Genomic DNA, 60948 nt, shown 5'->3' with positions numbered 1-60948 from the left:
GTATTTGCAAATGAGAAGGGAATCATTTTATTATGGATAAATGGAGAAATTTATTATGGAAAAATTATTCATTAAATAATTCCTCCACAAGCTTTACATCTTAGGCCCAGTCTCACAGAAATTTTGGAATGATATTCAACAGTCTTACTTTCTCTTTTCTTTTTGTTTAACAGCTAGATACTAAGTCACCCAATGTAATCACTTTTAAGGCAACAATAAAGACCCAAATCTCCAATCCCATAGAGGATTCTGAAGCAGACTACCAGCAGTCTAACTGCCATTTCACTGGTTTTAGTCAGACCATAAAAGAGAATTTAAGCTAACCCAAAAACAGGGAAAAGGGGGTGGGGGGGAGCTAGAACATGTCAAATATGCTTTCTAAGAAATTAGGCCTCACCGCATAAGTTAAACATGAGAATTTCCGCCCCAGTAAGTCTCTCACACAAAAATAACCTAACACTTAAGATAAATCTAAACCATTATATATGTATTACTCAGCATATAAAGGGCCATAATATAAAAGTAAAGATTTGGTGTGCTCCTTAAATCTTACTAACCAGAAGATCTAAAAATGAAATCATCACCCTGAATCAGAAATACTGTATCACTTTAAATGTCACTACATAGGTTTTCTCAATAGCTCACCCAAATGAATACCCCAAATCCACCCCCCCGCTGCAAACACACACACAGGTCTAAGAAGTTGGAAAGCTGAAACATACTGACTTCAAGGAGTTCATTTTTAATTATGAAGAGTACTATATTTCTAGAAACTAGTGAAACTGGAAGAAAACACCAATGTCCAGACCAGTGTCTAAAACTTATAATGTCCTGGCAAATTGTGCCATCTCGCTGATCAATAAGGAACACTTCTTTTCACAAATGTTGTGAGGAACAATGCTTAAAATTATACATAGTCTGAAAACCTAATTTTCACAAAGTTTTCATGAAAAGGAAAAACACCAAGTTGGTAATAGTAAAAGTCTTCCGGATTTCTTACAAATTTTAGCTTTATAAATGTCCAACTCAGAGAGCATGAGGTATTTTTCTAGGAAAAATACGACGACGGTATATGCATTTCCTCTACAGCCTATGTGTCGGAGTCGCTTCCAGACCCTGGTCTGCTGTTATCCGCGCCGTCACTTTCTTTGTCCCAGTCTTTCATGGACGCTCCCATCATGAAATCATCTCGTAGGATTGTCCATCCAGGGCCCTCTTCTGATTTCCCTTCAGTCTGAAGGCAATTACAGAACCAAAATATCAAAAGGCAATTTAATTATAAGGAAATAATAAAACCCAAGCTACAAAACAAACTTATCAACACTTACTTTTACAATAGGAATGAAAACAAGACAAATTATAGACTGATTTAATTTATATACTACAATATATGCACAAATATGTAATAGAGCTATACGTTAATATTTTAACCCCATAAAGGAACAATGAAAGCAAAATAATTTTTTTGCAGGGGGAGGGAATATAGTAAAATCTAGGTTTATTGCCAATTTTTTAAAATCTGGCAATCAAAACCAACAAATATTATTTAACATTCAGTGACAATTTATTAGAAAAATGTTGGCAAATTATTTTAAAACAAACAGAAATTTAACAAAGGCTTTTAACCCCTCCCCCCAAAAAGAAATAAAAGGAAAAGCAACTTGGTTCTGTGCTAGATTTTTATAGATGTTATCTCATTTAACACTTGATAAAAATTTGAACCAAATGTTCTTTTAAGTTATGATCTCATTGCCTGACCTAATCATGTAATCAAAAGACTAATCACATGCTAAAATGATAAATAACTGAAGCAGGCAATAAACATAATAGGTAGTCAATTCATTTTGCTTATTTACAGGATTTCGTAAAACTGTATGACAGCCTAAGAATTACAGCCTTTCATTTCATGGTACAACAGTACCACCTTGTGGTATTAATTAAGTAATACAATATATGCGGAACTCAAGCTCTGGAATTTCCTTCATTCCACAAACATGTACTGAAAACTGTGTATCAAGCACTGTTCTTCATGTTGGAAATACACTGATGAACAAAACAAAGTCCCTGTCTTCCTGGAGCTAACAGTCTATGCCTTTCTATTTATACCATTTACAAAAATACACAATGTTGGAAAAATCTCCCCAAACATGTAAGAACCCAGGATATTTGGTTAGAAGATAGTGTTATCTTTATTGGGGCTATGCAATTTTTAAGAGAAAAGATATTAAAGACATTTTCTAGGTTACAAGAGACTACTTATCTAATTCTGAAGCTACCTTTTATTTTAAAAAACATAGCCCTGAAACAGTCACTCCATTTAGGGGGAAAAAAAAAAAAAAGAAAGAAAAGGACACTATTACAAACCAGAAAACATGTCCTACTGGATTACTCGTGTCTTCCTGGGATCAAAGAATCAAGCAGGGCTTGTACCCAAATATAATGGGAAGACTGGAGAGCATATAAATAAACATGAGCAAAAATTTCAGAATTGACTTAGTATGTCAAAAGGCATACTTGTACTATAATTTAACCAACGTAAAGAACAAAAAATATCTGTGCTGATTAAAAACCAACAGTAAAACAGTTCTAAAGGCTCTCCTGCCACACCCATAGGGGAGCAATCAAGTAAGAAGGAAATCTGTAACTCTCCTCATGGAGTATGCTAACACCTTCCCATCCCTCGTTTCTATAATATCAAACCTACTTTCCTAAAACTATTTTTGCTTCTGTTAGATTAAGTTACTTAACTGGAAAAAAGGCTATTTTTATTTTCTTTGCTTCAACTGAAGTTTTGTTTGCTAATCTCCTCACCTTAATTAAGAGAAAGAGTTATTCCCATGAAGGGATCCACTTTGACACAACAATTAAAACACCTCCCTGCCAAATTAATCATTCAGTTTTCAAGTAAATTCTAAAAAGTGTATGCTTCCTGGTATAGCCACATGCAAGTTACTGACTAGTAAAGACTTACCCTGACGTTGACGTTCGTGTTTATGTATAAATATGCAATCTCAACGGTAAGCTTCCGTGTTCAGACAAATGCACCCAACATGCTATCAACATGTTACCAACCAGAAGGCAGATCCCACATGACTGAGCTCAATCCAGACTGTTCCTACATGAGAGCTCATCCTGACAGACAACTTCTGCTGGACTGAGTTACTCCTCTACCAGGCGGCGCCACTAAAGCTCTTAGCACCTGAAGAAATGAGGGAGGCAGGAAGGGTGGGAAGGGACAAGGCCTCACACCCGTAGTTCAGAAAGAAAGAAAGGAACAATAGTGGACCAAAGGAAAGGACTCCTTAATTAAAATGTTGAGACCATACTTGTCTTGAAAGACATATTTTAGGAGAGGAGAACAACAACAATAAATTCAAAGCATCTCTCAATTGACCAATTTGAAAAATAACAATGAAGTAAAGCTTTACTGGGGAATTCTGGTGGTACCGTTTTGTTTTTTAAGCATTCAGTATCATCTATATCAGTAATTTTCCAAGTGTGGTCCTCAGACCAGCAGCATTAGCATCAGTATCACTTGTTAGAAATTGAAAACCTCAGACCCCACTCCAAGTCTACTGACTCAGAAACTAGAGGTTGGAGCCTGCAGTCTCTTTCATAAGCCATCCAGTGCTTCTGACACTTGCTAAAGTCTGAGAATCACCAGTCTATAAAGAACAAATATTTCTTAGTGAGTTTCATTCACTGCTACAAAACCAAGTACACTTTATAGCTGGAGAGAAAAGATTTTAAGTTTTGGAAATCCAATGTTAGACACATCACTGGATATTTTATAAATTGCCATCATTCAAGATTTCATATTACAGTTGTATTTTTATTCTGTGAAGCAAAAATATGGAGAGAGAAAAAAAACCAGGCAATAGAAAACTCAGTATAAACAAGTATGGGTTAATACATTTTAAAAACAGACTTTTTCCTATAGTATCTGTCATGATGGCAGTTCAAGAAAGAAAACTGTCTTAAAAACAAAAGGATAACCCTTTACTTTCTATGCCTACACTTGATAAAGAAATACACAGCAAGAAAAAAGGCAGGGGGGCACATAAGGGGATAGTTTGAACAGAAACAACTAGTCTTGCTCAACTGCAAAACTCAACAGAACAACAGAAGAGTGATTTGTTGTTTTAAAGATATAATCCACAAGGAGAAGATCCAAATAGACAACAGCAACACAATTTTAGAAGGTGAAGCAAGACGGACTACCCTGGCAAACCCAAGAAAGCTGACTCCTAAGACTGCAATTGTCAAGCTGCAACCAACCCAGTTTACACTGTAGGATCTTCACAAACCAACCAACCAACCAACAAAACCCCCAGGAACTGGCATTGACTGGATACTTTTGGAAGTGAGGGTAGGAATGGAAGGATCAAAATAAAGAGAACTGGGCAAACGTGATGTTGAGAATCAGATCTCTGGATCTCCTCCCAGTCTCACACAAGCTTGGTGGAAGACTGTTCAACCTCTGGAGAGGTCACAGGTTGGCACAGATGAAGGCACATGTACATACCAGAAACAGGGGATTCAGTTATATCCCCTGCCCCCTTCTCACATTGGGCTCCTGAAATGCTGGGAGGCAGACCCTTTCCTTCAGACAGAAGATCAGGAAGGCTCTAGGGAAAATCTAGCCACTTGCTAATAAATTATCAAGAGAATGTTATACTAAAGTTCATGTCACATGGGTAACACCCACATGGTTCAGAACTTCAATCGCCTCTGGGATTATTTGTTCTAATCATGAATAGACATTTTAGGATTATCAGAAAGAAAACAGAGTATAACAAACACAAATGTTTCGAAAGCAACTTGTAGGAAAGCAACACTGTTCAGAGAGAAGCAAATTTAGGGGAAAATACCATTAATATCCTCAAAGTTAGGAGATTACAGTGTACCCACAAAACAAAAGTAGTTTGCTATTTATAAGGTTTTTTATTTTTTTTTTTAATTTGAGACAGAGAGAGACAGAGCATGAACAGGGGAGGGGCAGAGAGAGAGGGAGACACAGAATCCGAAACAGGCTCCAGGCTCTGAGCTGTCAGCACAGAGCCTGACGTGGGGCTCGAACTCACAGACTGTGAGATCATGACCTGAGCCGAAGTCGGACGCTCAACCGATCGAGCCACCCAGGCGCCCCAAGTAGTTTGCTATTTAAAAAGAAACATTAAGAGAATAACAAAGACCTTGAAATTAAAAATGGGATGGAAGAAATAAAAAATGAATACAAGGGTGAGAAGATAAAAGCTGAGGAAAATAGTGTAAAAAGAAAAAAAAGTAGTGGAAAACAGGAGGATGAGTTCAGGGGGTTCAACATACAAAATAACAATTATACAGAAAGAATGCCAAAAAGGAGGGGAGGAAAATCAATGAAACACTTCCAGAAAAATTTCCCAAAAGTAAAGGACACACATTTCCAGAACGAAAAGAGCCTTCCTGAAGGTCCAAAATACAAAAGAAAAACCAAGCCACATCAAGGTCATCTGTAAAATTTCAGAATTATAGATACTAAAAGAATATCCTATAAGCTTTCAGAAGGAAAACAAGTCACATACTTAGGGATGATCAGGAATCAAAATAGATACAGATCTTCCTATAGCTATCCTGGATGCAAGAAAGAGACAAATTCTTTCAAAATGTTGAAGGAAAATAAATTCCAATTTAAAATTTGATACCTAGATACGTTGTTATTCAAGTATGAGGACAGAACAGAGGTACTTTCAGACATACAAGTTACCCAAAAGTTTACTTCTAGTAGTTCTCAGGAAACTACTGAGAATGTCCTCCACAAAAAGGTGGAGTAAACCAAGAAGAGAAAGACACAGGATAGAAAAACTAGGAGATCCAACACAGGAAGGAGAAGAGAAACTGCAGGATGAGAGAAAATGGAGACTCCGGAATGGTAACTAAGCATCAGGCAGACAATCTGGAGCATGACCATCATTTTGACCTGACAAAAACATGGAGGATATGCTTTATCAAAACAGTGGGAGTAAACCAAGAAAGAAGAAGGAATGAGATCCAGGAAATATGGAATCCAATCCAGAAGAAACTCCAAGGATCACCAAAAACTTAAGTCCCAGGATGACAACTGTGAAGCAGCCTCAGAGCGCAATCAGCCCAGAGAAAGAACAGAAGACTCCAGGAGAGAATATCTCAAAGAAAATAATTAAAATAGATGTATTGCCTGAGGTAAATGGATTGTGAAAACCTAAACTAAGAAAGTTACATACGAAGACCAAGACAATAATTAACTTCAGGAAAAAACAGAAAGGAAACGAGTTAAGAATACAGAGATGTGTATTCAATGCAATTCCAATCAAAATTGCACCAGCATTCTTCTCGAAACTAGAACAAGCAATCCTAAAATTTGTATGGAACCACAAAGACCCCGAAGAGCCAAAGGAATTTTGAAGAAGAACAAAGCGGGAAGCATCACAATCCAGACTTTAGCCTCTACTACAAAGCTGTCATCATCAAGACAGCATGGTATGGGCACAAAAACAGACACATAGACCAATGGAATAGAATAGAGAGTCCAGAATTGGACCCACAAAAGTATGGCCAACTAATCTTTGACAAAGCAGGAAAGAATACCCAATGGAAAAAAGACAGTCTCTTTAATAAATGGTGCTGGGAGAACTGGACAGCAACATGCAGAAGAATGAAACGACCACTTTCTTACACCATTCACAAAAATAAACTCAAAATGGATGAAGGACCTGAATGTGAGACAGGAAACCATCAAAACCCTAGAGGAGAAAGCAGGAAAAAACCTCTGTGACCTCAGCCGCAGCAATTTCTTACTTGACACAAAGGCAAGGGAATTAAAAGCAAGAATGAACTGTTGGGACCTCATGAAGATAAAAACCTTCTGCACTGCAAAGGAAACAATCAGCAAAACTAAAAGGCAACCAATGGAATGGGAAAAGATATTTGTAAATGACATATCAGACAAAGGGCTAGTATCCAAAATCTATAAAGAACTCACCAAACTCCACACCCGAAAAACAAATAATCCAGTGAAGAAACGGGCAGAAGACATGATAAAGAAGACATCCAGATGGCCAACAGGCACATGAAAAGATGCTCAACGTCACTCCTCATCAGGGAAATACAAATCAAAACCACAATGAGGTATCACCTCACGCCAGTCAGAGTGGCCAAAATGAACAAACCAGGAGACTATAGATGCTGGAGAGGATGCGGAGAAACGGGAACCCTCTTGCACTGTTGGTGGGAATGCAAACTGGGTGGGTGCAGCCACTCTGGAAAACAGTGTGGAGGTTCCTCAAAAAATTAAAAATAGATCTACCCTAATGACCCAGCAACAGCACTACTAGGAATTTACCCAAGGGATATAGGAGTGCCGACGCATAGGGGCACTTGTACCCCAATGTTTATAGCAGCACTTTCAACAATAGCCAAATGATGGAAAGAGCCTAAATGTCCATCAACTGATGAATGCATAAAGAAATTGTGGTTTATATACACAATGGAATACTACTTGGCAACGAGAAAGAATGAAATATGGCCTTTTGTAGCAACGTGGATGGAACTGGAGAGTGTGATGCTAACTGAAATAAGTCATACGGAGAAAGACAGATACCATATGTTTTCACTCTTATGTGGATCCTGAGAAACTTAACAGAAGACCATTGGGGAGGGGAAGGGAAAAAAAAAAAAGAGAGAGAGAGGGAAGGAGCCAAACCATAAGAGACTCTTAAAAACTGAGAATAAACTGAGGGTTGATTGAGGGTGGGAGGAAGGGGAGGGTTAGGAGGGCACCTATTGGGAGGAGCACTGGGTGTTGTACGGAAAGCAATTTGACAATAAATTTCATATTAAAAAAAAAAAGAATACAGAGATGTGTAAAAGCCAATATAACAGCTAAAGGAGTAACAAGTGGTTGCCCTAGGGTAGGAGTCGTAGAAAGGAGGCAGAAAACTGTTTTATAATAAATAACCCTTTTGGGAAAATGAGGCCTTTTAAACCACATGGATAAGTAAAAATTAATTTAAACAGAAAAAAACAGGACAGCAAGAAAGGAGAAAATGAACTATCCCTCAATCATTTTCACAAACAGAAGTTTTACAAGCCTCCGCTAAGATCTTTCCCAAAAATCTCCCCTAAGGCACCCTCTGGTTTTATTAACCATATGATTCTGTTTTCCTTTCCAACTTTTTCAAATGAAAAAAAAATATTAAAAACATGAATTATACTAGGAAGCTATTATATGCCGGACAGCTTACATAATATTGCCTTTTTTCTAAGTCTCTTAAGATTCCTAGCCAGACAGTGATTGTCTTTCTCACATCTTATATAAGGAAGTTAAGGCTCAAAGAAGTGAAGCAACTTACTCAAATTCAGTTAATAAATGGCTGAGTCAATACTCAAACCAAAATCCAGGATTCCAAGTCCAAGCTCTTTCTGTAATACTACATTGCTCTACAACTTAATTGATAACAACTCTCTATATTACCATATCACCTGTTATAACCTATACATTACATAGTAGAATAAGTACTAAAATACACTGAAAATGCCATCAATAAAAGTCAAAACTTGGGAAAATTATTTTACACAACAGATTTACATACTGTCAATTTACTTTTTTTTCCATAAAGATGACCTGCCATTAAGTATAAAAAATTCCTGAATATCTAGAGCATCCACAAAGAAAAGATGCATCAGAGATAAATATAAGAAAATAAGGACACCAAGGGAAATCCTGTACGTGTCATTCATTGGAAAAACTTGCCTAAAGTGATTTGTAAGTAGATTTCATTATGTGTTAAGACATCATGAGAATTAGGTTTTTTGTTTGTTTTTTGTTTTTTTTTTTTTTTGCTTAGAAAACAGAGGTAGAGGTAATCTGATGCATTATTTTCACACCAGGAATGAAAACCAAAGAGTTCTGGATTTGAATCACAGTGAACTATTGATTACAACACTGAAAATCAGAGGGTTTAGACATCTAGGACTTGAAAGAAATTAAAGATAATTCCCTTAACCTTGGTATATAGTGCATATCTATATGTATTCACTATACTATATATATTTACTACATATGTATGTATATATTTACTATCATCAGATGGACATTGTATTAACATTAAACATATAGACTGGAAGGATCAAAATTTAGCAGCTTGTAAAGCCTGTCAGTGTTGCTGCAGGCAGTACTAATTCAATAACCAAAAGCAACCTACGAGATAACTCTCTGGGCCTACATCAACTGAAAAGGAGAACTGATTAAATGCAAAAACTTAATGAAAACCACATGATACAAGGAAACAAAATAGTCCCTTCTCTCATTGGCCTGGTTTTATACAAATATTTAATCAAGATCATACAGAAGCAGTCTGTGTCAATTTTGATGATGACAACCCTTAAAAACGTTAATCAGCTTCCATTTCAAGGTTCAAACATACATTGGCAGCTAATGAAAAGAAAACTGAAAACAGAGGTTTGGAATTATTCATTAGTCTAATACCAAATAATTAAGAGCTTAACCTCATTTCAGTTTTGAAGGGGAAAATTAAAGTCAAATCCTAAAACAATAAACAGTATAATCACATCTATATTTAGCAATCAGCAATAGTTGTGATTTCATTGCTTTCCCTGAGAAGAACGTTCAGTTTTCATTTTAATTTAGTTTCACCTAAATTAAAAAAGGTTCTTAACACACTGGCTAAATTCACCTTAATACCTTTGTTGTTGCAAATTTTTTGTAAGCTGTTTATGGCTGTAGTTAGTAATCTCCTGATTACTGACTACCACTTATCCAAAAGTTCTGCTGGAGAAATGAAGGATATATGGGAGATCCCTTACACGAAAGATATACTCTGGCAGAAATCAACAAAAGTGAAATACAGCACCAAATGTTTATAATTTGAATAAGGACATCAATGATTTTCTCATCATGTCAGTTATTAAAACATCCCACTAACCATAAAGGATTGGAAATGTCATCGTGAAGCATTAAAATTTTCAATCTAGAATGTGTAAGAGTTCTAATGGAGTCAAGCTTACATGGAAGATCCCATATCTGTACACACTCAACTTTTCTCTGATTCTCAAAGAATTTTTTATAAGCAATTTCTAATTGTCTTGACCAATGTGTGCCTTCTTCATTCCTTCACAAACTTATTTTAATTCGCCTTAACTGTATTACTAGAATGGTATTCCAGGCAACAAGCCCATTTGTGCTTTGTTTTTGTTAACTGTTATGTAGGTTCCAGGTTCTTGTACAGTTTACAAATTTAAACAGGCCACTAATAAAATCCAAGCAAACTAGAAAAGATCAAGATGCTAAAACTATGTCACCTTTAGGTATAGTCCAAGCACATGTTAAATGTATAAAGTTCTCTAAGAAAACCTAATTCTGTGTAGCTTGCCAAGAATTCAGGCCTCATATTCCTTAAAAAAAAAAAAAAAAAAAAAAAAAAAAAAAAAGTTTCTTTGATGCAGTTTTTTTTTCATTCTGCTGCATTCTTTTTTATTTTAATTTCATTTGCTGCCCTTGGTTTTACTATGTACACAATACATATGCCTTTGCTCAAAGTGATTCTATTTGATGGCTTCAATTCTAAATTGCTATCTAAACACCTCACTTCAGAGTTAAATCTGAGAAAACATCCATGCAATGGAGCTTCTCCTCATTGTTTATAATATCTTAAGAATTGTTAAATTAAGTTGAAGTTGACTAAACTGCCAGGAAGACAAATGTGTAACACTTCAAGGAGCCTTTTTGACACAAGTGCTCTATGTATTTTTAGACTCAGTTAGGAGCTTGAAACATTCAGAATACATTCTGCCGATTAGTCTCTTACAGCCCATTCTTTTACCAGCTATACTACGTAGTACATAGATGAGAATTCAGATTTATAAACTAATTAGGAAAGCCTAGTATTCATCTAGAAAACAGACACTGATGTTTTAATATCACAAATTTGTTAAAAGGTTTAAGTGAGAAAACACTGTAAAAGTTCTTTGTAAAACTATGAAATATAAAGAAAAGTAAGTAATATCTAGTAGAAATATGCATACTACCAACCTACCTACTGAAATCAACAAAAGATTTAAAAATATATGGACAGTCCTCACTCAAACTCCTGGAAAAGCATGTGATTCTGGGTCTGAAATCTAAGAGCTTATTGTCCCAGAAACCAAGAAAGTACGCCAAGAAAAATGAGGTCATGTCAGAACGGCACAAGAAGCTAGTTTGCACTGGTTCTCATTGTTACATTTGTGAATTTAAACATCAAAAGAAGCATAATGATACTAAAATACTGAAAACCTAGACACTCATTCCTATGTCTGTGATATTAAACAAAGGCAAAGGAAAAAGGTGGGGGCGGGGAGAAGGTTCACTTGCTACTACTGGAGATGACAGTTAAGCCAACACCTTACTCTGGAAAGCAATAATTAAAAGGAAAGGAACATTAACCCTCATCTTTTGGAACTTAAAACATATTCCTAAAAAAGTAAGTAGAAATAAATGAGAAAATCACCATTCTGCAAATTCCAGTAACATACCTGTTTTAAGCAGGGGTCATCAATTGGCGCTAAAAGACAAAAGATAGATGGGGAAAGGTATATTTGCTCCTTTCATATTATTCATCCCCAGAAATGACTCTCTAACTGTAGAGGGGAAAATGCACCTTTAATAAGGAAAAAGTTATTACCACTTGAACCAAATGAAACAGGACCATCACTAATAAGGGACATTCTGATAATCTGTCTCCTGATGTGACAGCATACTAACTATACATTTAAGTATCACACCTATGAAAACAGTTATGCCAAAAAAAGTTTAACTTAAATCCTGACCTTTGGTCCTAACTTTCCACTTACAGTGAAAGGGCACAGAGGAGAAAGTTGAAAGACATGATGTGACAGACAGATTTAGAACCTGGATTCCTTGTTCAAGACACCTGGTTTAGTTATAAGTGAAACTTCTGAATTGCAGGATATATGAATTTTATCTCAATAAAGCTGTTAAAAAGAGAGAATTTCTAGGATAGTATGGGTATTACCTTCAAATAATCACCCCAAACAAACAAAAACTAGATGGGGATAAAGACAGGCAGATAGCTCTATAAAACAAACACACAGACAAGTGTCAACAAATTTAGAACCCACGTGAGAGAAATACTGGTCTTTCCTTACTTTCTTCCTGTTTGAAAATTTCCATAAAGTAATAGGGGGGAAAAAAGATTCTAAAATTTCTATTAGGCAAACAGTGATTAAATACAGAATGCATTTGATATCCAGTAAATTTTAATTAATTCCTTGATAAAAGAATAGAAAGTCAATTCTAACAGTAAACTTATAAAGAATTCCTTAAACGAGTTTAATGAGTTTGTTTTATAATTCTGAAATGTTCTACCATGGTAATATTTTTATCTTCCTTAACAATTCAGTTAAGTGTCTGACTTCAGTTCAGGTCACGATCTCACAGTTCAAGAGTTTGAGCCCCGCGTGTTAGGCTCTGTGCTGACAGCTTGGAGCCTAGAACCTGCTTCAGAGTCTGTGTCTCCCCTCTTTCTGCCTCTCCCCTGCTCGTGCTCTCTCTCAAAAATGAATAAACATTAAAATTGTTTTTTTTTAGGGGTGCCTGGGTGGCGCAGTCGGTTAAGCGTCCGACTTCAGCCAGGTCACGATCTCGCGGTCTGTGAGTTCGAGCCCCGCGTCGGGCTCTGGGCTGATGGCTCGGAGCCTGGAGCCTGTTTCGGATTCTGTGTCTCCCTCTCTCTCTGCCCCTCCCCCGTTCATGCTCTGTCTCTCTCTGTCCCCAAAATAAATAAAAAACGTTGAAAAAAAATTTTTTTTAATTGTTTTTTTTTTTTAAACCTATCAGTCTGCATGTGCTGCTACCCATCCAACAAAGGGGATGTGAGACCCAGGGAAAAAAACAGACTGCAAACCATCTCTCCCATCATCCTCCTTCTGGGCTGGGGCAGGGGTGGGGGGAGCGACCATGTTGCTCACTAGCCAGACCCACCTCTTCTAGCTCATTTAGGTGAGAGAGGGGAGGACACAGTTTTCAGTTCTGCTTCTAAATAGAAGTGCCTCAAATCTTCTTAAGTAGTAGGTAGGCACAAATGACTGAAATGATTCTGGAGCAATACAGACGAAGTTTTAATCCAGATTCTACCAATTACTATCAATGTGACCTGGGGCAAGTCACTTAATATTTCTGATTTGGGGTTTCTCACCTCTAAAATGAGAATTCCAGTACTTCTTCAAATGGTAATTATATAAAAACCCCTTTCAGTACCTGGAACAAAACAAACACTAAGAAGCCCCCTCCTGGTCCCTCTACCACCTTTCCTACTTAGTAATGCCCCGAATCATCACATATACGAACAGAATCCCCAACTAGGGACATGTGTAATCTTCTAATGATGTTCACAGTGTTCACAAAGATGAGAGCCTTCAAATACCAAAGTACGAAAACACCCGTTTAGAAACCAAACTTTCCTTGGCAAGAGAAATCTTGTCAGTAACAGAGTTAGCTTAAGCATAGCTTAAAATGTGGAAGAAAAAGTAGACAAATTTCTAGGTCCTCAAAACCGAGTTTTATTACTTTGTAAGAATTATACATTACTAGAGTAGATACACTTAAAATTAGAGAGAACTTTCCAAATCTAAACATAATTTTTATTGAATTATTGGATAATTCAAAAATTCATAAGCAGTAACAGTTTCTTTTCAAATTGGTTTCCAACCGAAATTCATTTTTGACTACTATCTGTTAGGAAAAATAAGAAGTAAATACAAGGAACACAAAATTTAAAAAAAGACTGCCAGCATTTATTTAAGCACTGTTCTAAGCACTTTACCTATACTAACTCCGTTGACTCTCTGTTATCTCTAGGAGATGTTTACTACTACTAGAATGATTATCTTAAACACACAAGAAACCTGAGGCATGGTTTGGGTAAGTAATGCATACACAGTAAATGCAGACCAAAGGGTTTCAACCCAGGCAGTCAGGTTCCAGGCCTTTGCTACCATCTAATTCGTCACGCATCCCCATAAACATTCTCAGCTGTCTACAACTCAAAACAAAAAAACAAAACAAACAAAAAAGCCAAATCAAACCCTAAAACAAAAACCCCCAACTAACCCATAGATGATTTTCAGCAAGAAACAGCAAAATATTCTTTAGATTTTTAAAAATGCACCATCCAAGGGTAAGCATGTAGCGTAAGACTCACCGTGCACAGGACAATTAAAAATAAAAAAAGCTTCAACCTCGCCGATGAAAATCCTAAACAAGCATCCACTTCAACTTCAAATAGAACATTTCTTAAAACAGGGCCAGGAGACATATGGCACCGTTAGTAATTTTTACTTTAATGGTAACTACAGATTTCTACACAAGCTACGTAATTAGTTCTTTTCTTCCCTCATACCCACACATCCCCCATGTGAAAAAGCTGCTCGTACCACTGTGCCAAACATAAGTTCGCTTTGATTACAACTGCTGTCCAAATCTGAAACCACACCACATTCAAGCTAAACAGCCTGTTTTAAAAGGAGTTGAGAAACTGGCTTTAAGCTGTTCCCATCAACAGCAATATGTACACTCATGCTCATTCTCATTTCAAACTTTGGAGTCTCTCTTTTGTCTAAACTCTCATCGATTTAGGCATTTTCAGTAAACAAACACGAAGCTGAATTATTTACAAAGTTAGCATTCCACACATTCCAGCCGGGGCTGCTTTCATGTGCAAGTAAAACACTGTTGCCGTGTGATGCGGGGGCAATTTAAGGACAGCATCCTTCTCTATCAGCTTGCCTGCCTTCCGTTCCCCCAAGAAATTAAATCCTGAAAACTTCTGGGGGACCACCTAGGGAGCTGTGTGAGGGGTCCCTCCATTCCTAGGTTTCTTACTTCAAAAGCAGGAATTTAGTAGGTCTCTGAACCAGTTTTAACAGAATACGGCAGTGCAGAGTCTAGGTCTAAGTTACTAAGATTCCAAAGAAGCCAGGTATTTGAAAAGTATTCCCATCACGAAATACCTAGCTATGAAGGCAATGTGACTGCCATTAATGACAAATGTATGAGAGACACAGCCCCCAAACTTACCTCTGTGTTTGACATGCCAAGTATTCGTCTCACAAAAATCAGGAAAAAAAAAAAAAAATAAAAAAATAAAAAAAGAACAAAAACAAAACCTTTTCTCCCTCAGTAATTTTTTCTCCAAAGGACTTTTATATAGAAATCTGTTGTCCAGCCATCACAAAGAAAATTACATTTTAACAAAAAACTAGCTAACATTTTCCCTTACTATAACAAAAATTATTGTCATGGCTTCATCATACACATAGGTGAACGTGATATATTGGCAACTTCGAATAAATGAAAACTACACAAGTGTGTAATTCAAGAGTTTGAGTACCATACAGTCAGCCAATGCTTTCCTGTAACAACAGCCAATATATTATTCTTTTAAGATTCACAGACTTAAAATTAGTCATATACATAGTTGCTTAAGGCCCACCTTTAAGGAAATAGACCCTTAAATTCTAAGAAATTTGACTAAATTTAGTCAACTTTTCAAGAAAAGAGCAAAAGGAATAACCACAAATTTGGAGAGTATGTGAAAAAAAATAACAGCTCCAGATTATTAAAATCTTGACTATTCAATATATTGGGAAAGCACAACATTCTAGATAAGTATGTGTTCTGAATGCAGGAAGGAAAGAGATATTCCCTAAGGGATTAAAACTTAAAGTTTTAATGAAAACCTTTCTTATACAAAATGTAAATTTTGTTGCTTCCTTAAACAGAGTGTCCTCAATACAATCTTTTTAAAAACCATTCAGGGTCAAAATCAAGGAATCAGTCAATGTGCCTTCTCACATGTTGGTATGTGGCTGATATGGGGCTTCATTTATTTGGTTCAAGAGTGGAATCTTTAGGTCCTGGATTATAGAACTCTCTCCAAATAACTGACAATTCTTTAAACCTAAAACATTTAAACCTAATCATGTGAAAAACTCTCTAAAGTACAGTAGGCATCTTCCCTGACCAGGTAAACGGGTTCAGTTGTTCTTAAACTTTCAGGGCCCTAGAGAGACATACAGGACTCATGAACTTCTGCAACGAGGGGCCTCAAGGTCCATTGCTATTCTGGCTGTCTGCTCCTCTGTGCTCATGTTTCCTGCACTAAGCCAGTGCTCTCCCTACACTTACTGTTTTTAACCTGCTCTTTACGGTCATTCTTCTCATTCTGACTACAACCTGAAGCAGACTTCGTCCCATAAAAGTCTTCAGCTCTAGAGGGGAGGGTGGGAGGGGAATGGGTGAAACAGGAGGTGGGATTAAAAAGCCCACTTCTCGTGATGAGCACCGGGTGATGTATGGAAGTGCTGATTCGCTCTATTGTACATGGAAAGCTAATAGAATACTGTATGTTAACTACACTGGAATTTAAAATACAATAAAGTAAATAAATAAAGGCTTCATCTCTCAAACATGTTCCACCTTTTATAGTTTTGATTTTGTGAAGCAGTCACCACTTTTGAATCTCCCAAGGCATAAACCTCACGGTCCTCACAACTGTCCCGAATCAGGTCAGTCCCAAATCAAGTCAACCTATTCCTCGAAACTACCTCTCCAACCTGGCTCCTCTCTTCCGCCAACCCCCACCTCACTACGCCTTAGTTCAGGTCTCCCCTCTTGCTTTATGGCAACAGCCAGCCACCGGCTGGTCTTCTGACAGTCTTTCCACCCTTCAGCCTTCTCTTCCTTAGAAAGAATGAAATCCGATCAGGTTGCTTACTGATGAAAATTTACAGCTGGCTCCCAAATCCCTACGGAATAAAGTCCAAATTCCCTAACACAGAAGACAGAAGACTTAAAAATCTGACCCCAACCTACTTCTTCAGAATCCCTTTTTCGGCTTCCCACCCATCAGCAAACACCCTGCACTTCCAACCTCTATGAAAGAAAAAAGAGGAAAGAGTGGCAATTATAAAGGATGTGAAAAATTGGAGAACTGGTAGGCTTTCTTCCCCTATAGTAGCACGATGACCGCCAGTTGCTTTTCCTTGGATTACTACTGCTGAAAATGTCTATTCATCATGACTTCATTCTTTGACACTTATTTCACTTCTTTTCAATGTTTTCAAAGACGCTGTTTCAATATAGACTAGTTTCGACAGCATTGAACACTGGCTCTAATTTATGACTTTTTAAATGAAATTCTTTAGCTTACAGGTAAACATTTCCACAGAAATACCACTCACTGGTGCTTCCTTTCCTGTTATCATCAGAATTCACATCACAGAAAGGAAAACGCTTCTTCAGATGCTCAAAGCAGCTTTATCTACAGACTAGGTTAGTCCAATGAATAACTAGTGCCTTCACTATGCTTGCTTCTTGACATTTTAAAATTATTTAAAAGCTAAGTGTCCTGTATTCTCTGGAAGCACATTCCTCTTGAGAGTCCTGTTTTCTGTGAACATCCTCCCATCATAATTTTTCTGACTTCCAAACCTTCTAATTTCATAAGCAACATATCACGTGTATTACCTGGAACACTTGTTTAAACAATTTGCAAATGGCTTCTCTTCTTGCTTCCTTATAAGATGTCTGGTGGACTGATTTATCCCAAAGAACCAAACCTCCACTGAATTTAACACTTAGTACCTTACCCAAAATTTCTACCGTTTGGATAAGAATCCCTCTTTTCTTAGGTTCTCTCACTTCCACTAACAGTGTTCTTTCTCATGGCCCTATCTCAGAAAAATATACATGAAATAAAAACAAAAAAAAAAATTATCTAAGTCTCTACTATTGATTTAACAAGAATTTTTGTGACATGACATGCTAGTGAATCAAGAAAACAATGGGCATTACTGAGAAGTAGACATAGGGCGCTGAAGTCACAAACACAAGTGACTTACTTCTGCACATAAGCTTTGTGATATAAGGAATTTAAAAGAAAAAAAAATAGATGCTACATTTGTAAATGACAGATGTAATCTACATTTATTACATGTACATGTAAATCTACATTTATTAAAGTGATGGATATCCACTGTACAAATGGCCTGAGTTAACATAATGAAAAAGATGTGCAACTGTTAGTAAGAAAAAAAAGTTAACCCTTTCATATGTAACAGAAGAAACAACTCATTTGTTTAATAGATGAAAAATACTTAGAATACTACTTACCCTAAGTTCTACTGAAGGCTTTTTGATTTACAGATATTAGCTGTTATCTCTTCTAAAATGAGCCCATCAAGTACCTTTTTGTTTTACTTTGCAGGATCCAGGCTCAGCTCCAAGAAATAAAGTATAGTAATTAAGGACTCAAATGTAATTTAATATATCAGTTTGACATCTTTTAACTTATGTCTTTTCAAACTCCCTTGCCCTAAAAATGATCTTTAAAAAGCAATTATACCTTTTTGGCCTCTAAGGAAGGCTTTCCCAGAAAGCCTTTACTCCAGAAATAATGACGGCATGTAATAAAATTAAGAAAAAAACAGATTTAAAAAATTCAAGGGCAACAATAATCTCCAAGTCAGCAGAATCAGAAGATTAAAAATACCTTGATAAATAGCTAATGATATGAAAGGCAGTCTTTGGAACATATAAAAAGTATGCTCCTATCTAGGAATCAAAAGCCTTTGAAAAAGATTATGGTTTTCAACCATTAACAAGCAGACTTTTAACAGTTAAAGTTGTAACTCACAAAAATAATAAATATAAAAATATAAAATGAAATAAATCAAATGTAGATGTATGCTGCATAATACAAATGACCCTTCAAACAGATTTAAAGGAGGGTCACAGCTATGTGACGGTAAAGAGATGATTTACTAATTCTGCTTATCAGATTAAAAAACAAAATCAATATACTATATATATATATTTTAAATCATACCCTCTCTTTTCTTTATTTTCTAAGAAACAACGTTAACCACACACATGCCAGAGCATGAATTTAGATATCTAAAGATCCTAAAAGGAATAGGGATGTTCATAAAGCTTGCCTCCAAGAAGATGCAGACCCAGAAAAATGCAGGAAATGCACGTATCTGCTTTACATGGACATTTTCCCCTCCATAAGGCTAAAACTTTAGAAAAATGTTTATAAACAAGTAGTTTTTAAATAATCCACTTCAAAACATTAAAAAATCTCTATTATCAGAGCGCCTGGGTAGCTGAGTCAGTTGAGCATCCGACTTCAGCTCGGGTCATTATCTCACAGCTCCTGAGTTCGAGACCCACATTGAGCCCCACACTGGGCTCTGTGCTGGCAGCTCAGATTCGGTGCCTGCTTCAGATTCAGAGTCTCTCTCTCTCTGCCCCTCCCCCACTCACTCTCTCAAAAATAAAAATAAACAAAAATTTTTAAAATTTTCTATTATCAAATATTTAAAGATTTACTGTTAGTGAAATATTTTTACAATTAATTTTTTTGTTTACTTTTTAAAAAGTTTTTATTCTATTTTTTGACAGTGCATACGTGTGCAAGTGGAGGAGGGGCAGAAAAAGAGGGAGAGAGAACGCCAAGCAGGCTGTCAGCACAGAGCCCAACATGGGGCTTGAACTCATGGGGCTTGAACTCACGAACTGTGAGATCATGACCTGAGCGGAAACCAAGAGTTAGATACTTAACCGACTGAGCAACTCAGGCACCCCTTAAAATTAAAGACTACCAATAATTCCATCAAAGCAACAGGAAGTTACAAGATTAACCTCTTTGCTTTTAAAATAAAAAGGAAATCTTCCAATTAAATAGCAGACATGTATTTATCTCTAATTCTTATGGAAAGCCAACTAAAATCAAAAGTATAAAAGTTATAAACAAACAAGGAAACAACACAGAAGGGGAAATAATTATAGACACAATATGCCAACAAGTTTTGGGATATAAATGAAAACTGGACAGAGTAGTGGTAACCAATTTGAAAGAAGAAAAAGCTAACGTTTAAGTGAGAAATTGGATCCATGCTTAGGAATTGGACGCGAGGGGGCAAGTGGAGGTGAGACGGTGTGATAAAAATACAAGATTGGCTGACAGTCTGTGTTAAGAAGCAGTTGGACTTCTAAGTTCCCTCCCTGGCTGATGGAGGCTGGTGACAGACCCTAACATGGACAGGTAGTTTAGTCTCTGGAGATACTGAACCAGAAAAGTCTTGAACTCAGGAACACTGATTAACACAGGAGACTGTACTGAACAAGCCTACATACTGAATGCTGTCTGCCTCGTGGGCCACATCACCCTCCTCTCTGACTCTGTGGTTACTCTGCTTCCTCCTACTTCTGTCTGGCAAATCTCCCCTGTGCATCTCTTGTAAGGATACTTAACACTGGATTTAGAACCCACCCAGACAATTCAGAATGATCTCTTCACCTCAAGATCCTTAAGTTAATTATATCTGCAAAGACCCCTTTTCTAAATAAAGTATATTCACAGTTTCTGGGAATCAGAACATGGACTTATCATTTAAGGAGCCACCATGCCACCCACTACATATAATCAGCCAACACATCAGCCAAGTTCTAAGTGTTTCTGAAGAATAAAATAAAGCAAAACAAAACAAAAACAAACACACTCCTAATGTATGTTCGTATAATGGATCCAATCTCTAGTTTATATTATTATAATTCTATCCGGCTTTCTTAACATGAAACTGCTGGCTTTTTTTTGTTTTGAACATAAGACTTTAACACCACAACTACGAATAACAGGACAGGGTTAAGGAATTGAAGACATAAAGAAGGTATTTCCAGATTGGCATTCTGACAGACAGCTGCCAGTGAATGCAGTTTATACATGGACTGACTCTAAATTTTAAAGATTTCATAACATTAGGAATACAGGATGAAAAGCCTGGGTTCTGACCCATTATGCCCAGGAAAGGGACAATGAGAACTTTCACAAAAGCTCTTCTGTTAAGACTGAGAAGGGAAGGGGCACCTATTAGGAAAATGTGCAACAGCAATAGCAATGGTGCTAAGAAAAGGCAAAATAGGAGAAAAAAAGGAAAATCTTATTTTTTACTTAATTAATATCCTCCTTTATCCATTTCATTAATCTATTTCTAATTTCTGAATAGCATTTTGGCCCACCATTCCCACCTTTAACTTGTCTCCTTCTCTTCAACTGCTTTAAAATCCACCCATTCTGGGGCACCTGGATGGCTCAGTCAAGCGTCTGACTCTTGATATCAGCTCAGGTGATGACCTCACAGTTTGCGGGATCGAGCCCCGCGATGGGCTCTGCGCTGATGATGTGGAGCCTGCTTGGGATTCTCTCTCTTAAAAAGTCCATCTATTTCAAGTAACTTCATAGGTTTGCTGACCTACGTCCTAAATGCATATTACAGTTAAATCAAAACTTCTCCCACAAAAAGGGCAGTCACTGAATTTACCTCTTACTATGCCTAGTGTAACTGATAATGTGCAGTCTAGACATACTAATGTAGAATCTGTTAATCTTATTTACCTTAAGTCATCTGTCTGTCTGAACTTTAAGACTTTAAAAGATACAAGGATAGCACCAGGTACAAACAGGCACTTAGTAAATATTTTTGATATTAATAAATGACCCTATCAGAAATACTATATTACTTTTTTTACGTTATTCACATGCAAAACCAAGCCCAATAAAAATAGTGACTCTGGTGGTTTTCCCACAAAAATGAAATCACAGTGAAAGCAACATTTAAAAAATAAATGTGCCAAAGTGTTGTTAGTATGGGGTAAGAAGTTTTAGAAACAAATTATTTTGAGAGCAAAGCCACTGGTTTGACAGTGATTTAGAATAAAGGGAAGTCAAGGGCAAAAATGCAAATGGTAAGAAAGAAGAAACAATGGCACTGGAAAGAACCCTTTATGTCTTTTCACAACTCATGGAAAAAAAAATCCCAAAGCAAAACAAATGCTTCTATTAAAAATTATTTTGAAATGAACAGAAAAAAAGAAAAAAAACAAAGATCTTTCTTTTTCCATCTTCCTGCTAGCTCTCTCTTGCTCAATGCTGCTGGGTCTTTCTCTAATTTTTAGAGTAAAATGTCCCTTGTGAGAACAAAGAAGGTTAGATTTTTTTTTAACTAAAAAGCATACATCCCCAAATACAGTATTCATGTGTTTATACGTAATTCTGACAAACACTTTAAAAGAGCAGCACCAGTGAGCATCAGTATCATACAGATAATTAAAAAAAAAATTGGGGCCCCTTAATATGCAAGAGATAAAGTTAAACAGCCTAGAAAACTTTTGTCAAATTAGGTAAAATGGCAACTTAGTCAAATAACTTGAAAAAATACTTGAAGCCCTAGGCTAGCATGAAATTCCTGAATGCCCTTCTTGCCAGAGGTTCAAATGGCAAACCGAAAGACAAGCAAACAACTTCTAACAGAGACTCCGTTGCCCGATGCAACAGAAATGAAGCCATCAAGTACGCCTGCACTTCGCTTTCATTGAAAAACAAAACAAACAGCCCTACCGAGAGTGCAGCACATTTCAGAACCTCTCACCTGGCACGTTAAGAAGGAAACTATAGGGGCCCACAGGTGGAAAGAACTGGAGAAGCAAAGTTACGGTGCCAGACGTTACAAACGGTAGTTATACTCTTATCTTCCAACGGGTCAGACATCACCAAGCGGCCTCAGCACAAGGATGACTCTCCACGGTGTTCCCCAAAGCTCGTCTCCACCGTGTTCCCCAAAGCTCCGACCCTTCATATTTTGAAGTTACACACCATCACGGTTACCTCTGTGAGTGAACATCTCAAACCAAAGCCGTATCCCTCACTCAGGTTTCTATTCTCCAAAAGGCACAAAGGGCAGGGTTTCAGATACAGAGATCCCGCTCCATCTCTGACTCCCCTGGTTCCCGACCACTAACAGCAGGGGTACGTATGTCACTTTTAACTGGCAACTTCCATACTGAATAAATATCATCATGAAGCTTAAGAATCCAAACCTTTACATCTGTAGTGTGCTTTTTCACCCCAAAACTTCAGTTTAAGAGCTAAAAGTCAGATGTACTGAATCCTACATAAAAGTCTTACCTGTTTGGCTTTCAAGTTCTTTCCACTTGAACTTTTCTCACTTGTACCTGCATCCATCCCTCTCAGAACGCTGATGAAATCTTTCTTGGAAACAGTCGATATCAATTTAGCACGTTTTCTAATTGAGCTTCCGGCTTCCTTAACCTTTTCGTCAACGTTCTTTTGATGCTTCTGAACAGCATTGAATAGCTGTACCACACCCCTACAGAACAGAAAATGACCAGAACAACATTAAATACAATTACACTAGAGTACAAACATGGAGGATGAAAACAATGTATTTTTACCACTTAGGAAAGAGGCAGGCATTTAACAGGCACTCAAATGAAAACAGCTGAATCTGAAAAATGAACATACATTTCAACAAAGGAATATAAATTTCTGAATAGAGAATAAATATACGTGAATTTATAGGTGATTTTTCTTTTCAGCTTTCATCCTTCTAAATCAACTTCTGTGCAATTAGAACTAAAAATTACTTTTAACAAAACATTTATTTCTCAAAATAGAATTCTACAATAACTGAAGGCATCATAATGTGTTGGAAAGAGAGCAGCCTTCACAGTTAGCTGTCTAACCATCTGACTGTAACATCTAGAAGGTTTTCTAGATCCCAATTTCTTATATAAATGGGAAAAATTATACTCAAGTAGCTTAAAAAATATTCAGTTATATTATCTGCAATTCTTCTAATATAAAACTAATTTTAAAATCCAGTTTTAAGAAATACTTATTCAAAAAACTTTGTTCTGTAGTTAAGTTCATTCCAAGATGAATTCTGAAGGTTAGGACCTGCCGTGTCCGTTACAGTAGCCATGAGCCACACAGAGCTAGTGAGCCATGAAATAGAACTGGCTAGTCCAAATTGCAATATACTCCAGGTTTACGATACACACTCACTTCTGAAGACTTAGTATGAAAAAAGAGGATTTTAAAATCTCATTAATAATTGTTTTATACTGACTATATGATAAAATAAAAATGACTTGGATATAATGGGTTAAATAAAATACATTACTCAAGTTAATTTCACCCCTCTCTCTTTTTTAACTGTTTTCAATGTGGCTACCAAATAATTTTAAAATATATATGTGGCTCACATTATATTTCTAGTGGACAACACTGATTTAAACTATTAACATCCTTTCCAGCTCTAAAATTCTATCACTGGGAGAGGTACTCTGCCATGGACCCTGAGCATCTCTGTACATTCTTGCTAAGTTTTTCAAGGATGCAAGGCCCTGACTGTTCCTTACACAGGTCACTTCTGAGAGTTAGTTTACGGTATGCAACCTTGAGGGAAGAGGTAACATCTCCCCAAGACAAAGAGCAGGCTTGTTACCATTCACCATAAAAGCAACAGATTCCCAAGAACAGTGTTCTCCTGTAACACAACCCATCGCACACTCAAGCATCCATACAGGGCACCTGTGTTGCCCCTGAGGGACAATGGTAACCAGTGGGAACGTGACGCTCTGGCTACTGCTTTGCCAACAGTCCTTTGTCTCTGACCCAAAGTCTCCTGTCTTCTGCCAGTATCCAGGAAACTAACAGGCTAGCTTATTAGCTTATAAGGAGGATAAAAATCCGTAGCCTTCCAAGCAGGGTTGGGGCCAAAGTGAGGAAAGTGAGGTACCTAAGGTATAAAATTTAAGGAGGTACTTATTCTTGTGCACCAACCATACACTTTTCTAAATTATTTTTATGTTATTAATTTATTTAATTCTCAGAGAAATCCTGCAGGGTGGACACAATATTCTACTGTTTTTACAAGTAAATAAACTGAGATGGAGAAAAATTAGGTAGCACGCACAAGGACACACAGATGATTAAGTCGGCACTGGGATCTGAACCCAGCAGTCTGGCTCTACTGTTCAAACTCTTATCTCACTGTAGAACAGTCAGATGGATTTTAAAAATGACCCAAATAATGCAGGTAACTAGAAAATTAAAAGTAATTCCGTTACATATAATTGCTATATTCTTCAAGTAGCAGCTCAAATGTGCTCTCCTCTGTGAAGTCTTCCCCACTCCCCTGACAATCTGCTGCCGTATGTTCCCAACACACAGGATATACCTCTGGTCTCAAAGAGACTAGAATTCCTACAGGTGAGTAGGCAAGGACCACCCAGCAGCCACCAGGTTCTATTTATCTTTGGACACAGAGGGCATCAAGTAAACATTTGGTGCCAATGATAAAAAATGCAGAGTGAAAGGCCTGCATAAAGCTGCTATAATGCAGAATTCCTTACGCCTCAAGTACAATGCAAGATAACAAAAACAGTCATCTAGTGCCATAAATTCAGACAATCGTCATAAGAGAAATGCATGTCTAATTACACTGTTCTCGTGACTATAAAAACAAGACGATCTCAAATTGGTTCAAACCAGATATACACTGAGGACATGGTATTCTTGCCTCACGAGACCTGCAAAACCTTTGGCTGAATTCAGTATTAAGTAGGCAGGTTTTGATATAAATCACATGGCTCTGAGAAGGCAGAGCTTAAGAATCGGGTCTAGTCAGAAATGGATCACTATCAAAGCTTTAGTATACTTATTTTTTAAAGGGCAAGAACAGTCTTACCTTGTTGCAATTCTCTGAAGATTTCTCTCTGTTTCTTTGTCTTTGACAACATCTGGCTTTACTCTGCACATCATTTCCCATTCCCGCTTCTTATCGAGCTGTGTTATAAATATTGTTATGTGAAAGAATATTAGGCATTTTTGAAAGTGCAGCATACTTTGATATGATACTCTGTGAAAGGACAAAGGTAATAAATCATTCTGGCTTAGTTTGTCACAAGGACTGAAAAAACCCACATTTGGGGGGTTCAGCTCAGGGGGCCTGTGGTTAGCACTCAGCATGTCATGTGAGAAGCACAAAGTGAGTTTCCGTCAGGCTCTCTGACAGCAGGGGCCTGGAGAGCTGCCAGAGCAGGGGCCTGACTGAGCCAGGCAGGACAAGGTGGGTGTGAGAGAGCCACCTACCTGACCTGCCACCACCAGATCATCGGAGGTTAAGCATCAGGCAGACCCCAAACTACCGTCTTTGGTAACCACAAGTTTACACATTCTTTATTTTTCAGAAACTGTCTTTCTCAGTAGTCAGAATTGTTAAGAATTTGTATCAGCTTTTAAAAACAGAGCATCATATCCATTAGTACTCTGGTCCCAGGCACCTGACGTGACACATCAGCACACTCCATTGGCATATACTGCCGTCTCGGGCCAACGTATCACCTAATATCAAATACATCAAATACACCAAATACGATGAGCTCATCCCCAAGAAGCTGGTGAGCATCAAAGGCATAATTAGAACCAGTAGGAAAAAATCTCCTTTTATCTGTTCCTTTTCTCCATCTGTGTAATGTCTCATTTTGTATTAATGAAAACGTCTAATCACAGTAAAATCAAATTCCTGCTCTCGCTATAAAAGATTAGCCAGATTCCTTTCTAAGGGAATAGATTCCTCCCCAGATCAGATAATTTACTTTAACTGTCATGAAATTCAGTAGATTATGCCAGAAATTTAAAAAGCTTACTTGTAAGTTTAAAACAGCTGAGTCTTAATTTTCTGTAGTACCCAAGGCATGCATAACCCCCAAATACTTTTTAAAAAATTTGAAGTATATTTTTATACTTATGATTGGAAATAAGTACTTGATATTCCAGAAACTGACAATATTTAACAGTAAAAAACAATGTGATTTGCATAGACTCTACTCAGAACTATATAAGAGCGTTTGTATCTATTGTGTCCTGCTTCTGGTATCAATAGGTGTGTTTTCTTTTTTTTTTCCCCCTTTGCAAATGTATTATTTTTTAGCGTTTATTCACTTTTTTGAGAGACAGAGACAGAGTGTGAGCAGGGCCGGGGCAGAGAGAGAGGGACACAGAATCCGAAGAAGGCTCCAGGCTCTGAGCTGTCAGCACACAGCCTGATGCAAGGCTAGAACCACGAACGTGAGATCATAACCTGAGCCGAAGTTGGATGCTTAACCAACTGAGCCACCCAGGCGCCCCAATGTTTTCATACATTATGCGAACAGTATCATCTCTAGCTTACAAAGCACTGGCCTGGAGCAGAGTGAAGAGACCCATTTCTCTTGGCTTCAAAATATTCTTACCTTCCCTAGAACACTGGGGCTAGAAGTAATTAAGGATCTTATTTTTAAAGCTTCCTCCAGCTTTTGTCAGAAAATAAAGATTCAAATTTTCAGTTGAAAAGCTATTAGTAAGATTTAGAGAGAAAATTTATCTTAAAGTAAAATGAGAATACTGAATTAATAACTGTTTCTAAACACAACACTTGAAAAAGCTCATCTTCATATAGCCTTCTGCACAGAGTAACTAGCATTAGAAACAAAGAAAACAATTCCCTTGAAACAAGGGAAGGGGGATGATGAACTTAAAAGGAAATATATGCCAATTCAAATCTTTTTTCTTTTTTTTTTACCTAGGAAGTACCTCTTGGAAATCAGTACTTTTACATTGTCAGTAAGATTACAGAAAGTTATTTTTCTTTCATTAAAAAGTATTTTAGACATAAAAGGACATCATCAAGTACAAGAGATTTAAAAATCTTATTGTTTCTTTATTTTTATAATACACAATGGCAAACTGAAGTCCAACTTCTGCCCTCTAATCAGCAGACAGTGTGAGTCTAACTTCTATCATCAGTGCTTTAACCAAAGTTATAATGAATTCAAGTTTATCTAGCACTGAAATAGTCCGTTTGCAGAACTGCAACCAATCCCTGAGGATGACATCTTCATAGATTTATATTACAAAACAGGTTTTTAGCAAAAAGTAACTAACAGGATTATATTGGTTCAGAACCTAATGATGATGATACAAACAGCAAAACTGAATGAAATACTTAGCCCTAGGAGTCACTGCCACATGTATAACTTACTTGCTTTTAAAAGGATAAATTTCTTGGGAGTTTAATTTCTATTTCTTTGCTTAGATGCTTAAAAAGTGAATGTGCTCAACGGAGTAATTTAGATGAGGTTTCTGAACAAAACTGTGGTTATTCAACCCTGTGTCAGAAGCCAGTTAACAGCCAGAATGGGAACTGGACCAACACTGCCAGGAAGGATTCGGTGCAGATAGTAACCAGACGAGGCAAACAGTCTGATCTACAAAACAGCCAGTAAGACACACCTGTTTTCTTTTCTCCAGTCTCTCTTGTTTTAACTTTTCTTTTTCCCTTTCCAGCTCTCTGTTTTTGACCAGAATCGTGGGTTTGCTTTTAGGAGTTTTTTTGTTAAGAATTTTGGCCATGGCATCTGCCCAGCCCACATTAGTTCCAACACTAGCTTCGGGTGCATTTCCATTTTCATTGCCATTGGGTTCAACTTCATCTTCATTATCAGCTTCTGCCGCTTCATCATCAGAAGAAAAGTGATCCTTTTCTGGCCCACAGCTTCTTACAGAACCTAAGAGTAGAAACAAGTTAACTCTAACACCTGAGGAAGAGGCTGCCAAGGCCATGCCGACCCCCAGGGCCTTTCTAAAGCTGACAGTCCTCCATCTGCCTCTGTTCCTGCAAGAGGGGGCTTTTCAAGTCCTGCAGCTCAATGCCAGCAGAGGGCAAAAGGACCCTCCCTCCACCCTGCAGTCATCAGGCCCCCAAAGACCTGGCCCAGTCATGCTGGGCCTCAGCACCCAGGACCCAGGTAGGAGAAACAAATCCGACAGCCCACACCACCTCTCAGCCATCAAGGTAGCAGCAGGTACTGACATGGGGGCAGTGTAGGGTGCGTTCAAGTCCATGGGCCTTAATTGTGTCATTAAACTACTCAAAGAGACTAATGAAGATTATATATATATATTTTTTAATTTTTTTTTAACATTTTATTTTTGAGACAGAGAGAGACAGAGTATGAACAGGGGAGGGGCAGAGAGAGAGAGGGAGGGAGACACAGAATCTGAAATGGGCTCCAGGCTCTGAGCTGTCAGCACAGAGCCCGACGTGGGGCTCGAACTCACGGACCGTAAGATCATGACCTGAGCCGAAGTCGGACGCTCAACCGACTGAGCCACCCAGGCGCCCCTGAAGATTATATTTTTAAAACGATTAACAAACAGCTTTAATCATCAAGAAAATGGTATAATGTCTCCATTGTAAAGGAAGTCAGAATAACCTCTCTGGAGATTTGACCCAGAGATTTAAAATTCTCAATTTGTGTGTGTGAAAATCTATAAAACAAACATAAAAACACAGTCTTCTTTTATAGAATTTGCACATAACATTATAAAGTTAGGTGTTTTAACATTTCTGAAAAATAATGTAATAAAGTAACATCCACTGAAGATACTGAAGATTAAATGGCAACTGAATGACAACATCAAGTTCTGAGCCGCGGCTATGAAAGTGGACTGCTGGAATTTTATCGTGCACAATCTCCACGAAAAGTACAGATGGGTTATTTGCCACCTGTCCATCTGGGTTTTTTTTTTAATGTTTATTTATTTTTGAGAGAGAGAAAAAGGGAATGCAAGTGGGAGAGGGAAAGAGAGAAATGGGGACAGAGGATCCTAAGCAGGCTCCATGCTAACAGCACAGAGCCCCATGTGGGGCTCGAACTCACAAACCATGAGATCACGACTTGAGGGGAAGTCAGACGCTTAACTGACTGAGCCACCCAGGCACTCCTGCCAGCTTGTTCATCTTTTAAGACTCAAATAGCTGGGGTCAGAAGGTCGGCAGAAAGAAGAGTCTAATCAGTGGCCTTGCCTAAAAATCAACTTGCTGAGAAGCTCTTGACCTTTAAGTTTTGCATGCTTTCTCAACTTCCGGAGCTCAATGCACTTGACCAACAGGACCACCAGCATGGTATGCCTACATCGACAGGAGCCACAGCCTTCTGGACAGCTTCTGTTCTGTTCTTCAGAAGCCTATGGAGCTTATTAGGAAATCCTTCAAAGGAGACAATCATCCAACAGCTTAGTAACTTGGAATATTTCTTCATAAGCAGAAGAGGAGCTAAAAAAGCACCACGTTCTGGGGAGTCTGTGCTGGGTCTATCTCCCCGCACCAGAGTGAAGCATCATAACCAGGACGTCTGCTCCTACCTCTGAGAAGTCTCATTGTTTTTTGTTCTTACTTCAAAATAACCTGCCTGCCCCTCAACTCAACTCCCCCCTTCCCTAAGTAATTTCAATTAAATGTGCATATTGTTTTAAATATCCTTTCTTTTTTTCCCTTAATTCAGCTTATTGTCGTGACAACAATAAAAGGAGCTGAATGTACAGTCAGCTGTTAACTTCTGGGTGATCCTCTCTACTATCTCCCCTGTAGGTCATGAATTAAGAGAGATGTGCCAGAAAGATCCGACTTTGCTAGTCATTGTAATACCTGCAATTCTGCTATTAATACCTTTATTTAAGTATTGGGAATTTATGAAATGAAAAAGATGTAAAACCAAATTATTTAATACCTTTCAGATGAAAATTTCTAACATTAGGAAACGGAAAATAAAAACATATGAAACATTTTACACATATAGAAAAAAATGAACCTCAAGCACATAAGCAAAAATAAAGTATCTTCAAAGCGTGATAAGTGTGTCAATGTTATCAAAAAGTAAATGAGATAATGGGAGAAATTGCTAATAATTCTACTGCCCTACTATGCTATGCTGCACATTTCTTTTCCTTTTTTTTTTTTTTTTTTTTTTGGTTGAGAGAGAGTGAGCACGAGTGGGACAGACACAGAAGGGGGGGGGGCGGGAGGAGAGACAGAGAGAGAGAGACAGAGAGAGTCTTAAGCAGGCACAGAGCCCGGTGAGGAGCCCCACACAACCTTGAGATCATGGCCTGAGCTGAAATAAGGAGTCAGGACATTCTGCACATTTCTATAAAGAGAAAAAAATTTTAAGTAGAAACTCATTTGCCACATATTTAATCTGAAGCTTTCTCTGTATCCTGCATGCTGGGTAAATGTACAAAATCTAAGAAAGTGTGACTGTAAGCTCTGACAAGCAAATACAGGTGATTTAAGGACTTTATTATTTATAAAACATTTTAAAAAGTACTTAGATTTTGCCAAACAAAAGCTTTTAGCACCATCATTCAATTCAATGAATCTGTCTACTATATACCAGATTTCAGAGTCACACAGTTTTTCCCTGAGAAGCATCTCCTAGGACCAGTGTTCCCTGGAAAGTACACTGAGAAACAAAGTTTAGAGAATGTAATTGGACAAAAAAAATATACATGTTTTATTCCTGAGTTAGTAGCACTGCACTGATATAAAAGCAAAATAAACAATTCTGTGACAAGTGCTTCTCCTAGTAAGAAATGAATCTAAATGTAAAGAGGCATAACAGCTTAAAAGTTTGTGTTGATGAAGAAGAGCTGGGTGATTAAAAACAGAAGTCTGTACCAGCTCTTGGTAAAATGTCAAAACTACAATACTGACATCTAGTGTTTTGTCCTGATGAATTCACACACAAACTGCAACAAATTTCACGTTTTCAGTTGCACTGTAAAGGCAGCCAAAAGACTTTACGACTGTAATAAGCTACTCCAATTCTCTATTTCTAAACTTTAGTTATTTTTCTTGACGTTTCTTACTCAGACTATCGCAATATGCATATTCTAGGCACACAATAAATCCATGAAAAGTTTTATAACACCATTTTATACAACCCATATAAACCAATTAAAAAATCCCAAAATATCCACATGATTCATAAATTTTGATCTTTAAAAAGAAGTTCTAACTCAGAGGTGTCAGGCATTCACTGCAATAATGGAAACGATCAGGTTTTATATAAATAAAAAAATGCCAATGTAATGAGGTCCTCCAGCATACTAAAAAACAGGATTTACTTCAAGGATACCGAAGATAAAGCAAATCAGAAAGTAGAACTGGTTCTTAAAATTTCACTGTACACTATGAAAATGAGATTTTTTTTTGAATTTTCTACTAACTGATCTTTAACAACAGAAGTTAAGTGAATATATCCACAGCACCATATAAGTCTTTGGAGCACCATATAAGACCTTTGAAGTCTTGTGTGTTACCTTAAACATTAACTCTAAGTTTACATCCTATTTTTAAAATCTGGAAATTAAGGAAGGGCTACAAAGAATGCTTACTGGAAGTAATAACTAAAGGTTCCAATGTAACTTTCTGCATTCATGGAAATATTCTATCGGAGCTGCCCACTAACCACCAGGTATTAGAATCTACTGAAGTGCTTCCAATGAGACCAGGACACCTGAGGAACTGAATTTTTAATCCCTTTACATTTAAAAAGCCACGTGTGGCTAGCGGTTACTACCTACCATACTGGCAGGCCAGGGTTAGAGCTCTGCGGTACTGTGGTAGGCATGGGCATTTCCATCTCCTGCTGCCTTCTCTCCAAACTTCCAGCTCCCTTTCAAATTTACCATCTGTCTCTGATCCCAGATTTAGGGAGCTACTTTCCTTAGCCTTTGGAAATGGGATAAAGTTTTAAGAAGACTCAGTCCTTCAATATTTATTGGGCATTCATGAATGGCCTTCCCCTTCCCATTGGGGAAGGAAAGGGAAAGTGAAAAATCTAGATGCAGGTTTCTCTCCTTGAAGAAGTCACATGTTTTAGTAGGGTCGATAAATCCATTAACCAACTGCAAAATTTGGTTTTACAATTTGTAAAATTCGTAAGTGCTCTTTTGGAAAAGAAAAGGTAATGAGGAAAGGGTGACTGGGGATATCTTTAACAAAGGTTATTAAAGTTACTTCTTAGGTTAAGCAAGGGTTTCAATGACAAGAGAAGGGAGGAGGCCAAGGAAGTAAGATTCCACAACCCAGGGGCATTGAAAGAGGCAGGGGGCATGATCACTAAAATCTAGAACCAAAAACGTCCTAGATCTGAATCAATGCCCTGTATAAAAATTAAAATTATTATGATCATCATTATGGGCATTCCAGGCAGCATAAACCAGCACGTCCAAAAGCATGGGAATGTTAAAGGTGAAATGTTTATGAAATGACAACAAGTTCAGACCAGCTGAAACCGGATCTGGGAACTAGAAAGTAAGGACTGAGTATAAAAAGCTGGCTGGTTTATAAAAAAGCTGGTCTGATTTACGATCCAAGAAATAAAATATGCACATTAACCCCCAAATTAAAACCAAGCAGTTTAAAATTACAGCACTATACGTGTGTTCCAGTAAGAGGCCAAATTTCTTGTGTTTTTTTCCTTTTGGTACTTACCTTAGGACTTTATTTTTAAACAGTTTCTCTATTGGATTAAGAAGGTTGTTCTTTTAAAATACAAATACCATCTGGGAGCATTAAGGCTATTGGTTAACATTTAACTTACTTCACACCTTTAGAATTTACTCTAAATCAAACAGAATCCCTCATAAAAACTTGGTAGACATCAGCTAGTGGTAGTTAAAAGTATGAAAACAGAAGTCTGGCTGCCTGAATTCAACCTCAACTCCAGATATAAATCTATGTGACTTTTCTGACGGTTATTAAGTTCTCTGCCTTAGTGTCCTCACTTGTAAAAATGGCAATAAAATAGTATCTACTTCAGTATCTGATACCGTTTATGACGATTAAGAGTTAATATATATAAAGTCCTTAAGAGAGTGCCTAGCCCATAGTAAACATTTAAGTGTTGATTACATATCACACACATCAGACACACATGATAAGAATTTTAATGTGGTTGTGGAGAAGGAGAAATGAACAAGCAAGGAACACCTCTGGTAGCCGGAATCTACAAGACATGTGAAGAGTTGAATGGGAATCTTTGGACGACCAGTTGGTTATACAGCTCAAGGATGACAAGCTCAGGTTATAAAATCAGACAGACTTGGCATTAAGTCCTGATTCCATTACTTCCCAACAGTATTGTCTCCTCTTTGTCTCAGTTTCTTTGTAGCAAAACAGGCATGAAAACAGGATTTACCTCATTGATTTGTTATGTTGATTAAATGAGATAACACATGAAAAGCACTTCCTACAGATCTGGTAGTCAACATGAAATAAATAACAGAGAGTAACCAGGCAAACAAGGACACTGAAAACCTGGAAGACAGACCAGAGATGAGAGATAGGAAAAGCTTTAAGGATGCCAAAAGGGGCGCCTGGGTGGCTCAGCCAGTTGAGTGACCGACTCCGGCTCAGGTCATGATCTTGCAGTTGGTGGGTTCAAGCCCTGCGTAGGGCTCTATGCTGACAGCTCAGAGCCTGGGGCCTGCTTCAGATTCTGTGTCTCCCTCTCTCTCTACCCCTCCCCGCTCGTGCTTTGTCTGTCTCTGTCTCTCTCTCAAAAATAAACAAACATTTTAAAAAATTTAAAAAAGAAAAGGATGCCAAAAAACAGAGGGTAAAACGAATTTTGCTTCCATTACAATTCTATCTACTGTCTCAGTTACAGCCTATAAGGCACGTGCCAGGGAATTATCAAGTGAAGACTAATTTTGACTTTATTTTAGAAGTGATCAACGTCACTGTCCCATGACTTTTTTTTTTTTTTAAGTAAGCTCTACACTCAAAGTGGGGCTTGAACTAACGACCCCATGGTCAAGAGCTGGATGCTCTACCAACTGAGCCAGCCAGGTGCACCATGTGCCACAACTTTTCAAAGTACTCTAAAATACTGACAATTCTAACTAGCTAACATGTATTTAGAGCAAGACACTATTTTTATTGTTTTTAAAGTGTATTTATTTTGAGAAAGAGAGAGAGAGAGAGAGCACGCACCAGGAAGGGACAGAGAGAGAGAGAGAGAGAGAGAGAGAGAGACAGACAGAGAATCCAAGCAGACTCTGATGTCAGCACAGAGCCTGATGTGGGGCTTGATCTCACAAACTGAGATCATGACCTGGGCCAAAACCAAAAGTTCGATGCTTAAGCAACCAACTGAGCCACCCAGGCATCCGGATGGAGCAAGATACTATTTAAATAAACACTTTTTATGATTACCATTTCATCTTCAAAACACTCTATCAGTTGCTCTTATTCTTCTATTTACATAGGGGATGATTCCAAAGCTTAGAAAAGTTAAAAATCTGTCCAAAGTTACAAAGTTAACGGGACAGAGAAATACAACTGTTTGATTCCTGAGGCCCTAGAAAGCTTTGAATCAAAGATTCAACTCAGACTAATCTGTACTGAGCTAAAACAGAAAATATTCATTAAATAATTTAAGAAAGCTTGAATTGAAAAGAAATTTCTAGGGGCACCTGGGTGGACAAACTGGTTAAGCATCTGATTCTTGATCTCAGCTCAGATCGTGACCTTGCAGTCTTGAGATTAAGCCCCTTGCTGGGCTCTGCCGGCTTGGGATTCTCTCTCTCTCCCTTTCTCTTTGATCCTCCCCACCTCACATGCTCATGCTCACGCTCTCCCTCTCCTTCTCTCTCAAAATAAATAACTAAACACTAAAAAAATTTTTTTCTAAGCCTCAGCAACCAGAAGAGTCCCTTCCTCATCCCCATTCTGAGTCTGCCTAAGAATGCACACTGCCCTAGTTATCAAGAGTTTTGAAACTACTGCTCCCCATTCTAGTTGTAAATCATTTGTTCTGCTCAAGCCACATGATCTTTCCTGCCAATTACTACTGAATTTAGAATATTCAAAATTGATGTTTTAAAAAATTTTAAAGCACTTATCTTAGAAAAAAATGAAGTCATCCCAGCTTTCCATAAAAATAACCAAAATTAAAATTAAAGTTCTACTATAAGACAAATTAAAAGATGTGCTATCTAGGCAAGCCAAAGCATAGGGCCTGGAGGTAGTTTGTTTCCTGAGTCTGTCCTATAAATTGCTAAACTACACAAGTAGGACTACGATATAATTCATTTCTTAGACGTGTTCCTTTGCTATTTTTAAGTAACTTACATGATGAAGGAAGCTATAAGCTACAGTTTGATGAAAAGCACATTTATCTGCTAGGTTATTATATCTAAAATACAGCTTTATAGTTTATCAAAAATGAGGCGATAGCTCTTAGGACCTTCTAAACTGGATTGTTATCAAGTCTTGTGTTAGACGTATATGGCCATTTTTCACATATATGACCAGAACAATTTAGAAAACATGAAATTACCATTCTTCTCTACCAGGTTACAGTCACATGAGCCCCTGCTATGAGGGAGGGGTTGATTGCATCATTGTGCTGGATAATGACCGAGGCTTTTTTCACCCGGGTTAATTTACTGACTACAGAACCTTTTTTTTCAAACAGACAACAAGCTTAAGAATAAAGTTAGCATTGTGTCTAAACCTCCAACACTGCATCAATTCAATAAATCTGAGTAGTTCCAGGATAACACAGAGGTGGAGGTTATCAACCTCCCCTGCATGATACTTGATATCATCAACCATTGTTTTTACGTCTTCACCTGACTTGTTTTACTAACTAGGGAGGTTATGTGTGCCTGTGTGTGTTTTAAGAATACAAACTTAAGAACCAACTATACACTGTATCAGAACCTGCAAGAAGGTATCAGTTCAATAAATCTGAGCAGTTTAAGGTTAACTCAGATACAGGTGTCATCATCCCCCTTTATAATGATTGATATTTTACCTCCCACATAGCTCTGATTTGTAATCACTTGTGATACTACTATGATCAAATTCCAAACCCTACTGAAAAGTATTACAATTTACTAAAATTCAGTTTGCTATTTACTAAAATCATTTTGCTATCATGTAAGTTTACATTATATACACTTTGTTAATTTTACCCTCAACAAAACCTACTACAAGAGAAAAGTGTAAAAAATCACAGTAAGTGAAACTTCTAATTTATTCAGTGACTAACTAAACGGATATTAAGTACTATATCATGTATTAGGTTCTATGCCAAATTCTGATACTGCTGTTACCAAAGCTGACAAACTCTCTTATCAGAACCAGGAAACTTCTGCAAAGTCTCACAACAATACTTAAGAGTTTTACACTGGTAAAAGCATCTATGTATATATACACTTTTATGTTTCTTACATAATGTGTCAAAACAAATTAAAGCCAGAGGGAAAAGTTCAAACAATGCATGGGTTATACCTGTGTGTTTTCTACGAAATTTAAGTACCATCTTGCTAAATGAATTTGCTTTCAAATATTCATGATAAGGCACATCTTTATCAATTTTTAGGATCCAATTAAAGTTCAAAGAGAAGCCTCTGATTCAGTTTCCTGATAAAATGAGTCGGTACACTTCACTTTAATAAGCCTATAATTTGCACACTGATTCATTGATGTGTCTGAAGCCAAATTCAATCTTCTGCCTTTAAAGTTTCTCAGCGTCCATTAGCTGAAATTTTTTGAAATCTTACTAGTTCTGCTAAGGCCACACGTACATAAATAACTGAACTACCAAAGATGGGTCACCTTTCCAGAAACTGATTTCATGAGAGGAAAACAGCGAATCCTTACATTAAATAACAAATTATGAATTAGACAAAGGGAGGACGTGCCATCTTATAACCAATGGACCTACATTACTCAATGTATTATTAAATAAAAGGCTTTTTATAATTTACCTCTGTTGCAGAGGTACAGTCTAAGTCCTGAAGGAAATCCTGATGGAGACAACAAAGTCAAAACTTACAGGGTACAGACCAGAAAGTGAAGAGAAAAGAAGTAGGGGTCAAGAGTGTAGACACTAAAGCCAAACTTCAATAATGGCTGTCATTTATCAACCCGATGATCAGCTTATGTATTGGGATAAGCAGGTTATAACTTCTCTGGGTCTCAGTTTCCCATAAGTAAAGTAAAAATAATATCTATTTCATAGGGCTGTTGTCAGAATTAACTGCACTGATGCACCTATGAGGAGCATAGAACAGTACATCGAAATGCTCAAAAAATACAGCTGTTATTATGTAATTGCTCTGCCACTAGAGTACACCCAAAATTTATGGTGCTACGAGTTTTTTGGTAAGTTGGTTATTTGGAAAACTGAATGTTTTCCTTCTGAAAAACATTTCAAGTGGTTCCCTTCTCTCTCTTCAGAGTCCTGTCCTAGTGCAAGCCCTGACACAGGTTTGCAACTGCCAATCAATGGTTCTGGCACTCCATGTCAGTCTCCATAGAGCCGGCAGTGGTATTTATAAACATGTGTCATCCTCTGCCTTAAAAGTTCTCAATAGCTCCCTACTCCCTACAAATGGAGAGTCCAATCTCCTTCATATGACACACAAGGCTCTTTACAATCTGGCTTCACCCTCTGTTCCCAGTTTCACTTGTTTAACTTCTTTGAATAGCTACAGCCATAGCAGACAATTCATTGTGTCCTAACTAGCCCACGCATCTTAAGAGACGGCATGCCATCGTACTTGCTTTTTCCTGTAGGCCTGAGGAAACCGTCATCTCCACCCCCCAGACTTAGGAAATTATTCATCCTTCTAAGGCCTAGATGAAATGCCACCTTATCCATTTATTCAACAAGAAAATCTACCTAATACTAAAATATGCAAGGAAGGCCCTATGAAAATAAATAGGACATAGTTCCAGCATTTGGGAAACCTGTATCTATAAGGAGAAAGACATGTTAAAATAATAACAGAGTATACTCTGAGTAATACATGTAAGACAGAAAGCGATGCCTAAGCTGGGTTCTACAGGATATGGTTTCTGTTTCCATCCTTACACCATTTTAATTGGACCGTGATTGTAACAACTACTTTTTAATAATACTCAAAACATATTGCAGTCCTGTGTTTATTATCTATCTTCCCTAAGACTATAATTCTAGAGCAGAAGTTTATTCATCTTTTGTATCCTCAACATGAAGTCATCCAACTACATCAGATAATTAGGTTTCCACATTACCCCAGACCTTTCTTAATCCACAATGTAATGGATCTACAGTAGTGAGAGAACCTCAGGACCTAATCAGCATTGACAATACTGCACCGAGAAGTCAGAACAGCTCTAACTTGGAATTATTCAGTACTTGAACAGACAAATCTGATTGACACCCAAATTTGTAAGCAGTACTGACATTCTGCTTCAAATGCAGGGTTTCTTTGACAACCCCACATGAACTAGTCTGTTGAGTACAAGAAATATCAGAACCACAACTTCTAATTCCTGCTCAACAAATGGACCGTTTTCCTCAACTCCTTTGAAAGGGGATGAGGAGTGTAATTACCTAGAGACTGCAGTAGTAAATGGCAGTTTCTTCTTCTTGGTCTTGGGAAGTCCAGGTTTATCCATTCATTTACTTAAATTTCTGTGAAAAATCCAGTATACATTCCAGCTGGGAGAGATGCAGAGCAATTACACAATATGTCAGATGATTGGGGAAAGACAGAAAAAGAAAGCCTGAGAAGTTAAAAAATGAAGGCAGGGAGGCAAGATGAAGGAAGAGCAGTGGCAGTACGTTGCGGAGGGTGATCAGGGACGAGTCTTGCAGATAAAACACTGAATCAGAGATGGAAGGAAGTGAGGGAGAAACACGCAAGCATTTGAAAAATACTCTAGGCAGTGAAGCCCCAGGGAACGCTGAAACCCTGGTGTGGGAGCCTGTCTGATGTGTTAAATCACAAGGATATCAATGAGGCTAGATTACAGTTAGTAGTTAGTGGGGGGCAGAGTAGGAAATTAGGAGAGAAGATGGCCTGAAGGTCACCATACAATCTAAGGATTCTGGATGTTATTCTGAGATGGGGAGCCACTGGACCATCTTGAGCAGATAACTCCCATGACCTGTACATTGTAAAAGAGCAACTCTGGCTATTGCAAAGCTCTAGCTAGTACAAAGGAGCAATAACTGGACCGCAGAAGGTCAGGGGCTGTCTGTAATTTCTTGTAACCTAAGAAGTTAATGCCAAGGACGAAGGTAAAGAGGTGCAGCACGGTCACATCAGGGCTGAAGGCCTCAGAGTATCTTTCCTTCCTTTCAACAGCAAGCGTTTCTGAGAGTTCAACTGATACTTTTATTCTACTTCAACCACGTACTCGTTTCCTTCATCGCTATCAGGTCTCTAACTCCCAGAGTCACGCAACTACCACACAAGAAAAGTCAAGTATACCACCTCCCTCCCTCTAACCTCTTTTGGCCTTTTGCTCCTTCCCTACGAAACCTATCCCACTCGTAATTTCAAATGGCCCCCCTCCCTTTTGCCTTCCGTCTCTGTAACCTTTTTGCTTCTGTCAGCACTAGTTTCATCCGTTTTCATTAATAACAGTGACAATGGAAATGTGTAGTAAAAGAATGTGGAGTTTCAAAGCGTCTGCCCCCTGAACACCGCTTCCTCGTCTTCTCACTGGGCCCAAATCGCCCCTTCGAGGCCACGCCGAGATAAAACTAGCGGCAAAGCCACTCTCATCCCCTCCTTGCCACAAGTTCAACCGGGCCTTCTTTTTCAGCAGCCAAAGCTCAACCCTAGTACCTTACCTCCACTGTCGGCAGCGTCTTTGCCCTCTTCTTCCAGCTCCGAAGCCACTGCCCGGGCTACCATTTTCATCTTCTTTTTCTTCTTCAGTGAATTTTTCAGCTTTTTCCCCGCACCCACACGTGAGTCCCGCGCGGCCGCGGCCATCTTTCCTCACCGGAAGCGACCCGTGAGAATTGCGACCGGTGGTAACAAAAAGAACTTCCGCATTTAGTTCCGGGAACACAAGGTTCCGGGGCGGGGCCGTCTAGCCCGGAGTTCCGGGACTGGGCCCTCAGACTGTGAATTGGTGAGTGTCCAGGTGAGGTCCGCTCCTGGGAGAAAAACCATCGGTGACTGTACGTTCTCAGCCGACTCCTCGGCCAGCTCGCCCTTGCCCTGGACCGCTGCCGCAACCAGGAGCGGTTCACTTTGATTTCCTCCCTACACCGCTTCCCTTCTGTGCCGCTTTATTGAAAGTCGGTTTAGGAGGTTCCTCCAGTGCCCCTTCCGGGCCTACTAACCGCGCCCACAGCTGGGAAGCGAGAAAAGCGTGCTCGGCGGTGCCGATTAGAATATCTGTATCCTCCCTTCTCCCCAGGCACCACCGCCAGAGACTCATAGCGCAACACACCGGATCTGTCTCAAAAACTTAATCACATAATCTCCCTCTGATTAACCCTCGCCGTGGCTTCCAATCGCGAAACGGATAGAATGTCGCATTCTTCCCCTGGGTTCGAGGTGGCACGGGGCCCAGGCCGCCCTCTCCTGCGGGCCTAGCTCTGGCTCCGACCGCGCAGAGCGGACGTGGCGTGTGGATCCCTTGCTTCCACGCGGTGCTCCTGCCTCCCTCCCCGGCCAGCTTCTCCCCAAGGCCAGCCTCTGCCTGTGCAGCGCCTCCAGGCAGCTACTGCAATCTGCCCCTGCCGTTCCCCCCCCCACCCCCAAATTGTTGGCTCCTTCAAAGTAGGGACCAAAGCTCATTCACTATTCCATCCCTCAGGCTAGCAAAGCTGGCCCAGAGTGGTGCTCAAAAAACATCTTTGGAGGGGGTGAATTAATGAATGACAATACAACTATCGACAACGTTGATAAGTCAGACTAAGACAGTAAAACTTGGCATCACGTTCTGTAGGCCAGATACATTCCAAATAAAGTCTTCTCTTCTTGGTTTTTCATACTTAAAATCTGTAAAGGAGTACAGATTTCTCATTTCCGCACATCCCAGCTGGTGTTTATGGGGGGACGGGGGATTATATTTACATAACCCCAAACTCAATACGTTTTAAAATAAAACGCTGTTTTGTTTTTAACAGCTCAGGAAGTGTTACATTCCAAATACAATTGGTGAAAAGGATAAAATTCCAGCATAAATCTTTTGAAAAGTGCAGTTGCTGTCAACTCCAGAGGTACATCCCCTTGGGATATAGCTGGGGCAGAGAAGTTGCCCAATCCTGGTCAGTGTCCATCTACCATTCAGTCTCAGTCACCTGTGACCTGCTGACTTTCATACTTAACCCTTGTTTTTGCCTACTGTTCTACATTGAGTTCAAAACAAAGTTGGGAAAGCCTTGAAGAAAATTGCAGGCAAGGAAGCAAACCTGAGAGAGAAAGATGCTTACAGCGCAAAGGAGGCGGTGTGGCATCCAGGTACCATTTGCCAATATTACTGAAGGTCAGCATTTTACATCTTAATGTGATGGTTTATTTATACGTAGGGATTTACTATGTTTAGCTGCAACTTAAGTTGCTTGGGGGCTTGAATTGGTTGATGGTTATTCATTCAATTTTTTCTCTTTTAAAAGGAACACAAAACAGGCTCCAGATTTTCCTGCAGAAATGTGATTTTCAGAAAGGGATTACTACTACTAAGTGGGAGATTCCTGTATTAACGTATTTAATCTTCACAATAAGCCAGTGAGCTAGGTACTATTGTTCCTGTTTTAAAGATGAGGAAACTGAGGCACAGAGAAGATTAAATAATTGCTCAAGGTCATGCAGCCAGGAAGTGACAGCATCGCATTCAAACCTAAGTAGTCTGCTCCAGGGTCTGTTCAACCACGGAGCAATACTGCCTATTCATACTGTTGCACTTGTGCATTTAACAAGTAGGTACTGAGAGCAGACAATGGAAATTTCTGGCAAGCACTGGAATTCATAAATTTAAAAAATGACAAATTTCTGCCCTTATAATGAACTAAGATAATTGAAAGGTTTGAAAATAAAATATCCATTGTATGGTGGAAATGACTAAAGTCACCTATATCCTTGTATAAACGTACCCATGACAGTTGTCAGCTTGTTACCTCTCAGTGCCACATTCACCCTTTTTGGCTGCTCTCTGAAAAAACAGGCAGATCCTTTAAATATTTTTCTGTTGCCTACCAGCAGGACGTTGTCAGTAGAGGGCACTATAATGACATTGTAAGAAGAAGGAGCCCTCTTCCCAGGACAAGTATGATCCTCCGTTCAGACTCCTGCCTTAGCTTTTCTATCCCCAAACTCCTATGGTACAGAAACCAGCATCTGGTTTCTGCAATGTACAGTGGTCAGCAGTACCTAGTGGCCAGCAGCTTTCCCCAGCCAACCCCCTTATGCATCACATAGCAGAATACTTCCAGCAGGACACCTGCCCATGAACAATTTTCTCTGGCACCTTAAAGGGCAGCAATTTCCAGAAAGTTCTGGAGGGTAAATTTCCAGCAAGTGTTGCTGGCTCAGCCCCAGTGAGCCACTGCTATGCCCTTTCCAACAAGATCTGAACCTCAGTTATGTGTGTGAGTTTGGTGAGGGACTTCTTCCTTGGGTGCTTTATTTCAGCTCTGGGGGTATTCTCTGTTCCTTTTATCTGCTGTTACTATACCCCTTAGAATTCTCTTCATTTCTGACTAGCCAATCCCTTGTTACTCCAATGCTCTGTTATAGTTAACCATTCTTTATATTAAACATTCCTATTTAAATTGCTAAGTAATTTTCATCTCCTGATTGGCCCTGACTGATACAAAGCTAGAATAAGTGGTGTGATGGAAATATTATCAGCACCCACATACTGTCCCTGCCTGCCTACAGCACTATTAGAAAGTTCCATAGAGGGTTAGTCATTTTTGGAAGAATCAGAGGAATTAAAAGAAAGATTCCTTGTTAAAACACCAATATTTATAGGAAGAAAACAAATAAAATAATTTCTTCCAGGTGACTTGCTCTAGCTTGGCTGATGTCAGTACACTGAAGTGCTCTAAACTGAGGAGCACAGAACAGATCAGAGGAAAGGTAATTGCACAGCGTATCTGGAGCAGAGGGCGCTGCTATCTGTCAAGGTCTGAATGCGAAAATGGTTGGACAGGGGCTGTGGATAGAGATTCTGGGTAAGTGATAGTTCAGGGGCTCTCTACACAGAGAAAAATCTATGAAGGGAGACCATAAAGAGAGAGAAGATATCTTAGTGACTATCAACACTGCTACTTGGGAAAGCACAAGAAAGAGGGATGGGGATAGAGAGTTAGGAGGAGGAAGAGTACCGCTGGGACAAATTCCCCCAAAGAAGAGATTGTCAGTGATGTTAAATCCTACTGTGATCTCAAGGGAAAAGAAATCACAAAATTTACTTGATGTGTCACTTTAATGAGAGATATAAAGGAAAATTTTTAAAAACTGAGATTATATATTGTGTTCCTAAAGGAGAGATCAAGTGTTGTGAAGTTATTTATTTATGCCAACCCAAATCCCATTTGAATAAATTTTGGGAGAGAAGAGGCAGAGAGTAATGCCTTGATAAAGTAATTCTAAGATTCAAAATAAGTAAATGAGAATAATATTTTTTAAAAAGACGAGACTTGAGGTGAAGCTTCTCTGTTTAGATATTAGAATATTATAAGTGTATGGTAATTCAATTTTTGTTTGATGTTTACTTATTTTCGAGAAGAGAGAGAGCATGAGCGGGGTAGGAGGGAGAAAGACGGAGACACAGAATCTGAAACAGGATCCGGGCTCTGAGCTGTCAGGACAGAGCCCAACACGGGGCCTGAAGTCACAGACCGTGCGATCATGACCTGATCCAAAGTTGGACGCTTAACCGACTGAGCCACCCAGGTGCCTCAAGGGTATGGTAATTAAAATGTACAAATCAAAAGAAAAAACAAGGGTAAATGAAACAAATTCTAGAATATATAAAAACAAAATATTACACAGGAAGTATCATGAATAAAAAAGGGGCATTATGCAACACTTATTTCAGTAAAATTAATTTACAGAGAAAAATAAGATTAGAGGCTCACATCTTACACTAAAATTAATTCCAGAATTAAATATGAAACAAAATGTAAAAAAAAAAGAAAAAAAGAAAAAATAACCGATTTATTGGGATTGTACAAACAACTCTCCAAATTTAAAATCAATGAGAGTGAGTTCTAAAAACAAGAACAATAGATGTAATATATAAAAACTGAAAACTATAGGGGCGCCTGGCTGGCTCAGTCAGTTAAGCACCTGACTCTTGGTTTCGGCTCAGGTCTTAATCTCTCTCTTTTTTTTTTTTTTTTTTAAATTTTTTTTTTTCAACGTTTATTTATTTTTGGGACAGAGAGAGACAGAGCATGAATGGGGGAGGGGCAGAGAGAGAGGGAGACACAGAATCGGAAACAGGCTCCAGGCTCTGAGCCATCAGTCCAGAGCCCGACGCGGGGCTCGAACTTGCCGACCGCAAGATCGTGACCTGGCTGAAGTCGGACGCTTAACCCGACTGCGCCACCCAGGTGCCCCTCAGGTCTTAATCTCTTGATTTCGTGGGTTCAAACCCCGCATCAGGCTCCGTGCTAACAGTGCAAAGCCTGCTTGGGATTCTCTTTCTCTCCCTTGCTCTCTGCCCCTCCCCCACTCACGCTGTCTCTGTCTCTCCCAAAATAAATAAATAAACTTAAAAGAACTATATATCTAAAAAAATAGCCAAAATAGCAAATTGGATGTGAACGAGACAGAAAGTTAATTTTAAGATGATTACTTAGAAGAATTCATATGATTTCTGCATCTGGTCAAGATGGAGTAACTAGAATCAAATTTATCCTCCCGTTTGAAACAACCAAACAATAGACAAAAATACATGGAGCGGTGGTTTGCGAGAACTAGATATCAGATCATGAAAGGTAATGATCACTGAGAAGTGAGAATTCTTCCCAAACTTAGGTGAGCCCCATAATTTACCCCAGCATACTTCTTCAGGAAAGTTCCCAGACCATGGCATGGGGAGGGGAAATTTAAACTCACCCCAGAAAACTTTCCAAGCTGAAAAGATGTAGCTGAGAGTCAGGGAAGTCAAGGCAACTGGAATTGGCAGGGCAGAGTACCAAAGAGAAGAGAGAGAACTCAGGAGATTTGCAAAGAGGCTCCCGCAAGAATTTAGGTGACTACCCATCAATGCTTGCATGTGAGAAAATACCCAAGACCAGGGAAAGACCCACCCAAAAGAATTAGAGGTGATAGTTACCTATGCACATAGAGGACTAGGAATGATGCTTATTCTCACCAGCCAGACTAGAAAAACCTCACTGTTCACAGAGCATTTGCTATAGCACATGTCAGAAACTGTAACAGGATATGAGATTTTATTTTATTTGCAAGCCAACAAGCAGCCATGAAGGCTGGTGGAAGACACAAGACTCCTAAGCATGAGAGGAGGAGTGTATTGATTATTTAGAGAAATCACAGTAGCAAGAGTATCTGCTGTTTTTCTAACAATTCTCTGAGTCCCAGTTCCCCCAGGGTGACTCAAAGAAGGCTAGATGAGCCTTGCACATGTGGTGAGTTGCCTTATAGGAGAGAAACTTGAGCTATTTCCAGTAACATCGAAAAGTGTGAAACAGGGATAAAAGGTGTGAAAGACCTACCTGTGCACTGAAGACTACTGAGCATTGCCGAACAAATTTAAGGAAGACCCTCCAAATTGAAGACGTACACCATGTTCACAGGTCAGTTGAGTCACTACAATCCTGATCAAAATTCTGGCAGACTCGTTTGTAGAAATTGACAAGTTGATCTTAAAGTTCATATGAAAATTTGAAAGAGCTAGAAGAGCAAAATAAAAAACCTTGAAAAAGAAGAGCAAAGTTGAAGGACTGGCACTATCTGCTTTCAAGACTTAATATTATAACCCTACAATAATCAAAGCGGTGTACTATTGCCATCAAGGTAGACCAATAGATCAACTGAACAGAATGGAGAGTCAGGAAATAGACACACACATATATGGAAAACTGATTCTTGACAAAGGTAGAAACAAAATCAATTCAGCAGAGAAAGGATAGTATTTTCAACCAATGTTTTTGGATAATTGGATATCCATATGCAAAAAAAAAAAACCCACAAAAACAGCTGTACGTCAATTCATACCTCACACCATACATAAAAATTGATTCAAAATGAAATAGACCTAAACATAGAACATATAACTGTGAAGTTTCTATAAGAAAGCATAGGAGCAAGCCTTTGTGGAAAAACTTACATACTGTGTGATTCCAACTTCATGACATTCTGGAAAAGGAGAAACTATGAAGACAAAAAGATCAGTGGTTGCCAGGGACTGGGGGATGGGCAGGGTGGAGGGAGATGAATAGAACACAGGGGATCCTTAGGGTAGTGAGAATACTCTGCCTGATGCCATAAATATGGATACATGCGATTATACCTCTGTCCAATCTGTAGACTGTGTAACACCAAAAATGAAGAACGGTAGTGTGAACCATGGCCTTTGGGTGATTTTGATGTGTCATGTAGCTCATCAATTGTAACAAATGTGGCAATTCTGTTGCTGGCTGGTTGGTAACAGGGAGGCTATCCATGTGTGGGAACTCTCTGTGCCTTCTCAAGTTTTCTGTGAACCTAAAACTGCTCTAAAAATAAAGCTAATTAAAATTTAAAAAGGAAGAAAGGAAGGTGGGAAGGAAAGAAGAAAGGATAAGCCACACACTTGTAGAAAATATTTAAAATGCATATGTCTGATAAAGGATTGTGCCCAGAATATATAAAGAACTCTCAAAACTCAACCTTTATTTAAAAAAAAAAATTTTTAATGGAAAAGATGGAGTTTTGGGAGTTCTTTAAACTGACACTTGATCAAAGATGATATGCAATAGCAAATAAACACACGAGCTGTTCAGCATCATTAGTCACTAAAGAAATGTAAACAAAGCCAGGATGAGATACCATTACACTCCTTTTGGAGTCACTAAAATGAAGAAGACTGACCACACCAAATCTTGGTGAAAATGTAGAGTAAGTGGCACTCTCATGCACTGCTTGTGAGAATGTAAAGCGACCGACCACTTGGGGAAAAAGTTGGCAGTTTCTTAAACTTTAATAATTTATCGAACTGCTAAATCACCAGAGGCTAAAGCCCATGTTACAGGCTGAATCGTGTTCCCCAAAGTTCTTACGTTAAAGCCCTACCTGCACTGTGACTATATTTGGACATAGGGCCTTAAAAAAGATGGTTAAAGTTCAATGAGACCATATGGGTGCCTCAATCCAATAGGACTGGTGTTTTTAAAAGACGAGGAAGAGACACCAGGGATGCATGCACGCGGAGAAAAGACCATGTGAGGACACATAAGAAGGTGGCCATTGATAAGTCAAAGAGAGACGCCTCAGGAGAAACCACCGTGCTGGCACCTTGCAGCCTCCAGAACTGTGAGAAAATAAAGGTATGTTGTTTAAGCTGCCTGTCCGTGATATTTTGTCATGACACTTAGAAAACTAGTACTCCCATCCTATATCTGTCCTTCCATTAGTAAGATAAATTAGATCATCGTTCAGTTTGTAATAAGTCAGGTTTTCCGTTCCTTGCATCCCCAAATCATTACACTCAATATACTATGTGACCTTTGTCAACTTGCTTTACCTTGAAAAAGGTAAAAGTGTTTCAGTTTTCTTGTATTTAAAGATGAGTGGGGGATGCCTGGGTGGCTCAGTTGGTTAAGAGTCCAACTCTTGATTTCAGCTCAGGTCATGATCTCACAGTTCGTGAGCTGGGGCCCCAGGCTGGACTCTGTGCTGACAGCATGCAGCCTGCTTGGGATTCTCTCTCTTCCTCTCTCTCTGCCTCTCTCTCTCAAAATAAATAAATAAACTTGAAAAAAAAAAAAAGATGAGGCTACACTAAATAATACACTTTTAAAATATTTTCAGCCTTCATGTCTATGCAATTGTGGAATAAATTTACAGGTAGATTTTGTTTTTCCAAATCATTCCCCCTTGATCTAAAATCCATGATTCACTGGGGCACCTGGGTGGCTGAGTTGGTTAAGCATCCGACTTTGGCTCAGGTCACGATCTCACGGTCCGTGAGTTCGGGCCCCGCATTGGGCTCTGTGCTAACAGCTCAGAGCCTGGAGCCTGCTTCAGATTCTGTGTTTCCTCTCTCTCTGCCCCTCCCCTGCTCACGCTGGGTCTCTCTCTCTCTCTCTCAAAAATAAATAAACATTAAAAAGATATTTTAAAAGGGGCGCCTGGGTGGCTCAGTCTATTGAGCTTCTGACTTTGGCTCAGGTCATGATCTTATGGTCTGTGAGTTTGAGCCCCGCGTCAGGCTCTGTGCTGACAGCTCAGAGCCTGGAGCCTGCTCCAGATTCTGTGTCTCCCTCTCTTTCTGACTATCCCCCATTCATGCTCTGTCTCTGTCTCAAAAATAAAGAAGCATTAAAAAAAAATTTTTTAAATCCATGATTCATTGACCAACATTAACAACTCAGGCAACAACAGATGTTGGTGAGGATGTGGAGAAAGAGGATCTCTTTTGCACTACTGGTGGGAGTGCAAACTGGTGCAGCCACTCTGGAAAACAGTATGGAGGTTCCTCAAAAAATTAAAAATAGAACTAACCCATGACCCAGCAATTTCACTACTAGGTTTTAAAGGGATACAGGTATGCTATTTTGAAGGGGTACATGCACCCCAATGTTTATAGCAGCAATATCGACAATAGCCCAAAGTATGGAAAGAGCCCAAATGTCCATCAATGGATGAATGGATAAAGAAGATGTGGTTTATATATACAGTGGAGTATTGTTCAGCAATCAAAAGAAATGAAATTTTGCCGTTTGCAACTATGGAACTAGAGGGTATTACACTAAGTGAAATTAGTCAGTTGGAGAAAGACAAATTTCATAGGACTTCACTCATATGAGGACTTTAAGATTCGAAACAGATGAACATAAGGGAAGGGAAGCAAAAATAATATAAAAACAGGGAGGGTGAAAAACATAAGAGACTCTTAAATATGGAGAAAAAACACAGGGTTGCTGGAGGGGCTTTGGGGGGTGGAGTGGGCTAAATGGGTGAGGGGCATTAAGGAATCTACTCCTGAAATTGTTGCACAATATGTTAACTAACTTAGATGTAAATTTAAAAATAAATAAATAATTAATTAGAAATAAAATAAAATAAAAATAAATCCATGCTTCAAGACTAAAATGCAAACCTCTGCAAAAATAGTTAATAGCAGTAATCTGACATTAATAATACTAATACAAATAACATAATGTGGGCTTTTTTCCCGGACTCTAGTTTGAAAGTAGTCACAGAGTGCAGAGACTATAAAGATGAACCTAAATCCTCGTGTGTCGACAGGTTCTGAACACAGCAGTGAGTAACCTTCCTTTGTGGGGGACAGGGACTCATAGATTTAGATGCCTACAAGTGTATGGCATTCTGCGTCTCCTCAGGACATTGACCCTTTGGACAGAAGAAATTACTAGTAATAATTTTTCATGTGTGTCTTAAGACTTTTGAAATCCATTAAGAAGCAAGTAACTAGAACTCCATTTTCTCACAGACTGGGGAATCTTGCTCTCTTAAGGAAAAGTGGAACTACCTCCAAAGTTCAAGTATTGTAGACTCCTTTTGTTCATAAGGCTGTTTCTGAATCTCACAATCTTTATTTTTAAGGATACATGTCTCCGAATCCCTTGAAACATCCTTAAAAAGAGGATAACTTTCCTTTCTTTATTCTCCCCCAACACTGAACTTCTGCTTTAATTAAGGCCCAGGCAGTCACCTCATTATTCCTAACCAGACTGAGGCAATGTTTGATTGTCTTTTTAGAAACATCCCTGTAAACAAGAAAGGGACAGATTACATCATCTGGTTGGTGTTAAACAACAGAACAGGTGAGTACTGGCAAGACGAATAGGCTTTATTTCATTTGAACAAATTACTCTTGGACTCCTGGTCTCAGAGCCTGCATTAGTGAGACAGGTACTATCATGCATCAAGGAGACATATTCCACCTTGCATAAAACCTTTCCATTAAAAATTCACCTCGCTATGGGATTTAACAGTCTCTTAGGCAGTATCCATCAACAATGACAAGATTTGCCCAGCATTTCTGAATGATCAAGCAAACAAAAGAAAAAATGGGATACTTTGATCCCTCCAGACTTTTAGGTTCTCATTTCTGCTAAGAAAGTACATCCTAATTGTATACAAGGAACTTCTTTCTCATTGTGACAGGTAAACTTGACCTGTGTGTCCCTATTGGATCAATGACACAAGTGAAAGAGGCATTAAAGCTGGGTGTTTTTATTCCATCCTTCCAAAGTTGAACAGCCACATCATCCAAGGCAGGTGACTATTTGTGCAATGGTAAAGTCCCAGGGTTAAGGCTTCCTAGGCAGGTCATTTATTCCTCAAATATTTAATGAGCTCTTACTATGCACCAGGTTCTACATTAGGCACTAGGGATTCCTAACAAAACAGACAAGATCCTTGTACTTATGGTGCTTGCATTCTATGTGAGTGAAACATAAGTAATAAGTAAATAAAAATAAATAGCTACAGCTAGTGATAAGTGTCAGAAAGGTAGTAAAATGTGATAATATAATAGAGAATGGTTTGGAAAGAGGGGTGGCTGGAGTGAGATACTTTGGAGAGAGGTCAGAGAAACTCTTAAGGAGATGTCATTTGAGCTGGGATATGAGTGGTGGGATTGAGACGGCCATGTGACAATCTGGGGGAAATTCTTTCAGAAGAAGACAACAAGCTCCTTTGGGAAACAGAAGCCTGCAGGAGTAAAGCCTAGTGATCAGGGGAGGTGTAGCTCATGCAGAGGTGACAAGGGTCAGAAGGGGCCAGATCAAGCATATCTATGGCAGACACTCAACTTTATCCAAAGAGAAACGAGGAGCCTTGGTATGATTTTAACACAGTGATAATAGGATCAGAACTCATTTCTCAATGACTCTTTTTTAGTTCTGTTGGAAATTGTCGGAGTCAGAGTATAAATGCTCAGACCAGAGAGGAGGTTACTGTAAAATTCTATGTGAGAGATCATGGTGGCTTGGAATAGGGTGGAAATAGATTTAAATGGACATAAAAAGAGTTAATTTTAGAGGTGGAAACAAACAGTTGTTGATGGATTGGATGCATACAGGAAGTAAGGGAATAAAATATAATGCCTAGATTTCTTACTTAACATCTAGGTGGATGATGATGCCATTTGTTGATATAGGGAAGGCTGGGGAAGAGCAGCTTTGCAGAAAAGATTGTTTCTATCTGGACTTGTTAGGTTTAAGATCTTGATATCTAAGTAAAAATGTTGACTAAATAATTGGATGCCAAAGGAGAGGCCAGGGCTAGAGATACGAGGTATAAAATTTGACAGCATCAATTTGGTGGTTATTAATGGCCAGGAACAAATGAGAAAAAAGGAGGGCCACAATCCAGTTGACAGGAACTCTAGTATTTAGAGATAAGGAGCTCTAAACATATAGCCAGAAAGTAGAAAGAATTGGGAAATTAGGAAAGCGAGAGAGGAAAGTGTTTCAAAAAGGAAGCAAGCATCATCTTTCATAGATACTGTTCTGAGGTCAAGCTAGGTGAGGACGGGAATGTATCCAAAGAGGAGATTACTAGGGAATTTGTCAAGAGTTCAGTGGAATGACTGGAAAGAAAGCCCTGGCAGAGGGAGCTAGCAAATAAACAAAGACTCTGGTTTTCAGCAAGATGGCAGACCATATGTGCAGAGAAATGCCTTCTGGTATGGAGAACCTAAAAATAATTGCTTAGGTTATTTTAGATGCTTAATAACTACTTATTAAGTGAATAAATGAATGACTCTAGGCTCTCCCAGATGGCCCAAAATAAACACAGTATCTAATGCCCCAGCTCCTTTTTTTGGCAACCCTTATGATTTCATTAAAAACTCAGGTCTAAAGTTAAATCTGCTTTCCATCTCATTGTACAGGAGAATTGGAGCACTTTTGCCTCCTTCTGTGGGATGGATGGGAGTGGGTTGAGGTGGAAGATCTGCTTCCTACTAAGAGTCAAGTCCTATTCCAGAATAAGTAAATCCAAATCTCTGGGGATAGGGTGTCAGCACTGGTATTTTTTTTTTTTTTAATTTTTTTTTTTCAACATTTATTTATTTTTGGGACAGAGAGAGACAGAGCATGAATGGGGGAGGGGCAGAGAGAGAGGGAGACACAGAATCGGAAACAGGCTCCAGGCTCTGAGCCATCAGCCCAGAGCCTGACGCGGGGCTCGAACTCGCCGACCGCGAGATCGTGACCTGGCTGAAGCCGGACGCTTAACCGACTGCGCCACCCAGGCGCCCCAGCACTGGTATTTTTTAAAAGCCCTCTGTCCCCGCTGAATCTGATGCACAGTGAGAGTGCCACAAGTCAATGTGAAGGCTGAAGTAACCAATGATGGTAGCAGGTGCTACTATCCTTAGTAAATACAGTGCTGAGATTGAGGCCAACACAGTAAGGTGAGTAGGGAGCAGACATTTCAGGAAAATGTGGTTTTAGAAGAGGAGAAGCAAGATTAGCAGAGAAGAACGTGAAGAATACTTGAGCTACTTTAGGTACAGGTGGAAAAGATAAACAAGCCTTCCTATGAGGAACTTCCAAGGTCAGCCAACTTCCATCTAAACAAGGGTATGAAAAGAATCCTGCAAGAAGAGATTAAAGATGTAGAGGGTTTGCTGATGGCAATTCTGGTTGATGTAGAGCACAGTAAAGGGGTTTGAAAGGACAGGAAGTAGAGAGACTGGATCAGGTAAGAAATCTTTGAAGGAGCACTGGACAAGTTTCTGGATGAAAATGGATGATCCAGAAGTGGTGACTGAGGGAAACAAGGAGATGCAATAACGATGGAGTTCATCTGATCATCAATATTGGAAGATGAGCAAAAGTCACATACAGTCCAGAGTCCAGTCTTTGGTGGATCTGAGCTCACTGTACAAGTATGAAGTCCCATGGCAATCTAGGAGGGATGATCTCAACTGGGAAAGTTGGTCTGATTGTCTGGTGGTGACTGTTTTCCACTCAGTATGGCTTCCCTATACTGCCGCCTTAGGGTAACCCACGACTCCTTGTTCTAGTTCCCAGGAAATTCCTCTGCCCTCCTTTGTTATTCTTTTATTCTTTTTTTTTAATTTTAGAGAGAGAGAGAGAGCACACATGCACAAGTGGGGGAGAGGGGCAGAAGGAGAGAGAGAAAGAATCTTAAGCAGGCTCCACACTCAATGCAGAGCCTGATGCAGGGCTTGATCCCATGACCTTGGGATCATGATCTAAGCTGAAATCAAGAGTCAGATGCTCAACTGACTGAGCCACCCAAGCACCCCTCCCCTTTGTTATTCTTAAAAGTATTCCCAACTCTTCCTAACACCACTGGGACACACAATCTCTTAGGAAAAAACACATGATTTTACAAAGACTTGAGGAGCAACGGATTTCAAACAGCTTGCTTATCACTCTGCAACAGTCCCATGATCAATGTAACTGCAAAAGCCTAGGTGTCTGCTCACAACTGGAAAGGAAGGAGAGATTAGAAAGCAAAAGACAAATTAATGTCTCAAAATTATTATCCATACTCACCTTACAGGAAATATTTAGTTCGGGCAAATGTTAACTGAAAATCATAGTTATCATAAGGAATCTCCATTGTCCTACGGGGATCTGAAAGTATCTTATATATTCATTAATTTCATTCAGTCAAAAAGTACTTTGGGCTACCTTTCTTAGACAGTATTCTGTATGCTTATGATATAGCTAAGAACAAGACCAAAGAGGGCATTCTTCTTTTAGAGATTATATTTTTGTAGGAGTGGGTAAACATAAATCCTATCAACCAACCAAGAAATAAACCAGAAAAATGTCAAGTAATGATCCTCTGAGGGATTCTCTCACAGAACTCTTACCGTGTATGGTAAATACTGCCATTTGCCTTCTTGCCAGAAACTTACTTAGGTCTCGCCTCAAATAAATAGGTCTGGACAAGTCTTGCCCATTCTCTCACTCTTTAATGTTTATTAAGGTATCATTTACATACACTAAAATAGGAACAATTTGAGATGCATAGTTTGTTGAATGCTTGTAATTTTATAAACCTGTGTAACCACCACAATCATCAGGATATAGAAAAAATCTCCTCTCCCTGAATTCCCTTGTGTCCCTTTGTATTAGATTTCCACAGCCCCCCATCAGCGCCTGGCAACAACTGATACACTTCCTGACACAAGAATGTTGCCTTTTCTAGAATTTCTTATGAATAGAATTATACAGTACGTAGACTTTTGTATTTAAGTTCTATATTGTTTCCTTTTTTAAAATTTAATTTAAAAAGTTTTTTTAGACAGAGAGAGAGAGCAGGGGAGGGGGACAGAGGGACACAGAGAGAATCCCAAGGAGGCTCTGCACTGAGGGATCATGTGCAACCTGGGGTCATGACCTGAGCCTGAATGAAAAGTTGGATGCTCAACTGACTGAGCCACCCAGGCGCCCCTTTAAGTTCTATTTTTATTGACTACGTAGTTGTCATTTCATGAGCGCCATCTCATTGATTCAGGAAAGATAACACATTCAGCTTTATCTGCAAAGATAGAATGTTTGCAAACTAGTTACTTTAAAGCCATCCCCCTCATTTTTGTTAATTGCACAATAAAGCACTGTAGACAAATGCTCATATAATACCAAGTGCTATGAGATTGATGGCAGGGATATTGAGTTTCTTGCTTCTAATAGACCATATGTGTCACAAAATCTCCCTACCCCTTCCAAAAAAGAAAAAAAGAAAAAAAGAAAGCAAGAAAGAAAGCAAGAAAGGAAGAAAAGAAAGCAAGTGAGCATTTGAATGCAATAATACCCATCTCTTCTGTGCTTAGCCAAAGCCTGTAAATTTTTGGCACATCAAGACAAAGTCATCAATATATGGGTACGATTTTAAAATAAATAAATGATAAGTTGTAAAATAATAAGTAAAAATAAAACTGAAATGACTTCTCAACTTATGTAGATTTCCCAAATATTTCTATTTTTTCAAAATTAAATTTGCTGTATTCTTTTTCAAAATTAATAAAAACATTTTAATTTGCTGTATTCTTTACAACAAATTGATAAATTTTCACTGTAAGAGTTTTTAAAAGATGTATATAAAGAAATATATTTACTTATATTTAAATATAATTTGCATCATAAGCTGTGTATAGTACTTCTCTACTAAATATTATGACATGAGGATTTTTGTCATCAGATTTTCTGCCATCTCATTACAATATTGCTAGCACCGAAATATTCTTTCCTTTCAGTACCTGGAAGGGAAGCTCAGCACTGAGCACCGATGTTGTTACCCTACAGGTTTTTCAGGAATTATTTCTTATTGAATTTATGGGTATTGGTTACACTTACTGGGATCAAAACATGGAACCAGCATGTGGCACAGTGCGCTATTCCACACCTTCAGGCTTCTTTGTCCAAAAAAACAGGGATTTTTGTTTTTGGAATCTCTGCTTCACAGATGGGTAATAACAGGAAGCTCGAAGTTTAGACAATGGAGAGATTTGTCTACCCTGCCAATCTTGGTCTGAATATTTGCTGCCTAGTGGTGTGAGAAAAACATTTCTATTTTCAGAATGATCCTGGACCTGGACAGAAAAGGATCACAATATGCACTGAGTCAGGTGACGGAGCTCCCAAGTTGAGAAAGAGATTCAGGAACAAATCACCAAAAGACAAATCATTCATTTGTGGGCAAAGGAATTTATGTTTCTGTTGCCTCTCATGGCCATATAAAGTCATAGAGGGTTAAAAAACAACAACAGGCAATCTTGTAGATTTTATTTCTTTTTACTCATAGAATTTTAATGCTTGCAATCCTTCAGTAGAAGAGACTGAGTTTGGTTGAGATACTCCCAAGGCCACACAGGAGGAGGAACATTCCAGCACTCATGTGCTTGACTCCCAGCTCTGTGTTCTTCCTTCTGTGCCATGTTGCCTCTCCATAGATAACAAGATTGGCTTTTTCAGGCTCTAATGAAATATTAACTTTCCAATTTCTTGTACTCTGCTAGCTCAGGGTGCTGTTGTGGTATTGATAGAACTTTAAAAAAAGAATTGGGTGTGGTCATGTGTTTGATCAAGCCCAATTATAGTCATTATCACAAGAAAGAAAAAAAATGGCCATTATCGTAACAAATACCTTCTAAGGACATTGCCTCCTTGGCTTTTCTGATTTTTCTTTCAAGTTCTTTTCATTTTATCGTTTCAAATGGATTTATTTATATAAAAGTGGAAAACGTGAAATTTAATTTTCTTTTTTTTTTTTTTAAAGTTTATTTACTTATTTTGGGAGAAAGATAAGGCATGAGTAGGGGAGGGGCAGAGTGAGAGGGAAAGAGAGACTCCCAAGCAGGCTCCAAGCTGTCAGTGCAGAGCCTGATGCAGTCACAAACTGTGAGATCATGACCTGAGCCAAAATGAAGTCGGTTGCCCAACTGACTAAACCACCCAGACACCACAAAACATAATTTTCTTAAGAAGGAAACTAGACAACATTGGGCCTTGACTTCACCAAACTCATTGCACTAGGACCTTATCGTTGCACTGGAAGAAAGATAATTGGATGAAGAATGTTTAGCTTTGCAATAGGAGTTAGCAGCTAACTTCACTTCCAGAGTAGAAGTGTGTCCATGAAGCAAGTGATTCTCTTAGTGACTTGAGACCAGATTCAGATGTCCTAATTCAGACATTTACATATAGCTCTAGGTTGAAATGGTACTACCTTTTTGTTATTATGTATATTTACACACAGTTTTGAAGGGGTCTTATTAAATTGTTCCTGGAACACTGCTGGCTTTAAGGACACTTTGATGACTTTCTGAAGGAAAAGTTTTCTTATAGGCATCAATATTATTTCCTGAACTTGCCATTGAATAAGGTTCACAACTATAAAACTAGATATTTAGAATTGCTTTGGATCAGGAGGAGGTCGCAAATGGCCACCTGTCCATAAGGTTCTTTAATATGAGGAATATTAATAGAATCCCTGGAGCTGGAATTTCGTAGTTGGAAAACCCATCAATAAAATTCTTGCTACCCTTTGAATATCCATTGATGATCTGTGTCTCACTCACAGGAAAACCAATAAGAATAAAATTGTATATTTTTGATTTCATGGTGGGATTCAGTAATGGCCCAATTATGTTCAGGCTTACCTAGTAAAGGGTCTCTGTAATTAGTGTATAGAAATTGCAGGAAAGCTATGACCTTTTGTTCCTTCTTCTAATGGAGAAAGGCTTGTACTGTGTGAGGGTGGGCATAATGAGATTGTTACTGAAATCCACTAAGTAGGGTAATAAATATATTCTGACGACTGTTGATTTTTCTGTGAGATAACCAAAAGACCATACTGTGGCCTTCAGCAGATGCTTAGGCCATGGTACACTTAATAATATTTCTTTTCCTTTAAAACTGAGATTATTCCTGAGTTTTTCTTGTAAAATAAAGATCAATGTAAAGATGCTAACAGCTTTGACAAGCTTCTAGTAATCCTGCTTCCGGGACAAACAGGTAGGTAATCGAAAAGGGCATGTGTTGCTTGAGTTTCACCTCAAGTGGAAATCAAACAGTGTCCGTCAGATCACAGTTCCAAGGTCAACCTTAATAAAAAGTGTAGAGTTAGAAATTACAGGGATAAGCAATAACTAATAAGCAGAGAAGGTTCCTGGATCTGAAAAAAGGATGCAACCAATTGAATCAGACAATAACAGGAAGTCCTGGCTCTGCTGGTTCTTTCCTAGGTCTTGAGCAGGGTCAGATAAAACAGTGAAATGGCCATTTACAAAATGCCTGGCAAGATTATCAACACTATTCATATTTTGCTTCCTAATCCCTCTTGAATCTATCAGCTTCTTTCCATCCTACTGCCATTATCTTAGTCAAAGCCTCCAAAATCCCTCCTGTGGACCTCTTGCAATGGCCTCCCAGTTGGTCTCCGTGCGTGCGCTAAGCAGAGTGATTTATTTTTATTTTTATTTTTTTTCAAAATGCAAGTCGATCGTAGTGACCTCTTGTCCTTTTTCACATGGCCTGCAAGTGGTTCTCCATCCCAGAGAGTATGTTCCTTAAGGGGCCTTTTGGCAGTACCTGGAGACCTTTTGGTGTTACACTGGGGTGTACTATTGGCGTCTGGTGATTATGCTGCTAAACATCCTGCAAAGCAAGGACAAGCCCCCGCAACAAAGGATTATCTGACCCCAAATGTCAATAGTGCCGAGGTTGAAAATCTTGGCCACACCCCCGCCTACCTCTCAGCCTTATCTTGGACTACTCTCCTCCTCACTATGCTTCAGACTTGCTGGGTTTTTATTAGTTTTACAAGTATGCTATCTTATCTCCCATTTCTAGGTCTTTGTAGTCTTACAACTCCTACTCATCTAAATGTTACTTGAAAAGTCCCTTTTTCATGGAAATCTTGCCTGATGTCCGCCCAGCCTCTTATACACTAACAAGCATGGCTAGGGTTATTTCAAAGCCTGAGGAGGGAAGAGTCTACAAATCTAAAATCTTCAGTATTTGCAGCCATATGGACACCAGTTCTGAAAGGGTCGAAGAAGACATATCTAAGTGCTGCTGCTTCTTCCAACCTTATGTTTTCTATTTAGAATGATTATTAACTGACAAGCTTTTACTCTGATAAATACCAAGTACCTTCTATGTTCCGGGGATTGTGTCAGGTGAGGGGCAGAGGATTACAAAGATGCCCATGATACACTCTCACATCGTACGGTTTAATGTTCGAAGTGCTATACTAGTTGAATGAAGATGAGCAGACCAGGATGTGACTAATTTGATCTGTACTGGTGTTCATAATCACACAATAAATATTTATTAAGTATTTGCTGAATGCCAAACATTGTGCAAGATGCAGGGATACAAAGGTAAATAGCAAATTGTTTTTACTCTTAAGGAATTTCCAATCCAGTGGAAATAGTAGCTAATATTACTGGGCTTTTCAACGCCCTTCACATGTATTATATCTTACCCATTCCTTATACTTTCCCCCATGGATAAGGTGTTAACCTAATTAGCCCCAAATTAATAGAGGAGGAAACTGAGATTTGGAGGAGAATGACACTTCTTGAGTAAAGTTTCTGTGTCTGACTTGTAACTCCAGTATCCGGCACATAATGGGTGGCCAGTATAGAAAAGATCCTATTTCCAAGTAAGATCACATTCACAGGCACCAGAGATTAAGATTTCAACATCTGTTTCTGGGGGAGACAAGTCAACTTACAACAACCACCTCCCCTCTCTTGTTCCAGTGTGTCTTCCATCCTTCTTTGAAGTTTATTTATTTCTTTTTGAGAGAGAGCGAGCGAGAGAGAGCGAGAGCACAACCGACTGAACCACCAGGCACCACATCTTCTGTCTGTCTTTACCCAGCTGGCAGCCATTCTTGATGTCGACCAGGATTCACGCTCCTAGATGTTGCATGACTTGGAATACATTTGAGCTGCCTTTCCCGGAGTGGACGCTGTTTGGATCGATGCTAGCCCGCAGCTTCGGGAGTTGGGCTGCTGGCCCTTCTTTGTTAGGAGGTGAGAGTGGGCAGAATGAGGGGCTGCGGGAGCAGGGCCACATGAGTCTCACGGTTTCCAGCTCCCCTGCAGATGTTGTTGATTACACTTGTAGTTGCTATTGGCAGTGAGGCCTACGCATAGCTCTGAGCAACGGCTATTCCACTTATGACAAATCTGTAGTCATATCGCACCCCTCTTGACACGCTTTTCTTTGTTCTCTATCACACTCAAACTCAGACAAAAGAAAGGACAAAAATAAGTACTTGCACCTAAATACTGATAGTATCATGCTTGAAGTCCCGTTGCAATTCCCTGTATAAAACACTTTTTTTCGCTCAGTAGTAATACTTTGGGGGACCATCAGATTCTGAAAGGGAGGAAGATTTTGTTGTTCTTTTTTTTTTTTATTTTCATTTATTTGTGTTGAGAGAGAATGACAGAGAGAGAGGGAGTGAGAGAATCCCAAGCAGGCTCCGTGCCATGAGTGCAAAGCCCAAGGGGTGCTCAATCTCACCAGCAGTGAGATCATGACCTGAGTTGAAATCAAGAGTCGGACACTCAACTGACTGAGCCACTCAGGTGCCTTAGGTTTTGTTCTTGATTGCTGTATAACTTTGAACTTACCACTATTCTCTAGAGTGCAGAGATGAAGAATTCAAATACATATATATTTATATGTATATTCAAAAT

The 60948-nt window shown here is 38.8% G+C and overlaps 1 protein-coding gene and 1 long non-coding RNA gene across 2 annotated transcripts in view; one reads left to right on the top strand and one right to left on the bottom strand.

Annotated features, from left to right (window-relative positions):
• Window positions 1–722: 722 nt before the first annotated feature.
• RRP15 (ribosomal RNA processing 15 homolog) lies at window positions 723–40608 on the bottom strand. The gene is made up of 5 exons (XM_043568187.1): window positions 40433–40608; window positions 28236–28510; window positions 25651–25748; window positions 23064–23265; window positions 723–1234 (listed from the first exon to the last, which is right to left on the bottom strand). Exons 1-5 carry the CDS (start codon window positions 40575–40577, stop codon window positions 1091–1093), a joined length of 864 nt encoding a protein of 287 aa, XP_043424122.1. The 5' UTR covers window positions 40578–40608; the 3' UTR covers window positions 723–1090.
• A 19206-nt stretch (window positions 40609–59814) lies between these two features.
• The window catches only part of LOC122476023, a 4351-nt gene continuing 3217 nt past the window's right edge, over window positions 59815–60948 (top strand). The window contains exon 1 of the long non-coding RNA XR_006295367.1: window positions 59815–60276. This is a non-coding gene — a long non-coding RNA (uncharacterized LOC122476023). The remainder of the gene's footprint in view (window positions 60277–60948) is intronic.

This window comes from Prionailurus bengalensis, chromosome E4 (assembly GCF_016509475.1).
Source record: "Prionailurus bengalensis isolate Pbe53 chromosome E4, Fcat_Pben_1.1_paternal_pri, whole genome shotgun sequence".
In the NCBI taxonomy this organism is placed as follows: Eukaryota; Metazoa; Chordata; class Mammalia; order Carnivora; family Felidae; genus Prionailurus; species Prionailurus bengalensis.
Note: the sequence above shows the minus strand (reverse complement) of the source record. Positions and strands in the feature narration are given on the sequence as shown.

Coding starts and splice junctions, on each gene's coding strand:
- RRP15 (XM_043568187.1), bottom strand. CDS start 40,577: ATGGCCGCGGCCGCGCGGGACTCACGTGTGGGTGCGGGGAAAAAGCTG. Junction 28,511..40,432: donor AGACGCTGCCGACAGTGGAG/GTAAGGTACTAG, acceptor TTCTACTCTTAG/GTTCTGTAAGAAGCTGTGGG. Junction 23,266..25,650: donor CTTCAGAGAATTGCAACAAG/GTAAGACTGTTC, acceptor TCTGTTCTGTAG/GGGTGTGGTACAGCTATTCA.